Genomic DNA, 72,089 nt, shown 5'->3' on the forward strand with positions numbered 1-72,089 from the left:
TACAACAGTCACCATGCGCACTTTCCTCCATGGGAGTAATGTGTCAAACAGTTTACGCTTTGATCGTTCCCTGGAAGACCGGTAGCAGTTATCGATGCACATCTGGATGCATTCTGTAATTTGTGCACTATCAGGGTGTTGATTAAACACAGAAATTGCATCGGGATTGAATACAACAGTCACCATGCGCACTTTCCTCCATGGGAGTAATGTCTCAAACAGTCTACGCTTTGATCGTTTCCTGGAAGACCTGTAGTAGCTTCAGATGCAAATCTGGAGGAGTTCTGTAATCTGCGGGCCTTCAAAGTGTTGATGAAACACAGATATTGCATCGGGATTGAATACAACAGTCACCATGCGCACTTTCCTCCATGGGAGTAATGTCTCAAACAGTCTACGCTTTGATCGTTCCCTGCTAGGCCAGTAGTAGTTTCCGATGCTCATCTGGGGGCATTCTGTAATCTGTGGACTATCAGTGTGTTGATGAAACACAGAAATTGCATCGGGATTGAGTACAACAGACACCATGCGCACTTTCCTCCATGTCAGTAATGTCTCAAACAGTCTACGGTTTGATCGTTTCCTGAAAGACCAGTAGTAGTTTCTGATTCTCATCTGGAGGCATTCTGTAATCTGTGGACCTTCAAAGTTTTGATGAAACACAGAAATTGCATCGGGATTGAATATAAGTGTCACCATGCGCACTTTCCTCCACGTTAGTAATGTCTCAAACAGTTTACGCTTTGATCGTTCCCTGGAAGACCAGTAGTAGTTTCCGATGCACATCTGGGGGCATTCTGTAATCTGTGGACTATCAGAGTGTTGATGAAACACAAAAATTGCATTGGGTTTGAATATAAGACTCACAATGCGCACTTTCCTAAAAGGGAGTAATGTCTCAAAGAGTCTACGCTCTGATCGTTCCTTGGAAGACCAGTAGTAGTTTCCGATGCACATCTGGGGGCATTCTGTAATCTGTGGACTATCAGAGTGTTGATGAAACACAGAAATTGCATCGGGGTTGAATACAACAGACACCATGCGCACTTTCCTCCATGTGAGAAATGTCTCAAACAGTCTACGCTTTGATCGTTCCCTGCAAGGCCAGTAGTAGTTTCCGATGCTCATCTGGGGGCATTCTGTAATCTGTGGACTATCTGAGTGTTGATGAAACACAGAAATTGCATCGGGATTGAGTACAACAGACACCATGCGCACTTTCCTCCATGGGAGTAATGTCTCAAACAGTCTACGCTTTGATCATCTCCTGGAAGACCTGTAGTAGCTTCAGATTCACATCTGGAGGAGTTCTGTAATCTGTGGGCCTTCAAACTGTTGATGAGACACAGAAATTGCATCGGGATTGAATACAACAGTCACCATGCGCACTTTCCTCCATGGAAGTAATGTCTCAAACCGTCTACGCTTTGATTGTTCCCCGGAAGACCGGTAGTAGCTTCCGATGCACATCTGGAGGCTTTCAGTAATCTGTGGACCTTCAAAGTGTTGATGAAACACAGAAATTGCATCGGGATTGAATACAGCAGTCACCATGCGCACTTTCCTCCATTTGAGTAATGTCTGAATCAATCTACGCTTTGATCGTTTCTTGGAAGACCAGTAGTAGTTTCCGATGCACATCTTTAGGCATTCTGTAATCTGTGGACTATCAGAGTGTTGATGAAACACAGAAATTGCATCGGGGTTGAATACAACAGTCAACATGCGCACATTCCTCCATGCGAATATTGTCTCAAACAGTCTACGCTTTGATCGTTCCCTGGAAGACCAGTAGTAGATTCCGATGCACATCTGGTGTCATTCTGTAGTCTGTGGACTATCAGAGTGTTGATGAAACACAGAAACTGCATCGGGATTGAATACAACAGTCACCATGCGCACATTCCTCCATGGGAGTAATGTCTCAAACAGTTTACGCTTTGATCGTTCCCTGGAAGACCGGTAGCAGTAATCGATGCACATCTGGATGCATTCTGTAATGTGTGCACTATCAGGGTGTTGATTAAACACAGAAATTGCATCGGGATTGAATACAAGAGCCACCATGCGCACTTTCCTCCATGGGAGTAATGTCTCAAACAGTCTACGCTTTGATCGTTTCCTGGAAGACCTGTAGTAGCTTCAGATGCAAATCTGGAGGAGTTCTGTAATCTGCGGGCCTTCAAAGTGTTGATGAAACACAGATATTGCATCGGGATTGAATACAACAGTCACCATGCGCACTTTCCTCCATGGAAGTAATGTCTCAAACAGTCTACGTTTTGATTGTTCCCCAGAAGACCAGTAGTAGTTTCCGATGCACATCTGGAGGCATTCTGTAATCTATGGACTATCAGAGTGTTGATGAAACACAGAAATTGCATCGGGATTGAATACAACAGTCACCATGCGCACTTTCCTCCATGGGAGTAAAGTCTCAAACAGTCTACGCTCTGATCGTTCCCTGGAGGACTAGTAGTAGATTCCGATGCACATCTGGTGTCATTCTGTAATCTGTGGACTATCAGAGTGTTGATAAAACACAGAAATTGCATCGGGATTGAATACAACAGTCACCATGCGCACTTTCCTCCATGGGAGTAATGTCTCAAACAGTCTACGCTTTGATCGTTCCCTGCAAGGCCAGTAGTAGTTTCCGATGCTCATCTGGGGGCATTCTGTGATCTGTGCACTATCAGAGTGATGATGAAACACAGAAATTGCATCGGGATTGAGTACAACAGACACCATGCGCACTTTCCTCCATGTCAGTAATGTCTCAAACAGTCTACAGTTTGATCGTTTCCTGAAAGACCAGTAGTAGTTTCCGATGCACATCTGGAGGCATTCTGTAATCTGTGGACCTTCAAAATTTTGATGAAACAAAGAAATTGCATCGGGATTGAATATAAGAGTCACCATGCGCACTTTCCTCCATGGGAGTAATGTCTCAACCAGTCTACGCTTTGCTCGTTCCCTTTAAGACCAGTAGTAGATTCCGATGCATATCTGATGTCATTTTGTAATCTGTGGTCTATTAGAGTGTTGTTGAAACACAGGAATTGCATCGGGATTGAATGCAACAGTCACCATGCGCACTTTCCTCCATGGAAGAAATGTCTCAAACAGTCTACGCTTTGATTGTTCCCCGGAAGACCAGTAGTAGTTTCCGATGCACTTCTGGAGGCATTCTGTAATGTGTGGACCTTCAAAGTGGTGATGAAACACAGAAATTGCATCCGGATTGAATACAACAGTCACCATGCGCACTTTCCTCCATGGGAGTAATGTCTCAAACAGTCTACGCTTTGATCGTTCCCTGCAAGGCCAGTAGTAGTTTCCGATGCTCATCTGGGGGCATTCTGTAATCTGTGGACTATCAGTGTGTTGATGAAACACAGAAATTGCATCGGGATTGAGTACAACAGTCACCATGCGCACTTTCCTCCACGGGAGTAATGTCTCAAACAGTTTACGCTTTGATCGTTCCCTGGAAGACCGGTAACAGTTATCGATGCACATCTGGATGCATTCTGTAATGTGTGCACTATCAGGGTGTTGATTAAACACAGAAATTGCATTGGGATTGAATACAACAGTCACGATGCGCACTTTCCTCCATGGGAGTAATGTCTCAAACAGTCTACGCTTTGATCGTTTCCTGGAAGACCTGTAGTAGCTTCCGATGCAAATCTGGAGGAGTTCTGTAATCTGCGGGCCTTCAAAGTGTTGATGAAACACAAATATTGCATCGGGATTGAATACAACAGTCACCATGCGCACTTTCCTCCATGGAAGTAATGTCTCAAACAGTCTACGTTTTGATTGTTCCCCAGAAGACCAGTAGTAATTTCCGATGCAGATCTGGAGGCATTCTGTAATCTATGGACTATCAGAGTGTTGATGAAACACAGAAATTGCATCGGGATTGAATACAACAGTCACCATGCGCACTTTCCTCCATGGGAGTAATGTCTCAAACAGTCTACGCTTTGATCGTTCCCTGCAAATCCAGTAGTAGTTTCCGATGCTCATCTGGGGGCATTCTGTAATCTGTGGACTATCAGTGTGTTGATGAAACACAGAAATTGCATCGGGATTGAGTACAACAGACACCATGCGCACTTTCCTCCATGTCAGTAATGTCTCAAACAGTCTACGGTTTGATCGTTTCCTGAAAGACCAGTAGTAGTTTCTGATGCTCATCTGGAGGCATTCTGTAATCTGTGGACCTTCAAAGTTTTGATGAAACACAGAAATTGCATCGGGATTGAATATAAGTGTCACCATGCGCACTTTCCTCCACGTTAGTAATGTCTCAAACAGTTTACGCTTTGATCGTTCCCTGGAAGACCAGTAGTAGTTTCCGATGCACATCTGGGGGCATTCTGTAATCTGTGGACTATCAGAGTGTTGATGAAACACAAAAATTGCATTGGGCTTGAATACAACAGACACCATGCGCACTTTCCTCCATGTGAGAAATGTCTCAAACAGTCTACGCTTTGATCGTTCCCTGCAAGGCCAGTAGTAGTTTCGGATGCTCATCTGGGGGCATTCTGTAATCTGTGGACTATCAGAGTGCTGATGAAACACAGAAATTGCATCGGGATTGAGTACAACAGACACCAAGCGCACTTTCCTCCATGGGAGTAATGTCTCAAACAGTCTACGCTTTGATCGTTTCCTGGAAGACCTGTAGTAGCTTCAGATTCACATCTGGAGGAGTTCTGTAATCTGTGGGCCTTCAATCTGTTGATGAGACACAGAAATTGCATCGGGATTGAATACAACAGTCACCATGCGCACTTTCCTCCATGGAAATAATGTCTGAAACCGTCTACGCTTTGATTGTTCCCCGGAAGACCGGTAGTAGCTTCCGATGCACATCTGGAGGCTTTCAGTAATCTGTGGACCTTCAAAGTGTTGATGAAACACAGAAATTGCATCGGGATTGAATACAACAGTCACCATGCGCACTTTCCTCCATGGGAGTAATGTCTGAAACAATCTACGCTTTGATCGTTCCTTGGAAGACCAGTAGTAGTTACCGATGCACATCTGGGGGCATTCTGTAATCTGTGGACTATTAGAGTGTTGATGAAACACAGAAATTGCATCGGGGTTGAATACAACAGTCAACATGCGCACATTCCTCCATGCGAATATTGTCTCAAAGAGTCTACGCTTTGATCGTTCCCTGGAAGACCAGTAGTAGTTTCCGATGCACATCTGGTGTCATTCTGTAGTCTGTGGACTATCAGAGTGTTGATGAAACACAGAAACTGCATCGGGATTGAATACAACAGTCACCATGCGCACATTCCTCCATGGGAGTAATGTCTCAAACAGTTTACGCTTTGATCGTTCCCTGGAAGACCGGTAGCAGTTATCGATGCACATCTGGATGCATTCTGTAATGTGTGCACTATCAGGGTGTTGATTAAACACAGAAATTGCATCGGGATTGAATACAACAGTCACCATGCGCACTTTCCTCCATGCGAGTAATGTCTCAAACAGTCTACGCTTTGATCGTTTCCTGGAAGACCTGTAGTAGCTTCAGATGCAAATCTGGAGGAGTTCTGTAATCTGCGGGCCTTCAAAGTGTTGATGAAACACAGATATTGCATCGGGATTGAATACAACAGTCACCATGCGCACTTTCCTCCATGGAAGTAATGTCTCAAACAGTCTACGTCTTGATTGTTCCCCAGAAGACCAGTAGTAGTTTCCGATGCACATCTGGAGGCATTCTGTAATCTATGGACTATCAGAGTGTTGATGAAACACAGAAATTGCATCGGGATTGAATACAACAGTCACCATGCGCACTTTCCTCCATGGGAGTAAAGTCTCAAACAGTCTACGTTTTGATTGTTCCCCAGAAGACCAGTAGTAGTTTCCGATGCACATTTGGAGGCATTCTGTAATCTATGGACTATCACAGTGTTGATGAAACACAGAAATTGCATCGGGATTGAATACAACAGTCACCATGCGCACTTTCCTCCATGGGAGTAATGTCTCAAACAGTCTATGCTTTGATCGTTCCCTGCAAGGCCAGTAGTAGTTTCCGATGCTCATCTGGGGGCATTCTGTAATCTGTGGACTATCAGTGTGTTGATGAAACACAGAAATTGCATCGGGATTGAGTACAACAGACACCATGCGCACTTTCCTCCATGTCAGTAATGTCTCAAACAGTCTACGGTTTGATCGTTTCCTGAAAGACCAGTAGTAGCTTCTGATGCTCATCTGGAGGCATTCTGTAATCTGTGGACCTTCAAAGTTTTGATGAAACACAGAAATTGCATCGGGATTGAATATAAGTGTCACCATGCGCACTTTCCTCCACGTTAGTAATGTCTCAAACAGTTTACGCTTTGATCGTTCCCTGGAAGACCAGTAGTAGTTTCCGATGCACATCTGGGGCATTCTGTAATCTGTGGACTATCAGAGTGTTGATGAAACACAAAAATTGCATCGGGGTTGAATACAACAGACACCATGCGCACTTTCCTCCATGTGAGAAATGTCTCAAACAGTCTACGCTTTGATCGTTCCCTGCAAGGCCAGTAGTAGTTTCCGATGCTCATCTGGGGGCATTCTGTAATCTGTGGACTATCAGAGTGTTGATGAAACACAGAAATTGCATCGGGATTGAGTACAACAGGCACCAAGCGCACTTTCCTCCATGGGAGTAATGTCTCAAACAGTCTACGCTTTGATCGTTTCCTGGAAGACCTGTAGTAGCTTCAGATTCACATCTGGAGGAGTTCTGTAATCTGTGGGCCTTCAAACTGTTGATGAGACACAGAAATTGCATCGGGATTGAATACAACAGCCACCATGCTTACTTTCCTCCATGGAAGTAATGTTTCAAACCGTCTACGCTTTGATTGTTCCCCGGAAGACCGGTAGTAGCTTCCGATGCACATCTGGAGGCTTTCAGTAATCTGTGGACCTTCAAAGTGTTGATGAAACACAGAAATTGCATCGGGATTGAATACAACAGTCACCATGCGCACTTTCCTCCATGGGAGTAATGTCTGAAACAATCTACGCTTTGATCGTTCCTTGGAAGACCAGTAGTAGTTTCCGATGCACATCTGGGGGCATTCTGTAATCTGTGGACTATTAGAGTGTTGATGAAACACAGAAATTGCATCGGGGTTGAATACAACAGTCAACATGCGCACATTTCTCCATGCGAATATTGTCTCAAACAGTCTACGCTTTGATCGTTCCCTGGAAGACCAGTAGTAGTTTCCGATGCACATCTGGTGTCAATCTGTAGTCTGTGGACTATCAGAGTGTTGATGAAACACAGAAATTGCATCGGGATTGAATACAACAGTCACCATGCGCACATTCCTCCATGGGAGTAATGTCTCAAACAGTTTACGCTTTGATCGTTCCCTGGAAGACCGGTAGCAGTTATCGATGCACATCTGAATGCATTCTGTAATGTGTGCACTATCAGGGTGTTGATTAAACACAGAAATTGCATCGGGATTGAATACAACAGTCACCATGCGCACTTTCCTCCATGCGAGTAATGTCTCAAACAGTCTACGCTTTGATCGTTTCCTGGAAGACCTGTAGTAGCTTCAGGTGCAAATCTGGAGGAGTTCTGTAATCTGCGGGCCTTCAAAGTGTTGATGAAACACAGATATTGCATCGGGATTGAATACAACAGTCACCATGCGCACTTTCCTCAATGGAAGTAATGTCTCAAACAGTCTACGTCTTGATTGTTCCCCAGAAGACCAGTAGTAGTTTCCGATGCACATCTGGAGGCATTCTGTTATCTGTGGACTATCAGAGTGTTGATGAAACACAGAAATTGCATCGGGATTGAATACAACAGTCACCATGCGCACTTTCCTCCATGGGAGTAAAGTCTCAAACAGTCTACGATCTGATCGTTCCCTGGAGGACTAGTAGTAGATTCCGATGCACATCTGGTGTCATTCTGTAATCTGTGGACTATCAGAGTGTTGATAAAACACAGAAATTGCATCGGGATTGAATACAACAGTCACCATGCGCACTTTCCTCCATGGGAGTAATGTCTCAAACAGTCTACGCTTTGATCGTTCCCTGCAAGGCCAGTAGTAGTTTCCGATGCTCATCTGGGGGCATTCTGTGATCTGTGCACTATCAGAGTGTTGATGAAACACAGAAATTGCATCGGGATTGAGTACAACAGGCACCATGCGCACTTTCCTCCATGTCAGTAATGTCTCAAACAGTCTACAGTTTGATCGTTTCCTGAAAGACCAGTAGTAGTTTCCGATGCACATCTGGGGGCATTCTGTAATCTGTGGACTATCAGAGTGTTGATGAAACACAGAAATTGCATCGGGATTGAATACAACAGTCACCATGCGCACTTTCCTCCATGGGAGTAATGTCTCAAACAGATTACGCTTTGATCGTCCCTGGAAGACCGGTAGTAGTTATCGATGCACTTCTGGAGGCTTTCTGTAATCTGTCGACCTTCAAAGTGTTGATGAAACACAGAAATTGCATCGGGATTCAATACAACATTCACCATGCACACTTTCCTCCATGGGAGTAATGTCTCAAACAGTCTACGCTTTGTTTGTTCCCCGGAAGACCAGTAGTAGTTTCCGATGCACATCTGGTGTCATTCTGTAATCTGTGGACTATCAGAGTGTTGTTGAAACACAGAAATTGCATCGGGATTGAATACAACACTCACCATGCCCACTTCCCTCCATAGGAGTAATGTCTCAAAGAGTCTACGCTTTGATCGTTCCCTGGAAGACCAACAGAAGTTTTCGATGCACATCTGGGGGCAATCTGTAATTTGTGGACTATCAGAGTGTTGATGAAACACAGAAATTGCATCAGGATTGAGTTCAACAGTCACAATGCGCACTGTCCTCCATGTGAGGAATGTCTCAAACAATCTACGCTTTGCTCGTTCCCTGGAAGACCAGTAGTAGTTTCCGATGCTCATCTATAGGTATTCTGTAATCTGTCGACTATCAGAGTGTTGATGAAACACAGAAATTGCATCGGTTTGTATACAACAGTCACCATGCGCACTTCCCTCCATGGGAGTAATATCTGAAACAGTTTACGCTTTGATCTTTCCCTTTAAGACCAGTAGCATTTTCCGATGCACATCTGGTGTCATTCTTCAAACTGTGGACTATCAGGGTGTTGATGAATCACAGAAATTGCATCGGGACTGAATACAACAGTCACCATGCGCACTTTCCTCCATGGGAGTAATGTCTCAAACAGTCTACGCTTTGATCGTTTCCTGGAAGTCCTGTAGTAGCTTCAGATTCACATCTGGAGGAGTTCTGTAATCTGTGGGCCTTCAAAGTGTTTATGAAACACAGAAATTGCATCGGGATTGAATACAACAGTCACCATGCGTACTTTCCTCCATGGAAGTAATGTCTCAAACCGTCTATGCTTTGATTGTTCCCCGGAAGACCAGTAGTAGTTTCCGATGCACATCTGGAGGCTTTCTGTAATCTGTGGACCTTCAAAGTGTTGATGAAACAAAGAAATTGCATCGGGATTGAATATAAGAGTCACTATGTGCACTTTCCTCCATGGGAGTAATGTCTCAAACAGTCTACGCTTTGCTCGTTCCCTTTAAGACCAGTAGTAGATTCCGATGCACATCTGGTGTCATTTTGTAATCTGTGGTGTATTAGAGTGTTGTTGAAACACAGGAATTGCATCGGGATTGAATGCAACAGTCACCATGCGCACTTTCCTCCATGGAAGAAATGTCTCAAACAGTCTACGCTTTGATTTTTCCCCGGAAGACCAGTAGTAGTTTCCGATGCACTTCTGGAGGCTTTCTGTAATCTGTGGACCTTCAAAGTGTTGATGAACCACAGAAATTGCATCCGGATTGAATACAACAGTCACCATGCGCACTTTCCTCCATGCGAGTAATGTCTCAAACAGTCTACGCTGTGATCGTTCCCTGCACGCCCAGTAGTAATTTCCGATACACATCTGGAGGCATTCTGTAATCCGTGGACCTTCAAAGAGTTGATGAAACACAGAAATTGCATCGGTACTGAATACAACAGTCATCATGCGCACTTTCCTCCATGGGAGTAATGTCTCAAACAGTCTACGGTCTGATCGTTTCCTGGAAGACCAGTACTAGTTTCCGATGCACATCTGGAGGCTTCTGTAATCTGAGGACCTTCAAAGTTTTGATGATACACAGACATTGAATTGGGCTTGAATATAAGAGTCACCATGCGCACTTTCCTCCATGGGAGTAATGTCTCAAACAGTCTACGCTTTGATTGTTCCCCGGAAGACCAGTAGTAGTTTCCGATGCACATCTGGTGTCATTCTGTAATCTGTGGACAATCAGAGTGTTGTTGAAAAGAAAATTTTGCATCGGGATTGAATACAACAGTCACCATGACCATTTTCCTCCATGGGAGTAATGTCTCAAAGAGTCTACGCTTTGATCGTTTCCTGGAAGACCAATAGAAGTTTCCGATGCACATCTGGTGGCAATCTGTAATGTGTGGACTATCAGAGTGTTGATGAAAAACAGAAATTGCATCTGGGTTGAGTACAACAATCACAATGCGCACTGTCCTCCATGGGAGGAATGTCTCAAACAATCTACGCTTTGCTCGTTCCCTGGAAGGCCAAAAGTAGTTTCCGATGCTCATCTTTAGGCATTCTGTAAGCTGTGGACTATCAGAGTGTTGATGAAACACAGAAATTGCATCGGTTTGTATACAACAGTCACCATGCGCACTTTCCTACATGGGAGTAATATCTTAAACAGTTTACGCTTTGATCTTTCCCTGGAAGACCAGTAGCAGTTTCCGATGCACATCTGGTGTCATTCTGTAATCTGTGGACTATCAGGGTGTTAATGAAACACAGAAATTGCGTCGGGATTGAATACAACAGTCACCATGCGCACTTTCCTCCATGGGAGTAATCTCTCAAAGAGTCTACGCTTTGTTCGTTTCCTGGAAGACCTGTAGTAGCTTCAGATTCACATCTGGAGGAGTTCTGTAATCTGTGGGCCTTCAAAGTGTTGATGAAACACAGAAATTTCATCGGGATTGAATACAACAGTCACCATGCGCACTTTCCTAAATGGAAGTAATGTCTCAAACAGTCTACGCTTTGATTGTTCCCCGGAAGACCAGTAGTGGTTTCCGATGCACATCTGGAGGCTTTCTGTAATCTGTGGACCTTCAAGGTGTTGATGAAACACAGAAATTGCATCGGGATTGAATACAACAGTCACCATGCGCACTTTCCTCCATGGGAATAATGTCTGAAACAATCTACGCTTTGATCGTTCCTTGGAAGACCAGTAGTAGTTTCCGATGCACATCTTTAGGCATTCTGTAATCTGTGGACTATCAGAGTGTTGATGAAACACAGAAATTGCATCGGGATTGACTACAACAGTCACCATGCGCACTTTCCTCCATGCGAATATTGTCTCAAACAGTCTACGCTTTGATCGTTCCCTGGAAGACCAGTAGTAGTTTCCGATGCACATCTGGTGTCATTCTGTAATGTGTGGACTATCAGAGTGTTGATGAAACACAGAGATTGTATCGGGATTGAATACAACAGTCACCATGCGCACTTTCCTCCATGGGAGTAATGTCTCAAACAGTTTACGCTTTGATCGTTCCCTGGAAAACCGGTAGTAGTTATCGATGCACATCTGGGGGCATTCTGTAATGTGTGCACTATCAGAGTGTTGATTAAACACAGAAATTGCACCGAAATTGAATACAACAGTCACCATGCGCACTTTCCTCCATGGGAGTAATGTCTCAAACAGTCTACGCTTGATCGTTTCCTGGAACACCTGTAGTAGCTTCAGATGCACATCTGGAGGAGTTCTGTAATCTGTGGGCCTTCAAAGTGTTGATGAAACACAGAAATTGCATCGGGATTGAATACAACAGTCACCATGCGCACTTTCCTCCATGGAAGTTATGTCTCAAACAGTCTACGATTTGATTGTTCCCCTAAGACCAGTAGTAGTTTCCGATGCACATCTGGAGGCATTCTGTAATCTGTGGACAATCAGAGTGTTGATGAAACACAGAAATTGCATCGGGAATGAATACAACAGTCACCATGCGCACTGTCCTCCATGGGGGTAATGTCTCAAACAGTCTAGGCTTTGATCGTTCCCTGCAAGGAGAGTAGTAGTTTCCGATGCTCTTCTGGGGGCATTCTGTAATCTGTGGACTATCAGAGTGTTGATGAAACACAGAAATTGCATCGGGATTGAGTACAACAGACACCATGCGCACTTTCCTCCATGTCAGTAATGTCTCAAACAGTCTACGGTTTGAACGTTTCCTGAAAGACCAGTAGTAGTTTCCGATGCACATCTGGAATCATTCTGTAATCTGTGGACCTTCAAAGTTTTGATGAAACACAGAAATTGCATCGGGATTGAATATAAGAGTCACCATGCGCACTTTCCTCCATGGGAGTAATGTCTCAAAGAGTTTACGCTTTGATCGTTCCCTGGAAGACCAGTAGTAGTTTCCGAAGCACATCTGGGGGCATTCTGTAATCTGTGGACTATCAGAGTGTTGATGGAACACAGAAATTGCATCGGGATGGAATACAACAGTCACCATGCGCACTTTCCTCCATGGGAGTAATGTCTCAAACAGATTACGCTTTGATTGTTCCCTGGAAGACTGGTAGTAGTTATCGATGTACATCTGGGGGCATTCTGAAATGTGTGCACTATCAGAGTGTTGATGAAACACAGAAATTGCATCGGGATTGAATACAAGAGTCACCATGCGCACTTTCCTCCATGGGAGTAATGCCTCAAACAGTCTACGATATGATCGTTTCCTGGAAGACCTGTAGTAGCTTCACATGCACATCTGGAGGGATTCTGTAATCTGTGGGCCTTCAAAGTGTTGATGAAACACAGAAATTGCATCGGGATTGAATACAACAGTCACAATGCGCACTTTCCTCCATGGAAGTAATGTCTCAAACAGTCTACGCTTTGATTGTTCCCCGGAAGACCACTAGTAGTTTCCGATGCACATCTGGTGTCATTCTGTAATCCGTGGACTATGAGGGTAATGATGAAACACAGAAATTGCATCGGGATTGAATACAACAGTCACCATGCGCACTTTCCTCCATGGGAGTAATGTCTCAAACAGTCTAGGATTTGATCGTTCCCTGCAAGGCCAGTAATAGTTTCCGATGCTCATCTGGGGGCATTCTGTAATCTGTTGACTATCAGAATGTTGATGAAACACAGAAATTGCATCGGGATTGAAAACAACAGACACCATGCGCACTTTCCTCCATGTCAGTAATGTCTCAAACAGTCTACGGTTTGATCGTTTCCTGAAAGACCAGTAGTAGTTTCCGATGCACATCTGGAGGCATTCCGTAATCTGTGGACCTTCAAAGTTTTGATGAAACACAGAAATTGCATCGGGATTGAATACAACAGACACCATGCGCACTTTCCTCCATGGGAGTAATGTCTCAAACAGTCTACGCTTTTGATCGTTTCCTGGCAGACCAGTAGTAGTTTCCGATGCACATCTGGAGGCATTCTGTAATCTGTGGACTATCAGACTGTTGTTGAAACACAGAAATTGCATAGGGATTGAATGCAACAGTCACCATGCGCACTTTCCTCCATGCGAGTTCCCTGCAAGACCAGTAGTAGTTTCCGATGCACATCTGGAAGCATTCTGTAATCTGTGGACCTTCAAAGTTTTGATGAAACACAGAAATTGCATTGGGCTTGAATATAAGAGTCACAATGCGCACTTTCCTCCATGGGAGTAATGTCTCAAACAGTCTACGCTTTGATCGTTCCCTGGAGGACTAGTAGTAGATTCCGAAGTACATCTGGTGTCATTCTGTAATCTGTGGACTATCAGAGTGTTGTTGAAACACAGAAATTGCATCGGGATTGAATACAACACTCACCATGCCCACTTTCCTCCATGGGAGTAATGTCTCAAAGAGTCTACGCTTTGATCGTTCCCTGGAAGACCAATAGAAGTTTCCGATGCCCATCTGGGGGCAATCTGTAATGTGTGGACTATGAGGGTATTGATGAAACACAGAAATTGCATCAGGATTGAGTACAACAGTCACAATGCGCACTGTCCTCCATGGGAGGTATGTCTCAAACAATCTACGCTTTGCTCGTTCCCTGGAAGACCAGAAGTAGTTTCCGATGCACATCTGGTGTCATTCTGTAATCTGTGGACTATCAGTGTGTTGATGAAACACAGAAATTGCATCGGGATTGAATACAACAGTCACTATGCGCACTTTCCTCCATGCAAGTAATGTCTCAAACAGTCTACGCTTTGATTGTTCCCCGGAAGACCAGTAGTAGTTTCCGATGCACATCTGGAGGCATTCTGTAATCTGTGGACTATCAGAGTGTTGATGAAACACAGAAATTGCATCTGGATCGAATACAACAGTCACCATGCGCACTTTCCTCCATGGGAGTAATGTCTCCAACAGTCTAGGATTTGATCGTTCCCTGCAAGGCCAGTAGTAATTTCCGATGCTCATCTGGGGGCATTCTGTAATCTGTGGACTATCAGAGTGTTGATGAACAAAGAAATTGCATCGGTATTGAATACAACAGACACCATGCGCACTTTCCTCCATGTCACTAATGTCTCAAACAGTCTACGGTTTGATCGTTTCCTGAAAGACCAGTAGTAGTTGATGATGCACATCTGGAGGCATTCTGTAATCTGTGGACCTTCAAAATTTTGATGAAACACAGATATTGCATCGTGATTGAATACAACAGTCACCATGCGCACTTTCCTCCATGGGAGTAATATCTCAAAGAGTTTACGCTTTGATCTTTCCCTGGAAGACCAGTAGTAGTTTCCGATGCACATCTGGTGTCATTCTGTAATCTGTGGACTATCAGTGTGTTGATGAAACACAGAAATTGCATCGGGATAGAATACAACAGTCACCATGCGCACTTTCCTCCATGGAAGTAATGTCTCAAACAGTCTACGCTTTGATTGTTCCCCGGAAGACCAGTAGTAGTTTCCGATGCACATCTGGAGGCATTCTGTAATCTGTGGACTATCAGAGTGTTGATGAAACACAGAAATTGCATCGGGATTGAATACAACAGTCACCATGCGCACTTTCCTCCATGGGAGTAATATCTCAAACAGTCTAGGCTTTGTTCGTTCCCTGCAAGGCCAGTAGTAGTTTCCGACGCTCATCTGGGGGCATTCTGCAATCTGTGGACTATCAGAGTGTTGATGAAACACAGAAATTGCATCGGGATTGAATACAACAGACACCATGCGCACTTTCCTCCATGTCAGTAATGTCTCCAAAAGTCTACGGTTTGATCGTTTCTTGAAAGACCAGTACTAGTTTCCGATGCACAACTGGAGGCATTCTGTAATCTGTGGACCTTCAAAGTTTTGATGAAACACAGAAATTGCATTGCGCTTGAATATAAGAGTCACAATGCGCACTTTAATCCATGGGAGTAATGTCTCAAACAGTCTACGGTCTGATCGTTCCCTAGAAGACTAGTAGTAGATTCCGATGCACATCTGGTGTCATTCTGTAATCTGTGGACTATCAGAGTGTTGATGAATTACAGAAATGGCATCGGGATTGATTACAACAGTCACCATGCCCACTTTCCTCCATGGGAGTAACGTCTCAAACAGTCTAGGCTTTGATCGTTCCCTGCAAGGCCAGTAGTAGTTTCCGACGCTCATCTGGGGGCATTCTGTAATCTGTGGACTATCAGAGTGTTGATGAAACACAGAAATTGCATCGGGATTGAATACAACAGACGCCATGCGCACTTTCCTCCATGTCAGTAATGTCTCAAAATTTTTACGGTTTGATCGTTTCCTGAAAGACCAGTAGTAGTTTCCGATGCACATCTGGAGGCATTCTGTAATCTGTGGACCTTCAAAGTTTTGATGAAACACAGAAATTGCATTGGGCTTGAATATAAGGGTCACAATGCGCACTTTACTCCATGGGAGTAATGTCTCAAACAGTCTACGGTCTGATCGTTCCCTGGCAGACTAGTAGTAGATTCCGATGCACATCTGGGGGCAATCTGTAATGTGTAGACTATCAGAGTGTTGATGAAACACAGAAATTGCATCAGGATTGAGTACAACAGTGACAATGCGCACTGTCCTCCATGGGAGGAGTGTCTCAAACAATCTACGCTTTGCTCGTTCCCTGGAAGACCAGTAGTAGTTTCTGATGCTCATCTTTAGGCATTATGTAATCTGTCGACTATCAGAGTGTTGATGAAACACAGAAATTGCATCGGTTTGTATACAACAGTCACCATGCGCACTTTCCTCCATGGGTGTAATATCTCAAACAGTTTACGCTTTGATCTTTCCCTGGAAGACCAGTAGCTGTTTCCGATGCACATCTGGTGTCATTCTTCAATCTGTGTACTATCAGGGTGTTGATGAAACACAGAAAATGCATCGGGATTGAATACAACAGTCACCATGCGCACTTTCCTCCATGGGAGTAATGTCTCAAACAGTCTACGATTTGATCGTTCCCTGGAAGACCAGTAGTAGTTTGCGATGCACATCTGGGGGCATTCTGTAATCTGTGGACTATCAGAGTGTTGATGAAACACAGAAATTGCATCGGGATTGAATACAACAGTCACCATGCGCACTTTCCTCCAGGGGAGTAATGTCTCAAACAGATTACGCTTTGATCGTTCCCTGGAAGACCGGTAGTAGTTATCGATGCACATCTCGGGGCATTCTGTAATGTGTGCACTATCCGAGTGTTGATGAAACACAGAAATTGCATCGGGATTGAATACTACAGTCACCATGCGCACTTCCCTCCATGGGAGTAATGTCTCAAACAGTCTACGCTTTGATCGTTTCCTGGAAGACCTGTAGTAGCTTCAGATGCACATCTGGAGGGGTTCTGTAATCTGTGGGCCTTCAAAGTATTGATGAAACACATAAATTGCATCGGGATTGAATACAACAGTCACCATGCGCACTTTCCTCCATGGAAGTAATGTCTCAAACAGTCTAGGCTTTGATCGTTCCCTGCTAGGCCAGTAGTAGTTTTCGATGTTAATCTGGGGGCAATCTGTAATCTGTGGACTATAGAGTGTTGATGAAACACAGAAATTGCATCGGGATTGAGTACAACAGACACCATGCGCACTTTCCTCCGTGTCAGTAATGTCTCATACAGTCTACGCTTTGATCGTTCCCTGGAAGACCAGTAGTAGTTTCCGATGCACATCTGGGGGCATTCTGTAATCTGTGGACTATCAGAGTGTTGATGAAACATAGAAATTGCATCCGGATTGAATACAACAGTCATTATGCGCACTTTCCTCCTTGGGAGTAATGTCTCAAACAGATTACGCTTTGATCGTTCCCTGGTAGACCGGTAGTAGTTATCGATGCACATCTGGGGGCATTCTGTAATGTGTGCACTATCAGAGTGTTGATGAAACACAGATATTACATCGGGATTGAATACTACAGTCACCATGCGCACTTCCCTCCATGGGAGTAATGTCTCAAACAGTCTACGCTTTGATCATTTCCTGGAAGACCTGTAGCAGCTTCAGATGCACATCTGGAGGGGTTCTGTAATCTGTGGGCCTTCAAAGTGTTGATGAAACACAGAAATTGCATCGGGATTGAATACAACAGTCACCATGCGCACTTTCCTCCATGGAAGTAATGTCTCAAACAGTCTACGCTTTGATTGTTCCCCGGAAGACCAGTAGTAGTTTCCGATGCACATCTGGAGGCATTCTGTAATCTGTGGACTATCAGAGTGTTGATGAAACACAGAAATTGCATCTGGATCGAATACAACAGTCACCATGCCACTTTCCCCCATGGGAGTAATGTCTCCAACAGTCTAGGCTTTGATCGTTCCCTGCAAGGCCAGTAGTAATTTCCGATGCTCATCTGGGGGCATTCTGTAATCTGTGGACTATCAGAGTGTTGATGAACACAGAAATTGCATCGGGATTGAATACAACAGACATCATGCGCACTTTCCTCCGTGTCACTAATGTCTCAAACAGTCTACGGTTTGATCGTTTCCTGAAAGACCAGTAGTAGTTTCCGGTGCACATCTGGAGGCATTCTGTAATCTGTGGACCTTCAAAATTTTGATGAAACACAGATATTGCATCGGGATTGAATACAACAGTCACCATGCGCACTTTCCTCCATGGGAGTAATATCTCAAAGAGTTTACGCTTTGATCTTTCCCTGGAAGACCAGTAGTAGTTTCCGATGCACATCCGGTGTCATTCTGTAATCTGTGGACTATCAGGGTGTTGATGAAACACAGAAATTGCATCGGGATTGAATACAACAGTCACCATGCGCACTTTCCTCCATGGAAGTAATGTCTCAAACAGTCTACGCTTTGATTGTTCCCCGGAAGACCAGTAGTAGTTTCCGATGCACATCTGGAGGCATTCTGTAATCTGTGGACTATCAGAGTGTTGATGAAACACAGAAATTGCATCGGGATTGAATACAACAGTCACCATGCGCACTTTCCTCCATGGGAGTAATGTATCAAACAGTCTAGGCTTTGATCTTTCCCTGCAAGGCCAGTAGTAGTTTCCGACGCTCATCTGGGGACATTCTGCAATCTGTGGACTATCAGAGTGTTGATGAAACACAGAAATTGCATCGGGATTGAATACATCAGACACCATGCGCACTTTCCTCCATGTCAGTAATGTCTCAAAAAGTCTACGGTTTGATCGTTTCTTGAAAGACCAGTACTAGTTTCCGATGCACAACTGGAGGCATTCTGTAATCTGTGGACCTTCAAAGTTTTGATGAAACACAGAAATTGCATTGCGCTTGAATATAAGAGTCACAATGCGCACTTTACTCCATGGGAGTAATGTCTCAAACAGTCTACGGTCTGATCGTTCCCTGGAAGACTAGTAGTAGATTCCGATGCACATCTGGGGGCAATCTGTAATGTGTGGACTATCAGAGTGTTGATGAAACACAGAAATTGCATCAGGATTGAGTACAACAGTCACAATGCGCACTGTCCTCCATGGGAGGAGTGTCTCAAACAATCTACGCTTTGCTCGTTCCCTGGAAGACCAGTAGTAGTTTCCGATGCTCATCTTTAGGCATTATGTAATCTGTCGACTATCAGAGTGTTGATGAAACACAGAAATTGCATCGGTTTGTATACAACAGTCACCATGCGCACTTTCCTCCATGGGAGTAATATCTCAAACAGTTTACGCTTTGATCTTTCCCTGGAAGACCAGTAGCAGTTTCCGATGCACATCTGGTGTCATTCTTCAATCTGTGGACTATCAGGGTGTTGATGAAACACAGAAATTGCATCGGGATTGAATACAACAGTCACCATGCGCTCTTTCCTTCATGGGAGTAATGTCTCAAACAGTCTACGCTTTGATCGTTTCCTGAAAGACCTGTAGTAGCTTCAGATGCACATCTGGAGGGGTTCTGTAATCTGTGGGCCTTCAAAGTGTTGATGAAACACAGAAATTGCATCGGGATTGAATACAACAGTCACCATGCGCACTTTCCTCCATGGAAGTAATGTCTCAAACAGTCTAGGCTTTGATCGTTCCCTGCTAGGCCAGTAGTAGTTTCCGATGCTCATCTGGGGGCATTCTGTAATCTGTGGACTATCAGAGTGTTGATGAAACACAGAAATTGCATCGGGATTGAGTACAACAGACACCATGCGCACTTTCCTCCATGTCAGTAATGTCTCAAACAGTCTACGGTTTGATCGTTTCCTGAAAGACTAGTTGTAGTTTCCGATGCACATCTGGAGGCATTCAGTAATCAGTGGACCTTCAAAGTTTTGATGAAACACAGAAATTGCATCGAGATTGAATATAAGAGTCACCATGCGCACTTTCCTCCATAGGAGTAACGTCTCAAACAGTTTACGCTTTGATGGTTCCATGGAAGACCAGTAGTAGTTTCCGATGCACATCTGGGGGCATTCTGTAATCTGTGGACTATCAGAGTGTTGATGAAACACAGATATTGCATAGGGATTGAATACAACAGTCACCATGCGCACTTGCGTCCATGGGAGTAATGTCTCAAACAGATTACGCTTTGATCGTTCCCCGGAAGACCGGTAGTAGTTATCGATGCACATCTGGGGGCATAGTGTAATGTGTGCACTATCAGAGTGTGGATGAAACACAGAAATTGCATCGGGATGGAATACTACAGTCACCATGCGCACTTGCCTCCATGGGAGTAATGTCTCAAACAGATTACGCTTTGATCGTTTCCTGGAAGACCTGTAGTAGCTTCAGATGCACATCTGAGGTTTCTGTAATCTGTGGGCCTTCAAAGTGTTGATGAAACACAGAATTTGCATCGGGATTGAATACAACAGTCACCATGCGCACTTTCCTCCATGGAAGTAATGTCTCAAACAGTCAACGCTTTGATTGTTCCCCGGAAGACCAGTAGTAGTTTCCGATGCACATCTGGAGGCATTCTGTAATCTGTGGACCATCAGAGTGTTGATGAAACACAGAAATTGCATCGGGATCTAATACAACAGTCACAATGCGCACTGTCCTCCATTTGAGTAATGTCTCAAACAGTCTAGGCTTTGATCGTTCCCTGCAAGGCCAGTAGTAGATTCCGATGCACATCTGGTGTCATTCGGTAATCTGTGGAGTATCAGAGTGTTGTTGAAACACAGAAATTGCATCGGGATTGAACACAACACTCACCATGCCCACTTTCCTACATGGGAGTAATGTCTCAAAGAGTCTACGCCTTGATCGTTCCATGGAAGACCAATAGAAGTTTTCGATGCTCATCTGGGGGCAATCTGTAATGTGTGGACTATCAGAGTGTTGATGAAACACAGAAATTGCATCAGGATTGAGTACAACAGTCACAATGCGCACTGTCCTCCATGGGAGGAACGTCTCAAACAATCTACGCTTTGCTCGTTCCCTGGAAGACCAGTAGTAGTATCCGATGCTCATCTTTAGGCATTCTGTAATCTGTCGACTATCAGAGTGTTGATGAAACACAGAAATTGCATCGGTTTGTATACAACAGTCACCATGCGCACTTTCCTCCATGGGAGTAATATCTCAAACAGTTTACGCTTTGATCTTTCCCTGGAAGACCAGTAGCAGTTTCCGATGCACATCTGGTGTCATTCTTCAATCTGTGGACTATCAGGGTGTTGATGAAACACAGAAATTGCATCGGGATTGAATACAACAGTCACCATGCGCTCTTTCCTTCATGGGAGTAATGTCTCAAACAGACTACGCTTTGATCGTTTCCTGAAAGACCTGTAGTAGCTTCAGATGCACATCTGGAGGGGTTCTGTAATCTGTGGGCCTTCAAAGTGTTGATGAAACACAGAAATTGCATCGGGATTGAATACAACAGTCACCATGCGCACTTTCCACCATGGAAGTAATGTCTCAAACAGTCTAGGCTTTGATCGTTCCCTGCTAGGCCAGTAGTAGTTTCCGATGCTCATCTGGGGGCATTCTGTAATCTGTGGACTATCAGAGTGTTGATGAAACACAGAAATTGCATCGGGATTGAGTACAACAGACACCATGCGCACTTTCCTCCATGGGAGTAATGTCTCAAAGAGATTACGCTTTGATCGTTCCCTGGAAGACCGGTAGTAGTTATCGATGCACATCTGGGGGCATAGTGTAATGTGTGCACTATCAGAGTGTTGATGAAACACATAAATTGCATCGGGATTGAATACTACAGTCACCATGCGCACTTCCCTCCATGGGAGTAATGTCTCAAACAGTCTACGCTTTGTTCGTTTCCTGGAAGACCTGTAGTAGCTTCAGATGCACATCTGGAGGGTTCTGTAATCTGTGGGCCTTCAAAGTGTTGATGAAACACAGACATTGCATCGGGATTGAATACAACAGTCACCATGCGCACTTTCCTCCATTTGAGTAATGTCTCAAACAGTCTAGGCTTTGATCGTTCCCTGCAAGGTCAGTAGTAGTTTCCGATGCTCATCTGGGGGCATTCTGTAATCTGTGGACTATCAGAGTGTTGATGAAACACAGAAATTGCATCGGGATTGAATACTACAGTCACCATGCGCACTTTCCTCCATGTCACTAATGTCTCAAACAGTCTACGGTTTGATCGTTTCCTGAAAGACCAGTAGTAGTTTCCGATGCACATCTGGAGGCATTCTGTAATCTGTGGACCTTCAAAGTTTTGATGAAACACAGAATTTGCATTGGGCTTGAATATAAGAGTCACAATGCGCACTTTTCTCCATGCGAATATTGTCTCAAACAGTCTACGCTTTGATCTTTCCCTGGAAGACCAGTAGCAATTTCCGATGCACATCTGGTGTCATTCTTCAATCTGTGGACTATCAGGGTGTTGATGAAACACAGAAATTGCATCGGGATTGAATACAACAGTCGCCATGCGCACTTTCCTTCATGGGAGTAATGTCTCGAACAGTCTACGCTTTCATCGTTTCCTGGAAGACCTGTAGTAGCTTCAGATTCACATCTGGAGGAGTTCTGTAATCTGTGGGCCTTCAAAGTGTTTATGAAACACAGAAATTGCATCGGGATTGAATACAACAGTCACCTTGCGTACTTTCCTCCATGGAAGTAATGTCTCAAACCGTCTACGCTTTGATTGTTCCCCGGAAGACCAGTAGTAGTTTCCGATGCACATCTGGAGGCTTTCTGTAATCTGTGGACCTTCAAATTGTTGATGAAACACAGAAATCGCATCGGGATTGAATACAACAGTCACCATGCGCACTTTCCTACATGGGAGTAATGTCTCAAAGAGTCTACGCTTTGATCGTTCCCTGGAAGACGAATAGAAGTTTTCGATGCACATCAGGGGGCAATCTGTAATGTGTGGACTATCAAAGTGTTGATGAAACACAGAAACTGCATCGGGATTAAATACAACAGTCAACATGCGCACTTCCCTCCATGCGAATATTGTCTCAAACAGTCTACGCTTTGATCGTTCCCTGGAAGACCAGTAGTAGTTTCCGATGCACATCTGGTGTCATTCTGTAGTCTGTGGACTATCAGAGTGTTGATGAAACACAGAAACTGCATCAGGATTGAATACAACAGTCACCATGCGCACTTTCCTCCATGGGAGTAATGTCTCAAACAGTTTACGCTTTGATCGTTCCCTGGAAGACCAGTAGTAGTTATCGATGCACATCTGAGGGCATTCTGTAATGTGTGCACTATCAGAGTGTTGATTAAACACAGAAATTGCATCGGGATTGAATACAACAGTCACCATGCGCACTTTCCTCCATGGGAGTAATGTCTCAAACAGTCTACGCTTTGATCGTTTCCTGGAAGACCTGTAGTAGCTACAGATGCACATCTGGAGGAGTTCTGTAATCTGTGGACCTTCAAAGTTTTGATGAAACACAGAAATTGCATCGGGATTGAATATAAGAGTCACCATGCGCACTTTCCTCCATGGGAGTATTGTCTCAAACAGTTTACGCTTTGATCGTTCCCTGGAAGACCAGTAGTAGTTTCCGATGCACATCTGGGGGCATTCTGTAATCTGTGGACTATCAGAGTGTTGATGAAACACAGAAATTGCATCGGGATTGAATACAACAGTCACCATGCGCACTTTCCTCCATGGGAGTATGTCTTAAACAGATTACGCTTTGATCGTTCCCTGGAAGACCGGTAGTAGTTATCGATGCACTTCTGGAGGCTTTCTGTAATCTGTAGACCTTCAAAGTGTTGATGAAACACAGAAATTGCATCGGGATTGAATACAACAGTCACAATACACACTTTCCTCCATGGGAGTAATGTCTCAAACAGTCTACGCTTTGATTGTTCCCCGGAAGACCAGTAGTACTTTCCGATGCACATCTGGAAGCATTCTGTAATCTGTGGACTATCAGAGTTTTGATGAAACACAGAAATTGCATCGGGATTGAATACAACAGACACCATGCGCACTTTCCCCCATGTGAGTGATGTCTCAAACAGTCTACGCTTTGATCGTTCCCTGCAAGACCAGTAGTAGATTCCGATGCACATCTAGAGGCATTCTGTAATCTGTGGACCTTCAAGGTTTTGATGAAACACAGAAATTGCATTGGGCTTGAATATAAGAGTCACAATGCGCACTTTCCTCCATGGGAGTAATGTCTCAAACAGTCTACGCTTTGATCGTTCCCTGGAATACTAGTAGTAGATTCCGATGCACATCTGGTGTCATTCTGTAATCTGTGGACTATCAGAGTGTTGTTGAAACACAGAAATTGCATCGGGATTGAATACAACACTCACCATGCCCACTTTCCTCCATGGGAGTAATGTCTCAAAGAGTCTACGCTTTGATCGTTCCCTGGAAGACCAATAGAAGTTTTCGATGCACATCTGGGGGCAATCTGTAATCTGTGGACTATCAGAGTGTTGATGAAACACAGAAATTGCATCGGGGTTGTATACAACAGTCACCATGCGCACTTTCCTCCATGCGAAAATTGTCTCAAACAGTCTACGCTTTGAACGTTCCCTGGAAGACCAGTAGTAGTTTAAGATGCACATCTTGTGTCATTCTGTAGTCTGTGGACTATCAGAGTGTTGATGAAACACAGAAATTGCATCAGGATTGAGTACAACAGTCACAATGAGCACTGTCCTCCATGGGAGGAATGTCTCAAACAATCTACGCTTTGCTCGTTCCCTGGAAGACCAGTAGTAGTTTCCGATGCTCATCTTTAGGCATTCTGTAATCTGTCGACTATCAGAGTGTTGATGAAACACAGAAATTGCATCGGTTTGTATACAACAGTCACCATGCGCACTTTCCTCCATGGGAGTAATGTCTCAAACAGTCTACGTTTTGATCGTTTCCTGGAAGACCTGTAGTAGCTTCAGATTCACATCTGGAGGAGTTCTGTAATCTGTGGGCCTTCAAACTGTTGATGAGACACAGAAATTGCACCGGGATTGAATACAACAGTCACCATGCGCACTTTCCTCCATGGAAGTAATGTCTCAATCCGTCTACGCTTTGATTGTTCCCCGGAAGACCGGTAGTAGCTTCCGATGCACATCTGGAGGCTTTCTGTAATCTGTAGAGCTTCAAAGTGTTGATGAAACACAGAAATTGCATCGGGATTGAATACAACAGTCACCATGCGCACTTCCCTCCATGGGAGTAATGTCTGAAACAATCTACGCTTTGATCGTTCCTTGGAAGACCAGTAGTAGTTTCCGATGCACATCTGGGGGCATTCTGTAATCTGTGGACTATCAGAGTGTTGATGAAACACAGAAATTGCATTGGGCTTGAATATAAGAGTCACAATGCGCACTTTCCTCCATGGGATTAATGTCTCAAACAGTCTACGCTCTGATCGTTCCCTATAAGACTAGTAGTAGATTCCGATGCAATATCTGGTGTCATTCTGTAATCTGTGGACTATCAGGGTGTTCATGAAACACAGAAATACATCGGGATTGAATACAACAGTCACCATGCGCACTTTCCTCCATGGGAGTAATGTCTCAAACAGTCTACGCTTTGATCGTTCCCTGCAAGGCCAGTAGTAGTTTCCCATGCTCATCTGGGGGCATTCTGTAATCTGTGGACTATCAGAGTGTTGATGAAACACAGAAATTGCATCGGGATTGAATACAACAGTCACCATGCGCACTTTCCTCCGTGGGAGTAATGTCTGAAACAATCTCCGCTTTGATCGTTCCTTGGAAGACCAGTAGTAGTTTCCGATGCACATCTGCGGGCATTCTGTAATCTGTGGACGATCAGAGTGTTGATGAAACACAGAAATTGCATCGGGGTTCAATACAACCGTCAACATGCGCACTTTCCTCCATGGGAGTAATGTCTCAAACAGTCTACGCTTTGATCGTTTCCTGGAAGACCTGTATGAGTTCCCGATGCTCATCTGGGGGCATTCTGTAATCTGTGGACTATCAGTGTGTTGATGAAACACAGAAATTGCATCTGGATCGAATACAACAGTCACCATGCGCACTTTCCTCCATGGGAGTAATGTCTCAAACAGTCTACGCTTTGATCGTTCCCTGGAAGGCCAGTAGTAGTTTCCGATGCTCATCTGGGGGCATTCTGTAATCTGTGGACTATCAGTGTGTTGATGAAACACAGAAATTGCATCGGGATTGAGTACAACAGACACCATGCGCACTTTCCTCCATGTCAGTAATGTCTCAAACAGTCTACGGTTTGATCGTTTCCTGAAAGACCAGTAGTAGTTTCTGATGCTCATCTGGAGGCATTCTGTAATCTGTGGACCTTCAAAGTTTTGATGAAACACAGAAATTGCATCGGGATTGAATATAAGAGTCACCATGCGCACTTTCCTCCATGGGAGTAATGTCTCAAACAGTTTACGCTTTGATCGTTCCCTGGAAGACCAGTAGTATTTTCCGATGCACATCTGGGGGCATTCTGTAATCTGTGGACTATCAGAGTGTTGATGAAACACAGAAATTGCATTGGGCTTGAATATAAGAGTCACAATGCGCACTTTCCTCCATGGAAGTAATGTCTCAAACAGTCTACGCTCTGATCGTTCCCTGGAAGACTAGTAGTAGATTCCGATGCACATCTGGTGTCATTCTGTAATCTGTGGACTATCAGGGTGTTGATGAAACACAGAAAATGCATCGGGATTGAATAAAACAGTCACCATGCGCAATTTCCTCCATGGGAGTAATGTCTCAAACAGTCTACGCTTTGATCGTTTCCTGGAAGACCTGTAGTAGCTTCAGATGCAAATCTGGAAGAGTTCTGTAATCTGCGGGCCTTCAAAGTGTTGACGAAACACAGATATTGCATCGGGATTGAATACAACAGTCACCATGCGCACTTTCCTCCATGGAAGTAATGTCTCAAACAGTCTACGTTTTGATTGTTCCCCAGAAGACCAGTAGTAGTTTCCGATGCACATCTGGAGACATTCTGTAATCTGTGGACTATCAGAGTGTTGATGAAACACAGAAATTGCATTGGGCTTGAATATAAGAGTCACAATGCGCACTTTCCTCCATGGGATTAATGTCTCAAACAGTCTACGCTCTGATCGTTCCCTGGAAGACTAGTAGTAGATTCCGATGCACATCTGGTGTCATTCTGTAATCTGTGGACTATCAGGGTGTTGATGAAACGCAGAAATTGCATCGGGATTGAAAACAACAGTCACCATCCGCACTTTCCTCCATGGGAGTAATGTCTCAAACAGTCTACGCTTTGATCGTTCCCTGCAAGGCCAGTAGTAGTTTCCGATGCTCATCTGGGGGCATTCTGTAATCTGTGGACTATCAGAGTGTTGATGAAACACAGAAATTGCATCGGGATTGAGTACAACAGACACCATGCACACTTTCCTCCATGGGAGTAATGTCTCAAACAGTCTACGCTTTGATCGTTTCCTGGAAGACCTGTAGTAGCTTCAGATTCACATCTGGAGGAGTTCAGTAATCTGTGGGCCTTCAAACTGTTGATGAGACACAGAAATTGCATCGGTGTTGAATACAACAGTCACCATGCGCACTTTCCTCCATGGAAGTAATGTCTCAAACCGTCTACGCTTTGATTGTTCCCCGGAAGACCGGTAGTAGCTTCCGATGCACATCTGGAGGCTTTCTGTAATCTGTGGAGCTTCAAAGTGTTGATGAAACATAGAAATTGCATCGGGATTGAATACAACAGTCGCCATGCGCACTTTCCTCCATGGGAGTAATGTCTGAAACAATCTACGCTTTGATCGTTCCTTGGAAGACCAGTAGTAGTTTCCGATGCACATCTGGGGGCATTCTGTAATCTGTGGACTATCAGAGTGTTGATGAAACACAGAAATTGCATCGAGGTTGAATACAACAGTCAACATGCCCACTTTCCTCCATGCGAATATTGTCTCAAACAGTCTACGCTTTGATCGTTCCCTGGAAGACCAGTAGTAGCTTCCGATGCACATCTGGTGTCATTCTGCTGTCTGTGGACTATCAGAGTGTTGATGAAACACAGAAACTGCATCGGGATTGAATACAACAGTCACCATGCGCACTTTCCTCCATGTCAGTAATGTCTCAAACAGTCTACGGTTTGATCGTTTCCTGAAAGACCAGTAGTAGTTTCTGATGCTCATCTGGAGGCATTCTGTAATCTGTGGACCTTCAAAGTTTTGATGAAACACAGAAATTGCATCGGGATTGAATATAAGAGTCACCATGCGCACTTTCCTCCATGGGAGTAATGTCTCAAACAGTTTACGCTTTGATCGTTCCCTGGAGGACCAGTAGTAGTTTCCGATGCACATCTGGTGTCATTCTGTAGTCTGTGAACTATCAGAGTGTTGATGAAACACAGAAATTGCATCGGGGTTGAATACAACTGTCACCATGCGCACTTTCCTTGATGCGAATATTGTCTCAAACAGTCTACGCTTTTATCGTTCCCTGGAAGACCAGTAGTAGTTTCCGATGCACATCTGGTGTCATTCTGTAGTCTGTGGACAATCAGAGTGTTGATGAAACACATGAATTGCATTGGGCTTGAATATAAGGGTCACAATGCACACTTTCCTCCATGGGAGTAATGTCTCAAACAGTCTACGCTCTGATCGTTCCCTGGAAGACTAGTAGTAGATGCCGATGCACATCTGGTGTCATTCTGTAATCTGTGGACTATCAGAGTGTTGAGGAAACACAGAAATTGCATCGGGATTGAATACAACAGTCACCATTCGCACTTTCCTCCATGGGAGTAATGTCTCAAACAGTCTACGCTTTGATCGTTCCCTGCAAGGCCAGTAGTAGTTTCCGATGCTCATCTGGGGGCATTCTGTAATCTGTGGACTATCAGAGTGTTGATGAAACACAGAAATTGCATCGGGATTGAGTACAACAGACACCATGCGCACTTTCCTCCATGTCAGTAATGTCACAAACAGTCTACGGTTTGATCGTTTCCTGAAAGACCAGTAGTAGTTTCCGATGCACATCGGGAGGCTTTCTGTAATCTGTGGACCCTCAAAGTTTTGATGAAACACAGAAATTGCATGGGGATTGAATATAAGAGTCACCATGCGCACTTTCCTCCATGGGAGTAATGTCTCAAACAGTTTACGCTTTGATCGTTCCCTGGAAGACCAGTAGTAGTTTCCGATGCACATCTGGGGGCATTCTGTAATCTGTGGACTATCAGAGTGTTGATGAAACACAGAAATTGCATCGGGATTGAATACAACAGTCACCATGCGCACTTTCCTCCATGGGAGTAAAGTCTCAAACAGATTACGCTTCGATCGTCCCTGGAAGACCGGTAGTAGTTATCGATGCACTTCTGGAGGCTTTCTGTAATCTGTCGTCCTTCAAAGTGTTGATGAAACACAGAAATTGCATCGGGATGGAATACAACAGTCACCATGCACACTTTCCTCCATGGGAGTAATGTCTCAAACAGTCTACGCTTTGATCGTTCCCTGGAAGGCCAGTAGTAGTTTCCGATGCTCATCTGGGGGCATTCTGTAATCTGTGGACTATCAGTGTGTTGATGAAACACAGAAATTGCATCGGGATTGAGTACAACAGACACCATGCGCACTTTCCTCCATGTCAGTAATGTCTCAAACAGTCTACGGTTTGATCGTTTCCTGAGAGACCAGTAGTAGTTTCTGATGCTCATCTGGAGGCATTCTGTAATCTGTGGACCTTCAAAGTTTTGATGAAACACAGAAATTGCATCGGGATAGAATATAAGAGTCACCATGCGCACTTTCCTCCATGGGAGTAATGTCTCAAACAGTTTACGCTTTGATCGTTCCCTGGAAGACCAGTAGTATTTTCCGATGCACATCTGGGGGCATTCTGTAATCTGTGGACTATCAGAGTGTTGATGAAACACAGAAATTGCATTGGGCTTGAATATAAGAGTCACAATGCGCACTTTCCTCCATGGAAGTAATGTCTCAAACAGTCTACGCTCTGATCGTTCCCTGGAAGACTAGTAGTAGATTCCGATGCACATCTGGTGTCATTCTGTAATCTGTGGACTATCAGGGTGTTGATGAAACACAGAAATTGCATCGGGATTGAAAACAACAGTCACCATGCGCACTTTCCTCCATGGGAGTAATATCTCAAGCAGTCTACGCTTTGATCGTTCCCTGCAAGGCCAGTAGTAGTTTCCCATGCTCATCTGGGGGCATTCTGTAATCTGTGGACTATCAGAGTGTTGATGAAACCCAGAAATTGCATCGGGATTGAGTACAACAGACACCATGCACACTTTCCTCCATGGGAGTAATGTCTCAAACAGTCTACGCTTTGATCGTTTCCTGGAAGACCTGTAGTAGCTTCAGATTCACATCTGGAGGAGTTCTGTAATCTGTGGGCCTTCAAACTGTTGATGAGACACAGAAATTGCATCGGGGTTGAATACAACAGTCACCATGCGCACTTTCCCCCATGGAAGTAATGTCTCAAACCGTCTACGCTTTGATTGTTCCCCGGAAGACCGGTAGTAGCTTCCGATGCACATCTGGAGGCTTTCTGTAATCTGTGGACCTTCAAAGTGTTGATGAAACATAGAAATTGCATCGGGATTGAATACAACAGTCGCCATGCGCACTTTCCTCCATGGGAGTAATGTCTGAAACAATCTACGCTTTGATCGTTTTTTGGAAGACCAGTAGTAGTTTCCGATGCACATCTGGGGGCATTCTGTAATCTGTGGACTATCAGAGTGTTGATGAAACACAGAAATTGCATCGGGGTTGAATACAACAGTCAACATGCCCACTTTCCTCCATGCGAGTATTGTCTCAAACAGTCTACGCTTTGATCGTTCCCTGGAAGACCAGTAGTAGCTTCCGATGCACATCTGGTGTCATTCTGCTGTCTGTGGACTATCAGAGTGTTGATGAAACACAGAAACTGCATCGGGATTGAATACAACAGTCACCATGCGCACTTTCCTCCATGTCAGTAATGTCTCAAACAGTCTACGGTTTGATCGTTTCCTGAAAGACCAGTAGTAGTTTCTGATGCTCATCTGGAGGCATTCTGTAATCTGTGGACCTTCAAAGTTTTGATGAAACACAGAAATTGCATCGGGATTGAATATAAGAGTCACCATGCGCACTTTCTTCCATGGGAGTAATGTCTCAAACAGTTTACGCTTTGATCGTTCCCTGGAGGACCAGTAGTAGTTTCCGATGCACATCTGGTGTCATTCTGTAGTCTGTGAACTATCAGAGTGTTGATGAAACACAGAAATTGCATCGGGGTTGAATACAACTGTCACCATGCGCACTTTCCTTGATGCGAATATTGTCTCAAACAGACTACGCTTTTATCGTTCCCTGGAAGACCAGTAGTAGTTTCCGATGCACATCTGGTGTCATTCTGTAGTCTGTGGACTATCAGAGTGGTGATGAAACACATGAATTGCATTGGGCTTGAATATAAGGGTCACAATGCACACTTTCCTCCATGGGAGTAATGTCTCAAACAGTCTACGCTCTGATCGTTCCCTGGAAGACTAGTAGTAGATGCCGATGCACATCTGGTGTCATTCTGTAATCTGTGGACTATCAGAGTGTTGAGGAAACACAGAAATTGCATCGGGATTGAATACAACAGTCACCATTCGCACTTTCCTCCATGGGAGTAATGTCTCAAACAGTCTACGCTTTGATCGTTCCCTGCAAGGCCAGTAGTAGTTTCCGATGCTCATCTGGGGGCATTCTGTAATCTGTGGACTATCAGAGTGTTGATGAAACACAGAAATTGCATCGGGATTGAGTACAACAGACACCATGCGCACTTTCCTCCATGTCAGTAATGTCTCAACAGTCTACGGTTTGATCGTTTCCTGAAAGACCAGTAGTAGTTTCCGATGCTCATCTGGAGGCATTCTGTAATCTGTGGACCTTCAAAGTTTTGATGAAACACAGAAATTGCATGGGGATGGAATATAAGAGTCACCAAGCGCACTTTCCTCCATGGGAGTAATGTCTCAAACAGTTTACGCTTTGATCGTTCCCTGGAAGACCAGTAGTAGTTTCCGATGCACATCTGGGGGCATTCTGTAATCTGTGGACTATCAGAGTGTTGATGAAACACAGAAATTGCATCGGCATTGAATACAACAGTCACCATGCGCACTTTCCTCCATGGGAGTAATGTCTCAAACAGATTACGCTTCGATCGTCCCTGGAAGACCGGTAGTAGTTATCGATGCACTTCTGGAGGCTTTCTGTAATCTGTCGTCCTTCAAAGTGTTGATGAAACACAGAAATTGCATCGGGATGGAATACAACAGTCACCATGCACACTTTCCTCCATGGGAGTAATGTCTCAAACAGTCTACGCTTTGATAGTTCCCCGGAAGACCAGTAGTAGTTTCCGATGCACATCTGGAGGCACTCTGTAATCTGTGGACTATCAGAGTTTTGATGAAACACAGAAATTGCATCGGGATTGAATACAACACTCACCATGCCCACTTTCCTCCATTGGGGTAATGTCTCAAAGAGTCTACGCTTTGAACGTTCCCTGGAGGACCAATAGAAGTTTTCGATGCACATCTGGGGGCAATCTGTAATTTGTGGACTATCAGAGTATTGATGAAACACAGAAATTGCATCAGGATTGAGTACAACAGTCACAATGCGCACTGTCCTCCATGTGAGGAATGTCTCAAACAATCTACGCTTTGCTCGTTCCCTGGAAGACCAGTAGTAGTTTCCGATTCTCATCTTTAGGCATTCTGTATTCTGTCGACTATCAGAGTGTTGATGAAACACAGAAATTTCATCGGTTTGTATACAACAGTCACCATGCGCACTTTCCTCCATGGGAGTAATATCTCAAACAGTTTACGCTTTGATCTTTCCCTGGAAGACCAGTAGCAGTTTCCGATGCACATCTGGTGTCATTCTTCAAACTGTGGACTATCAGGTTGTTGATGAAACACAGAAATTGCATCGGGATTGAATACAACAGTCACCATGCGCACTTTCCTCCATGGGAGTAATGTCTCAAACAGTCTACGCTTTGAACGTTCCCTGGAAGACCAATAGAAGTTTTCGATGCACATCTGGGGGCAATCTGTAATTTGTGGACTATCAGAGAGTTGATGAAACACAGAAATTGCATCAGGATTGAGTACAACAGTCACAATGCGCACTGTCCTCCATGTGAAGAATGTCTCAAACAATCTACGCTTTGCTCGTTCCCTGGAAGACCAGTAGTAGTTTCCGATGCTCATATTTAGGCATTCTGTAATCTGTCGACTATCAGAGTGTTGATGAAACACAGAAATTGCATCTGTTTGTATACAACAGTCACCATGCGCACTTTCCTCCATGGGAGTAATGTCTCAAAGAGTTTACGCTTTGATCTTTCCCTGGAAGACCAGTAGTAGTTTCCGATGTACATCTGGGGGCATTCTGTAATCTGTGGACTATCAGAGTGTTGATGAAACACAGAAATTGCATCGGGATTGAATACAACAGACACCATGCGCACTTTCCCCCATGTGAGTGATGTCTCAAACAGTCTACGCTTTGATCGTTCCCTGCAAGACCAGTAGTAGTTTCCGATGCACAACTGGAGGCATTTTGTAATCTGTGGACCTTCAAAGTTTTGATTAAACACAGAAATTGCATTGGGCTTGAATATAAGAGTCACAATGAGCACTTTCCTCCATGGGAGTAATGTCTCAAAGAGTCTACGCTTTGAACGTTCCCTGGAAGACCAATAGAAGTTTTCGATGCACATCTGGGGGCAATCTGTAATTTGTGGACTATCAGAGTGTTGATGAAACACAGAAATTGCATCAGGATTGAGTACAACAGTCACAATGCGCACTGTCCTCCATGTGAGGAATGTCTCAAACAATCTACGCTTTGCTCGTTCCCTGGAAGACCAGTAGTAGATTCCGATGCTCATCTTAAGGCATTCTGTAATCTGTCGACTATCAGAGTGTTGATGAAACACAGAAATTGCATCGGTTTGTATACAACAGTCACCATGCGCACTTTCCTCCATGGGAGTAATATCTCAAACAGTTTACGCTTTGATCTTTCCCTGGAAGACCAGTAGCAGTTTCCGATGCACATCTGGTGTCATTCTTCAAACTGTGGACTATCAGGGTGTTGATGAAACACAGATATTGCATCGGGATTGAATACAACAGTCACCATGCGCACTTTCCTCCATGGGAGTAATGTCTCAAACAGTCTACGCTTTGATCGTTTCCTGGAAGACCTGTAGTAGCTTCAGATTCACATCTGGAGGAGTTCTGTAATCTGTGGGCCTTCAAAGTGTTTATGAAACACAGAAATTGCATCGGGATTGAATACAACAGTCACCATGCGTACTTTCCTCCATGGAAGTAATGTCTCAAACCGTCTACGCTTTGATTGTTCCCCGGAAGACCAGTAGTAGTTTCCGATGCACATCTGGAGGCTTTCTGTAATCTGTGGACCTTCAAAGTGTTGATGAAACACAGAAATTGCATCGGGATTGAATACAACAGTCACCATGCGCACTTTCCTCCATGGGAGTAATGTCTGAAACAATCTACGCTTTGATCGTTCCTTGGAAGACCAGTAGTAATTTCCGATGCACATCTTTAGGCATTCTGTAATCTGTGGACTATCAGAGTGTTGATGAAACACAGAAATTGCAACTGGTTTGAATACAACAGTCACCATGCGCACTTTCCTCCATGCGAATATTGTCTCAAACAGTCTCCGCTTTGATCGTTCCCTGGAAGACCAGTAGTAGTTTCCGATGCACATATGGCGTCATTCTGTAGTCTGTGGACTATCAGAGTGTTGATGAAACACAGAAATTGCATTGGGCTTGAATATAAGAGTCACAATGCGCACTTTCCTCCATGGGAGTAATGTCTCAAACAGTCTACGCTCTGATCGTTCCCTGGAAGACTAGTAGTAGATTCCGATGCACATCTGGTGTCATTCTGTAATCTGTGGACTATCAGAGTGTTGTTGAAACACAGAAATTGCACTGGGATTGAATACAACAGTCACCATGCGCACTTTCCTCCATGGGAGTAATGTCTCAAACAGTCTACGCTTTGATCGTTTCCTGGAAGACCTGTAGTAGCTTCAGATGCAAATCTGGAGGAGTTCTGTAATCTGCGGGCCTTCAAAGTGTTGATGAAACACAGAAATTGCATCGGGATTGAATACAACACTCACCATGCCCACTTACCTCCATGGGAGTAATGTCTCAAAGAGTCTACGCTTTGAACGTTCCCTGGAAGACCAATAGAGGTTTTCGATGCACATCTGGGGGCAATCTGTAATTTGTGGACTATCAGAGTGTTGATGAAACACAGAAATTGCATCAGGATTGAGTACAACAGTCACAATGCGCACTGTCCTCCATGTGAGGAATGTCCCAAACAATCTACGCTTTGCTCGTTCCCTGGAAGACCAGTAGTAGTTTCCGATGCTCATCTTTAGGCATTCTGTAATCTGTCGACTATCTGAGTGTTGATGAAACACAGAAATTGCATCGGGATTGAATACAACACTCACCATGCCCACTTTCCTCCATGGGAGTAATGTCTCAAAGAGTCTACGCTTTGAACGTTCCCTGGAAGACCAATAGAAGTTTTCGATGCACATCTGGGGGCAATCTGTAATTTGTGGACTATCAGGGTGTTGATGAAACACAGAAATTGCATCGGGATTGAATACAACAGTCACCATGCGCACTTTCCTCCATGGGAGTAATGTCTGAAACAATCTACGCTTTGATCGTTCCTTGGAAGACCAGTAGTAATTTCCGATGCACATCTTTAGGCATTCTGTAATCTGTGGACTATCAGAGTGTTGATGAAACACAGAAATTGAATCGGGGTTGAATACAACAGTCACCATGCGCACTTTCCTCCATGCGAATATTGTCTCAAACAGTTTACGCTTTGATCGTTCCCTGGAAGACCAGTAGTAGTTTCCGATGCACATCTGGTGTCATTCTGTAGTCTGTGGACTATCAGATTGTTGATGAAACACAGAAATTGCAACTGGTTTGAATACAACGGTCACCATGCGCACTTTCCTCCATGCGAATATTGTCTCAAACAGTCTCCGCTTTGATCGTTCCCTGGAAGACCAGTAGTAGTTTCCGATGCACATATGGCGTCATTCTGTAGTCTGTGGACTATCAGAGTGTTGATGAAACACAGAAATTGCATTGGGCTTGAATATAAGAGTCACAATGCGCACTTTCCTCCATGGGAGTAATGTCTCAAACAGTCTACGCTCTGATCGTTCCCTGGAAGACTAGTAGTAGATTCCGATGCACATCTGGTGTCATTCTGTAATCTGTGGACTATCAGAGTGTTGTTGAAACACAGAAATTGCATCGGGATTGAATACAACAGTCACCATGCGCACTTTCCTCCATGGGAGTAATGTCTCAAACAGTCTACGCTTTGATCGTTTCCTGGAAGACCTGTAGTAGCTTCAGATGCAAATCTGGAGGAGTTCTGTAATCTGCGGGCCTTCAAAGTGTTGATGAAACACAGAAATTGCATCGGGATTGAATACAACACTCACCATGCCCACTTACCTCCATGGGAGTAATGTCTCAAAGAGTCTACGCTTTGAACGTTCCCTGGAAGACCAATAGAGGTTTTCGATGCACATCTGGGGGCAATCTGTAATTTGTGGACTATCAGAGTGTTGATGAAACACAGAAATTGCATCAGGATTGAGTACAACAGTCATAATGCGCACTGTCCTCCATGTGAGGAATGTCTCAAACAATCTACGCTTTGCTCGTTCCCTGGAAGACCAGTAGTAGTTTCCGATGCTCATCTTTAGGCATTCTGTAATCTGTCGACTATCTGAGTGTTGATGAAACACAGAAATTGCATCGGGATTGAATACAACACTCACCATGCCCACTTTCCTCCATGGGAGTAATGTCTCAAAGAGTCTACGCTTTGAACGTTCCCTGGAAGACCAATAGAAGTTTTCGATGCACATCTGGGGGCAATCTGTAATTTGTGGACTATCAGGGTGTTGATGAAACACAGAAATTGCATCGGGATTGAATACAACAGTCACCATGCGCACTTTCCTCCATGGGAGTAATGTCTCAAACAGTCTACGCTTTGATCGTTTCCTGGAAGACCTGTAGTAGCTTCAGATTCACATCTGGAGGAGTTCTGTAATCTGTGGGAATTCAAAGTGTTTATGAAACACAGATATTGCATCGGGATTGAATACAACAGTCACCATGCGTACTTTCCTCCATTGAAGTAATGTCTCAAACCGTCTACGCTTTGATTGTTCCCCGGAAGACCAGTAGTAGTTTCCGATGCACATCCGGAGGCTTTCTGAAGTCTGTGGACCTTCAAAGTCTTGATGAAACACAGAAATTGCATCGGGATTGAATACAACAGTCACCATGCGCACTTTCATCCATGGGAGTAATGTCTGAAACAATCTACGCTTTGATCGTTCCTTGGAAGACCAGTAGTAGTTTCCGATGCACATCTGGACTCACTCTGTAATCTGTGGACTATCAGAGTTTTGATGAAACACAGAAATTGCATCGGGATTGAATACAACACTCACCATGCCCACTTTCCTCCATTGGGGTAATGTCTCAAAGAGTCTACGCTTTGAACGTTCCCTGGAAGACCAATAGAAGTTTTCGATGCACATCTGGGGGCAATCTGTAATTTGTGGACTATCAGAGTGTTGATGAAACACAGAAATTGCATCAGGATTGAGTACAACAGTCACAATGCGCACTGTCCTCCATGTGAGGAATGTCTCAAACAATCTACGCTTTGCTCGTTCCCTGGAAGACCAGTAGTAGTTTCCGATTCTCATCTTTAGGCATTCTGTATTCTGTCGACTATCAGAGTGTTGATGAAACACAGAAATTTCATCGGTTTGTATACAACAGTCACCATGCGCACTTTCCTCCATGGGAGTAATATCTCAAACAGTTTACGCTTTGATCTTTCCCTGGAAGACCAGTAGCAGTTTCCGATGCACATCTGGTGTCATTCTTCAAACTGTGGACTATCAGGTTGTTGATGAAACACAGAAATTGCATCGGGATTGAATACAACAGTCACCATGCGCACTTTCCTCCATGGGAGTAATGTCTCAAACAGTCTACGCTTTGAACGTTCCCTGGAAGACCAATAGAAGTTTTCGATGCAGATCTGGGGGCAATCTGTAATTTGTGGACTATCAGAGAGTTGATGAAACACAGAAATTGCATCAGGATTGAGTAAAACAGTCACAATGCGCACTGTCCTCCATGTGAGGAATGTCTCAAACAATCTACGCTTTGCTCGTTCCCTGGAAGACCAGTAGTAGTTTCCGATGCTCATCTTTAGGCATTCTGTAATCTGTCGACTATCAGAGTGTTGATGAAACACAGAAATTGCATCTGTTTGTATACAACAGTCACCATGCGCACTTTCCTCCATGGGAGTAATGTCTCAAAGAGTTTACGCTTTGATCTTTCCCTGGAAGACCAGTAGTAGTTTCCGATGTACATCTGGGGGCATTCTGTAATCTGTGGACTATCAGAGTGTTGATGAAACACAGAAATTGCATCGGGATTGAATACAACAGACACCATGCGCACTTTCCCCCATGTGAGTGATGTCTCAAACAGTCTACGCTTTGATCGTTCCCTGCAAGACCAGTAGTAGTTTCCGATGCACAACTGGAGGCATTTTGTAATCTGTGGACCTTCAAAGTTTTGATTAAACACAGAAATTGCATTGGGCTTGAATATAAGAGTCACAATGAGCACTTTCCTCCATGGGAGTAATGTCTCAAAGAGTCTACGCTTTGAACGTTCCCTGGAAGACCAATAGAAGTTTTCGATGCACATCTGGGGGCAATCTGTAATTTGTGGACTATCAGAGTGTTGATGAAACACAGAAATTGCATCAGGATTGAGTACAACAGTCACAATGCGCACTGTCCTCCATGTGAGGAATGTCTCAAACAATCTACGCTTTGCTCGTTCCCTGGAAGACCAGTAGTAGATTCCGATGCTCATCTTAAGGCATTCTGTAATCTGTCGACTATCAGAGTGTTGATGAAACACAGAAATTGCATCGGTTTGTATACAACAGTCACCATGCGCACTTTCCTCCATGGGAGTAATATCTCAAACAGTTTACGCTTTGATCTTTCCCTGGAAGACCAGTAGCAGTTTCCGATGCACATCTGGTGTCATTCTTCAAACTGTGGACTATCAGGGTGTTGATGAAACACAGAAATTGCATCGGGATTGAATACAACAGTCACCATGCCCACTTTCCTCCATGGGAGTAATGTCTCAAACAGTCTACGCTTTGATCGTTTCCTGGAAGACCTGTAGTAGCTTCAGATTCACATCTGGAGGAGTTCTGTAATCTGTGGGCCTTCAAAGTGTTTATGAAACACAGAAATTGCATCGGGATTGAATACAACAGTCACCATGCGTACTTTCCTCCATGGAAGTAATATCTCAAACCGTCTACGCTTTGATTGTTCCCCGGAAGACCAGTAGTAGTTTCCGATGCACATCTGGAGGCTTTCTGTAATCTGTGGACCTTCAAAGTGTTGATGAAACACAGAAATTGCATCGGGATTGAATACAACAGTCACCATGCGCACTTTCCTCCATGGGAGTAATGTCTGAAACAATCTACGCTTTGATCGTTCCTTGGAAGACCAGTAGTAATTTCCGATGCACATCTTTAGGCATTCTGTAATCTGTGGACTATCAGAGTGTTGATGAAACACAGAAATTGCAACTGGTTTGAATACAACAGTCACCATGCGCACTTTCCTCCATGCGAATATTGTCTCAAACAGTTTACGCTTTGATCGTTCCCTGGAAGACCAGTAGTAGTTTCCGATGCACATCTGGTGTCATTCTGTAGTCTGTGGACTATCAGATTGTTGATGAAACACAGAAATTGCTACTGGTTTGAATACAACAGTCACCATGCGCACTTTCCTCCATGCGAATATTGTCTCAAACAGTCTCCGCTTTGATCGTTCCCTGGAAGACCAGTAGTAGTTTCCGATGCACATATGGCGTCATTCTGTAGTCTGTGGACTATCAGAGTGTTGATGAAACACAGAAATTGCATTGGGCTTGTATATAAGAGTCACAATGCGCACTTTCCTCCATGGGAGTAATGTCTCAAACAGTCTACGCTCTGATCGTTCCCTGGAAGACTAGTAGTAGATTCCGATGCACATCTGGTGTCATTCTGTAATCTGTGGACTATCAGAGTGTTGTTGAAACACAGAAATTGCATCGGGATTGAATACAACAGTCACCATGCGCACTTTCCTCCATGGGAGTAATGTCTCAAACAGTCTACGCTTTGATCGTTTCCTGGAAGACCTGTAGTAGCTTCAGATGCAAATCTGGAGGAGTTCTGTAATCTGCGGGCCTTCAAAGTGTTGATGAAACACAGAAATTGCATCGGGATTGAATACAACACTCACCATGCCCAATTACCTCCATGGGAGTAATGTCTCAAAGAGTCTACGCTTTGAACGTTCCCTGGAAGACCAATAGAGGTTTTCGATGCACATCTGGGGGCAATCTGTAATTTGTGGACTATCAGAGTGTTGATGAAACACAGAAATTGCATCAGGATTGAGTACAACAGTCACAATGCGCACTGTCCTCCATGTGAGGAATGTCTCAAACAATCTACGCTTTGCTCGTTCCCTGGAAGACCAGTAGTAGTTTCCGATGCTCATCTTTAGGCATTCTGTAATCTGTCGACTATCTGAGTGTTGATGAAACACAGAAATTGCATCGGGATTGAATACAACACTCACCATGCCCACTTTCCTCCATGGGAGTAATGTCTCAAAGAGTCTACGCTTTGAACGTTCCCTGGAAGACCAATAGAAGTTTTCGATGCACATCTGGGGGCAATCTGTAATTTGTGGACTATCAGGGTGTTGATGAAACACAGAAATTGCATCGGGATTGAATACAACAGTCACCATGCGCACTTTCCTCCATGGGAGTAATGTCTGAAACAATCTACGCTTTGATCGTTCCTTGGAAGACCAGTAGTAATTTCCGATGCACATCTTTAGGCATTCTGTAATCTGTGGACTATCAGAGTGTTGATGAAACACAGAAATTGAATCGGGGTTGAATACAACAGTCACCATGCGCACTTTCCTCCATGCGAATATTGTCTCAAACAGTTTACGCTTTGATCGTTCCCTGGAAGACCAGTAGTAGTTTCCGATGCACATCTGGTGTCATTCTGTAGTCTGTGGACTATCAGATTGTTGATGAAACACAGAAATTGCAACTGGTTTGAATACAACGGTCACCATGCGCACTTTCCTCCATGCGAATATTGTCTCAAACAGTCTCCGCTTTGATCGTTCCCTGGAAGACCAGTAGTAGTTTCCGATGCACATATGGCGTCATTCTGTAGTCTGTGGACTATCAGAGTGTTGATGAAACACAGAAATTGCATTGGGCTTGAATATAAGAGTCACAATGCGCACTTTCCTCCATGGGAGTAATGTCTCAAACAGTCTACGCTCTGATCGTTCCCTGGAAGACTAGTAGTAGATTCCGATGCACATCTGGTGTCATTCTGTAATCTGTGGACTATCAGAGTGTTGTTGAAACACATAAATTGCATCGGGATTGAATACAACAGTCACCATGCGCACTTTCCTCCATGGGAGTAATGTCTCAAACAGTCTACGCTTTGATCGTTTCCTGGAAGACCTGTAGTAGCTTCAGATGCAAATCTGGAGGAGTTCTGTAATCTGCGGGCCTTCAAAGTGTTGATGAAACACAGAAATTGCATCGGGATTGAATACAACACTCACCATGCCCACTTACCTCCATGGGAGTAATGTCTCAAAGAGTCTACGCTTTGAACGTTCCCTGGAAGACCAATAGAGGTTTTCGATGCACATCTGGGGGCAATCTGTAATTTGTGGACTATCAGAGTGTTGATGAAATACAGAAATTGCATCAGGATTGAGTACAACAGTCATAATGCGCACTGTCCTCCATGTGAGGAATGTCTCAAACAATCTACGCTTTGCTCGTTCCCTGGAAGACCAGTAGTAGTTTCCGATGCTCATCTTTAGGCATTCTGTAATCTGTCGACTATCTGAGTGTTAATGAAACACAGAAATTGCATCGGGATTGAATACAACACTCACCATGCCCACTTTCCTCCATGGGAGTAATGTCTCAAAGAGTCTACGCTTTGAACGTTCCCTGGAAGACCAATAGAAGTTTTCGATGCACATCTGGGGGCAATCTGTAATTTGTGGACTATCAGGGTGTTGATGAAACACAGAAATTGCATCGGGATTGAATACAACAGTCACCATGCGCACTTTCCTCCATGGGAGTAATGTCTCAAACAGTCTACGCTTTGATCGTTTCCTGGAAGACCTGTAGTAGCTTCAGATTCACATCTGGAGGAGTTCTGTAATCTGTGGGCCTTCAAAGTGTTTATGAAACACAGATATTGCATCGGGATTGAATACAACAGTCACCATGCGTACTTTCCTCCATGGAAGTAATGTCTCAAACCGTCTACGCTTTGATTGTTCCCCGGAAGACCAGTAGTAGTTTCCGATGCACATCCGGAGGCTTTCTGAAGTCTGTGGACCTTCAAAGTCTTGATGAAACACAGAAATTGCATCGGGATTGAATACAACAGTCACCATGCGCACTTTCATCCATGGGAGTAATGTCTGAAACAATCTACGCTTTGATCGTTCCTTGGAAGACCAGTAGTAGTTTCCGATGCACATCTGGAGGCTTTCTGTAATCTGTGGACTATCAGAGTTTTGATGAAACACAGAAATTGCATCGGGATTGAATACAACACTCACCATGCCCACTTTCCTCCATTGGGGTAATGTCTCAAAGAGTCTACGCTTTGAACGTTCCCTGGAAGACCAATAGAAGTTTTCGATGCACATCTGGGGGCAATCTGTAATTTGTGGACTATCAGAGTGTTGATGAAACACAGAAATTGCATCAGGATTGAGTACAACAGTCACAATGCGCACTGTCCTCCATGTGAGGAATGTCTCAAACAATCTACGCTTTGCTCGTTCCCTGGAAGACCAGTAGTAGTTTCCGATTCTCATCTTTAGGCATTCTGTATTCTGTCGACTATCAGAGTGTTGATGAAACACAGAAATTCCATCGGTTTGTATACAACAGTCACCATGCGCACTTTCCTCCATGGGAGTAATATCTCAAACAGTTTACGCTTTGATCTTTCCCTGGAAGACCAGTAGCAGTTTCCGATGCACATCTGGTGTCATTCTTCAAACTGTGGACTATCAGGTTGTTGATGAAACACAGAAATTGCATCGGGATTGAATACAACAGTCACCATGCGCACTTTCCTCCATGGGAGTAATGTCTCAAACAGTCTACGCTTTGAACGTTCCCTGGAAGACCAATAGAAGTTTTCGATGCAGATCTGGGGGCAATCTGTAATTTGTGGACTATCAGAGAGTTGATGAAACACAGAAATTGCATCAGGATTGAGTAAAACAGTCACAATGCGCACTGTCCTCCATGTGAGGAATGTCTCAAACAATCTACGCTTTGCTCGTTCCCTGGAAGACCAGTAGTAGTTTCCGATGCTCATCTTTAGGCATTCTGTAATCTGTCGACTATCAGAGTGTTGATGAAACACAGAAATTGCATCTGTTTGTATACAACAGTCACCATGCGCACTTTCCTCCATGGGAGTAATGTCTCAAAGAGTTTACGCTTTGATCTTTCCCTGGAAGACCAGTAGTAGTTTCCGATGTACATCTGGGGGCATTCTGTAATCTGTGGACTATCAGAGTGTTGATGAAACACAGAAATTGCATCGGGATTGAATACAACAGACACCATGCGCACTTTCCCCCATGTGAGTGATGTCTCAAACAGTCTACGCTTTGATCGTTCCCTGCAAGACCAGTAGTAGTTTCCGATGCACAACTGGAGGCATTTTGTAATCTGTGGACCTTCAAAGTTTTGATTAAACACAGAAATTGCATTGGGCTTGAATATAAGAGTCACAATGAGCACTTTCCTCCATGGGAGTAATGTCTCAAAGAGTCTACGCTTTGAACGTTCCCTGGAAGACCAATAGAAGTTTTCGATGCACATCTGGGGGCAATCTGTAATTTGTGGACTATCAGAGTGTTGATGAAACACAGAAATTGCATCAGGATTGAGTACAACAGTCACAATGCGCACTGTCCTCCATGTGAGGAATGTCTCAAACAATCTACGCTTTGCTCGTTCCCTGGAAGACCAGTAGTAGATTCCGATGCTCATCTTAAGGCATTCTGTAATCTGTCGACTATCAGAGTGTTGATGAAACACAGAAATTGCATCGGTTTGTATACAACAGTCACCATGCGCACTTTCCTCCATGGGAGTAATATCTCAAACAGTTTACGCTTTGATCTTTCCCTGGAAGACCAGTAGCAGTTTCCGATGCACATCTGGTGTCATTCTTCAAACTGTGGACTATCAGGGTGTTGATGAAACACAGAAATTGCATCGGGATTGAATACAACAGTCACCATGCCCACTTTCCTCCATGGGAGTAATGTCTCAAACAGTCTACGCTTTGATCGTTTCCTGGAAGACCTGTAGTAGCTTCAGATTCACATCTGGAGGAGTTCTGTAATCTGTGGGCCTTCAAAGTGTTTATGAAACACAGAAATTGCATCGGGATTGAATACAACAGTCACCATGCGTACTTTCCTCCATGGAAGTAATATCTCAAACCGTCTACGCTTTGATTGTTCCCCGGAAGACCAGTAGTAGTTTCCGATGCACATCTGGAGGCTTTCTGTAATCTGTGGACCTTCAAAGTGTTGATGAAACACAGAAATTGCATCGGGATTGAATACAACAGTCACCATGCGCACTTTCCTCCATGGGAGTAATGTCTGAAACAATCTACGCTTTGATCGTTCCTTGGAAGACCAGTAGTAATTTCCGATGCACATCTTTAGGCATTCTGTAATCTGTGGACTATCAGAGTGTTGATGAAACACAGAAATTGAATCGGGGTTGAATACAACAGTCACCATGCGCACTTTCCTCCATGCGAATATTGTCTCAAACAGTTTACGCTTTGATCGTTCCCTGGAAGACCAGTAGTAGTTTCCGATGCACATCTGGTGTCATTCTGTAGTCTGTGGACTATCAGATTGTTGATGAAACACAGAAATTGCTACTGGTTTGAATACAACAGTCACCATGCGCACTTTCCTCCATGCGAATATTGTCTCAAACAGTCTCCGCTTTGATCGTTCCCTGGAAGACCAGTAGTAGTTTCCGATGCACATATGGCGTCATTCTGTAGTCTGTGGACTATCAGAGTGTTGATGAAACACAGAAATTGCATTGGGCTTGTATATAAGAGTCACAATGCGCACTTTCCTCCATGGGAGTAATGTCTCAAACAGTCTACGCTCTGATCGTTCCCTGGAAGACTAGTAGTAGATTCCGATGCACATCTGGTGTCATTCTGTAATCTGTGGACTATCAGAGTGTTGTCGAAACACAGAAATTGCATCGGGATTGAATACAACAGTCACCATGCGCACTTTCCTCCATGGGAGTAATGTCTCAAACAGTCTACGCTTTGATCGTTTCCTGGAAGACCTGTAGTAGCTTCAGATGCAAATCTGGAGGAGTTCTGTAATCTGCGGGCCTTCAAAGTGTTGATGAAACACAGAAATTGCATCGGGATTGAATACAACACTCACCATGCCCAATTACCTCCATGGGAGTAATGTCTCAAAGAGTCTACGCTTTGAACGTTCCCTGGAAGACCAATAGAGGTTTTCGATGCACATCTGGGGGCAATCTGTAATTTGTGGACTATCAGAGTGTTGATGAAACACAGAAATTGCATCAGGATTGAGTACAACAGTCACAATGCGCACTGTCCTCCATGTGAGGAATGTCTCAAACAATCTACGCTTTGCTCGTTCCCTGGAAGACCAGTAGTAGTTTCCGATGCTCATCTTTAGGCATTCTGTAATCTGTCGACTATCTGAGTGTTGATGAAACACAGAAATTGCATCGGGATTGAATACAACACTCACCATGCCCACTTTCCTCCATGGGAGTAATGTCTCAAAGAGTCTACGCTTTGAACGTTCCCTGGAAGACCAATAGAAGTTTTCGATGCACATCTGGGGGCAATCTGTAATTTGTGGACTATCAGGGTGTTGATGAAACACAGAAATTGCATCAGGATTGAATACAACAGTCACCATGCGCACTTTCCTCCATGGGAGTAATGTCTCAAACAGTCTACGCTTTGATCGTTTCCTGGAAGACCTGTAGTAGCTTCAGATTCACATCTGGAGGAGTTCTGTAATCTGTGGGCCTTCAAAGTGTTTATGAAACACAGATATTGCATCGGGATTGAATACAACAGTCACCATGCGTACTTTCCTCCATGGAAGTAATGTCTCACACCGTCTACGCTTTGATTGTTCCCCGGAAGACCAGTAGTTGTTTCCGATGCACATCCGGAGGCTTTCTGAAGTCTGTGGACCTTCAAAGTCTTGATGAAACACAGAAATTGCATCGGGATTGAATACAACAGTCACCAAGCGCACTTTCATCCATGGGAGTAATGTCTGAAACAATCTACGCTTTGATCGTTCCTTGGAAGACCAGTAGTAGTTTCCGATGCACATCTTTAGGCATTCTGTAATCTGTGGACTATCAGGGTGTTAATGAAACACAGAAGTTGCATCGGGGTTGAATACAACAGTCACCATGGGCACTTTCCTCCATGCGAATATTGTCTCAAACAGTCTACGCTTTGATCGTTCCCTGGAAGACCAGTAGTAGTTTACGATGCACATCTGGTGTCATTCTGTAGTCAGTGGACTATCAGAGTGTTGATGAAACACAGAAATTGCATCGGGGTTGAATACAAATGTCACCATGCGCACTTTCCTCGATGCGAATATTGTCTCAAACAGTCTACGCTTTTATCGTTCCCTGGAAGACCAGTAGTAGTTTCCGATGCTCATCTGGGGGCATTCTGTAATCTGTGGACTATCAGAGTGTTGATGAAACACAGAAATTGCATCGGGATTGAATACAACAGTCACCATGCGCACTTTCCTCCATGGGAGTAATGTCTCAAACAGATTACGCTTTGATCGTCCCTGGAAGACCGGTAGTAGTTATCGATGCACTTCTGGAGGCTTTCTGTAATCTGTCGTCCTTCAAAGTGTTGATGAAACACAGAAATTGCATCGGGATTGAATACAACACTCACCATGCACACTTTCCTCCACGGGAGTAATGTCTCAAAGAGTCTACGCTTTGAACGTTCCCTGGAAGACCAATAGAAGTTTTCGATGCACATCTGGGGGCAATCTGTAATTTGTGGACTATCAGAGTGTTGATGAAACACAGAAATTGCATCAGGATTGAGTACAACAGTCACAATGCGTACTGTCCTCCATGTGAGGAATGTCTCAAACAATCTACGCTTTACTCGTTCCCTGGAAGACCAGTAGTAGTTTCCGATTCTCATCTTTATGCATTCTGTAATCTGTCGACTATCAGAGTGTTGATGAAACACAGAAATTTCATCGGTTTGTATACAACAGTCACCATGCACACTTTCCTCCATGGGAGTAATATCTCAAAGAGTTTACGCTTTGATCTTTCCCTGGAAGACCAGTAGCAGTTTCCGATGCACATCTGGTGTCATTCTTCAAACTGTGGACTATCAGGTTGTTGATGAAACACAGAAATTGCATCGGGATTGAATACAACAGTCACCATGCGCACTTTCCCTCATGGGAGTAATGTCTCAAACAGTCTACGCTTTGAACGTTCCCTGGAAGACCAATAGAAGTTTTCGATGCACATCTGGGGCAATCTGTAATTTGTGGACTATCAGAGTGTTGATTGAACACAGAAATTGCATCAGGATTGAGTACAACAGTCACAATGCGCACTGTCCTCCATGTGAGGAATGTCTCAAACAATCTACGCTTTGCTCGTTCCCTGGAAGACCAGTAGTAGTTTCCGATTCTCATCTTTATGCATTCTGTAATCTGTCGACTATCAGAGTGTTGATGAAACACAGAAATTTCATCGGTTTGTATACAACAGTCACCATGCACACTTTCCTCCATGGGAGTAATATCTCAAAGAGTTTACGCTTTGATCTTTCCCTGGAAGACCAGTAGCAGTTTCCGATGCACATCTGGTGTCATTCTTCAAACTGTGGACTATCAGAGTGTTGATGAAACACAGAAATTGCATCGGGATTGAACACAACACTCACCATGCCCACTTTCCTACATGGGAGTAATGTCTCAAAGAGTCTACGCCTTGATCGTTCCATGGAAGACCAATAGAAGTTTTCGATGCTCATCTGGGGGCAATCTGTAATGTGTGGACTATCAGAGTGTTGATGAAACACAGAAATTGCATCAGGATTGAGTACAACAGTCACAATGCGCACTGTCCTCCATGGGAGGAACGTCTCAAACAATCTACGCTTTGCTCGTTCCCTGGAAGACCAGTAGTAGTATCCGATGCTCATCTTTAGGCATTCTGTAATCTGTCGACTATCAGAGTGTTGATGAAACACAGAAATTGCATCGGTTTGTATACAACAGTCACCATGCGCACTTTCCTCCATGGGAGTAATTTCTCAAACAGTTTACGCTTTGATCTTTCCCTGGAAGACCAGTAGCAGTTTCCGATGCACATCTGGTGTCATTCTTCAATCTGTGGACTATCAGGGTGTTGATGAAACACAGAAATTGCATCGGGATTGAATACAACAGTCACCATGCGCTCTTTCCTTCATGGGAGTAATGTCTCAAACAGACTACGCTTTGATCGTTTCCTGAAAGACCTGTAGTAGCTTCAGATGCACATCTGGAGGGGTTCTGTAATCTGTGGGCCTTCAAAGTGTTGATGAAACACAGAAATTGCATCGGGATTGAATACAACAGTCACCATGCGCACTTTCCACCATGGAAGTAATGTCTCAAACAGTCTAGGCTTTGATCGTTCCCTGCTAGGCCAGTAGTAGTTTCCGATGCTCATCTGGGGGCATTCTGTAATCTGTGGACTATCAGAGTGTTGATGAAACACAGAAATTGCATCGGGATTGAGTACAACAGACACCATGCGCACTTTCCTCCATGGGAGTAATGTCTCAAAGAGATTACGCTTTGATCGTTCCCTGGAAGACCGGTAGTAGTTATCGATGCACATCTGGGGGCATAGTGTAATGTGTGCACTATCAGAGTGTTGATGAAACACATAAATTGCATCGGGATTGAATACTACAGTCACCATGCGCACTTCCCTCCATGGGAGTAATGTCTCAAACAGTCTACGCTTTGTTCGTTTCCTGGAAGACCTGTAGTAGCTTCAGATGCACATCTGGAGGGTTCTGTAATCTGTGGGCCTTCAAAGTGTTGATGAAACACAGACATTGCATCGGGATTGAATACAACAGTCACCATGCGCACTTTCCTCCATTTGAGTAATGTCTCAAACAGTCTATGCTTTGATCGTTCCCTGCAAGGTCAGTAGTAGTTTCCGATGCTCATCTGGGGGCATTCTGTAATCTGTGGACTATCAGAGTGTTGATGAAACACAGAAATTGCATCGGGATTGAATACTACAGTCACCATGCGCACTTTCCTCCATGTCACTAATGTCTCAAACAGTCTACGGTTTGATCGTTTCCTGAAAGACCAGTAGTAGTTTCCGATGCACATCTGGAGGCATTCTGTAATCTGTGGACCTTCAAAGTTTTGATGAAACACAGAATTTGCATTGGGCTTGAATATAAGAGTCACAATGCGCACTTTTCTCCATGCGAATATTGTCTCAAACAGTCTACGCTTTGATCTTTCCCTGGAAGACCAGTAGCAATTTCCGATGCACATCTGGTGTCATTCTTCAATCTGTGGACTATCAGGGTGTTGATGAAACACAGAAATTGCATCGGGATTGAATACAACAGTCGCCATGCGCACTTTCCTTCATGGGAGTAATGTCTCGAACAGTCTACGCTTTCATCGTTTCCTGGAAGACCTGTAGTAGCTTCAGATTCACATCTGGAGGAGTTCTGTAATCTGTGGGCCTTCAAAGTGTTTATGAAACACAGAAATTGCATCGGGATTGAATACAACAGTCACCATGCGTACTTTCCTCCATGGAAGTAATGTCTCAAACCGTCTACGCTTTGATTGTTCCCCGGAAGACCAGTAGTAGTTTCCGATGCACATCTGGAGGCTTTCTGTAATCTGTGGACCTTCAAATTGTTGATGAAACACAGATATCGCATCGGGATTGAATACAACAGTCACCATGCGCACTTTCCAACATGGGAGTAATGTCTCAAAGAGTCTACGCTTTGATCGTTCCCTGGAAGACGAATAGAAGTTTTCGATGCACATCAGGGGGCAATCTGTAATGTGTGGACTATCAAAGTGTTGATGAAACACAGAAACTGCATCGGGATTAAATACAACAGTCAACATGCGCACTTCCCTCCATGCGAATATTGTCTCAAACAGTCTACGCTTTGATCGTTCCCTGGAAGACCAGTAGTAGTTTCCGATGCACATCTGGTGTCATTCTGTAGTCTGTGGACTATCAGAGTGTTGATGAAACACAGAAACTGCATCGGGATTGAATACAACAGTCACCATGCGCACTTTCCTCCATGGGAGTAATGTCTCAAACAGTTTACGCTTTGATCGTTCCCTGGAAGACCAGTAGTAGTTATCGATGCACATCTGAGGGCATTCTGTAATGTGTGCACTATCAGAGTGTTGATTAAACACAGAAATTGCATCGGGATTGAATACAACAGTCACCATGCGCACTTTCCTCCATGGGAGTAATGTCTCAAACAGTCTACGCTTTGATCGTTTCCTGGAAGACCTGTAGTAGCTACAGATGCACATCTGGAGGAGTTCTGTAATCTGTGGACCTTCAAAGTTTTGATGAAACACAGAAATTGCATCGGGATTGAATATAAGAGTCACCATGCGCACTTTCCTCCATGGGAGTATTGTCTCAAACAGTTTACGCTTTGATCGTTCCCTGGAAGACCAGTAGTAGTTTCCGATGCACATCTGGGGGCATTCTGTAATCTGTGGACTATCAGAGTGTTGATGAAACACAGAAATTGCATCGGGATTGAATACAACAGTCACCATGCGCACTTTCCTCCATGGGAGTAATGTCTTAAACAGATTACGCTTTGATCGTTCCCTGGAAGACCGGTAGTAGTTATCGATGCACTTCTGGAGGCTTTCTGTAATCTGTAGACCTTCAAAGTGTTGATGAAACACAGAAATTGCATCGGGATTGAATACAACAGTCACAATACACACTTTCCTCCATGGGAGTAATGTCTCAAACAGTCTACGCTTTGATTGTTCCCCGGAAGACCAGTAGTACTTTCCGATGCACATCTGGAAGCATTCTGTAATCTGTGGACTATCAGAGTTTTGATGAAACACAGAAATTGCATCGGGATTGAATACAACAGACACCATGCGCACTTTCCCCCATGTGAGTGATGTGTCAAACAGTCTACGCTTTGATCGTTCCCTGCAAGACCAGTAGTAGATTCCGATGCACATCTAGAGGCATTCTGTAATCTGTGGACCTTCGAAGTTTTGATGAAACACAGAAATTGCATTGGGCTTGAATATAAGAGTCACAATGCGCACTTTCCTCCATGGGAGTAATGTCTCAAACAGTCTACGCTTTGATCGTTCCCTGGAATACTAGTAGTAGATTCCGATGCACATCTGGTGTCATTCTGTAATCTGTGGACTATCAGAGTGTTGTTGAAACACAGAAATTGCATCGGGATTGAATACAACACTCACCATGCCCACTTTCCTCCATGGGAGTAATGTCTCAAAGAGTCTACGCTTTGATCGTTCCCTGGAAGACCAATAGAAGTTTTCGATGCACATCTGGGGGCAATCTGTAATCTGTGGACTATCAGAGTGTTGATGAAACACAGAAATTGCATCGGGGTTGTATACAACAGTCACCATGCGCACTTTCCTCCATGCGAAAATTGTCTCAAACAGTCTACGCTTTGAACGTTCCCTGGAAGACCAGTAGTAGTTTAAGATGCACATCTTGTGTCATTCTGTAGTCTGTGGACTATCAGAGTGTTGATGAAACACAGAAATTGCATCAGGATTGAGTACAACAGTCACAATGAGCACTGTCCTCCATGGGAGGAATGTCTCAAACAATCTACGCTTTGCTCGTTCCCTGGAAGACCAGTAGTAGTTTCCGATGCTCATCTTTAGGCATTCTGTAATCTGTCGACTATCAGAGTGTTGATGAAACACAGAAATTGCATCGGTTTGTATACAACAGTCACCATGCGCACTTTCCTCCATGGGAGTAATGTCTCAAACAGTCTACGTTTTGATCGTTTCCTGGAAGACCTGTAGTAGCTTCAGATTCACATCTGGAGGAGTTCTGTAATCTGTGGGCCTTCAAACTGTTGATGAGACACAGAAATTGCACCGGGATTGAATACAACAGTCACCATGCGCACTTTCCTCCATGGAAGTAATGTCTCAATACGTCTACGCTTTGATTGTTCCCCGGAAGACCGGTAGTAGCTTCCGATGCACATCTGGAGGCTTTCTGTAATCTGTAGAGCTTCAAAGTGTTGATGAAACACAGAAATTGCATCGGGATTGAATACAACAGTCACCATGCGCACTTCCCTCCATGGGAGTAATGTCTGAAACAATCTACGCTTTGATCGTTCCTTGGAAGACCAGTAGTAGTTTCCGATGCACATCTGGGGGCATTCTGTAATCTGTGGACTATCAGAGTGTTGATGAAACACAGAAATTGCATTGGGCTTGAATATAAGAGTCACAATGCGCACTTTCCTCCATGGGATTAATGTCTCAAACAGTCTACGCTCTGATCGTTCCCTGGAAGACTAGTAGTAGATTCCGATGCAATATCTGGTGTCATTCTGTAATCTGTGGACTATCAGGGTGCTCATGAAACACAGAAATACATCGGGATTGAATACAACAGTCACCATGCGCACTTTCCTCCATGGGAGTAATGTCTCAAACAGTCTACGCTTTGATCGTTCCCTGCAAGGCCAGTAGTAGTTTCCCATGCTCATCTGGGGGCATTCTGTAATCTGTGGACTATCAGAGTGTTGATGAAACACAGAAATTGCATCGGGATTGAATACAACAGTCACCATGCGCACTTTCCTCCGTGGGAGTAATGTCTGAAACAATCTCCGCTTTGATCGTTCCTTGGAAGACCAGTAGTAGTTTCCGATGCACATCTGCGGGCATTCTGTAATCTGTGGACGATCAGAGTGTTGATGAAACACAGAAATTGCATCGGGGTTCAATACAACCGTCAACATGCGCACTTTCCTCCATGGGAGTAATGTCTCAAACAGTCTACGCTTTGATCGTTTCCTGGAAGACCTGTATGAGTTCCCGATGCTCATCTGGGGGCATTCTGTAATCTGTGGACTATCAGTGTGTTGATGAAACACAGAAATTGCATCGGGATTGAATACAACAGTCACCATGCGCACTTTCCTCCATGGGAGTAATGTCTCAAACAGTCTACGCTTTGATCGTTCCCTGGAAGGCCAGTAGTAGTTTCCGATGCTCATCTGGGGGCATTCTGTAATCTGTGGACTATCAGTGTGTTGATGAAACACAGAAATTGCATCGGGATTGAGTACAACAGACACCATGCGCACTTTCCTCCATGTCAGTAATGTCTCAAACAGTCTACGGTTTGATCGTTTCCTGAAAGACCAGTAGTAGTTTCTGATGCTCATCTGGAGGCATTCTGTAATCTGTGGACCTTCAAAGTTTTGATGAAACACAGAAATTGCATCGGGATTGAATATAAGAGTCACCATGCGCACTTTCCTCCATGGGAGTAATGTCTCAAACAGTTTACGCTTTGATCGTTCCCTGGAAGACCAGTAGTATTTTCCGATGCACATCTGGGGGCATTCTGTAATCTGTGGACTATCAGAGTGTTGATGAAACACAGAAATTGCATTGGGCTTGAATATAAGAGTCACAATGCGCACTTTCCTCCATGGAAGTAATGTCTCAAACAGTCTACGCTCTGATCGTTCCCTGGAAGACTAGTAGTAGATTCCGATGCACATCTGGTGTCATTCTGTAATCTGTGGACTATCAGGGTGTTGATGAAACACAGAAATTGCATCGGGATTGAATAAAACAGTCACCATGCGCAATTTCCTCCATGGGAGTAATGTCTCAAACAGTCTACGCTTTGATCGTTTCCTGGAAGACCTGTAGTAGCTTCAGATGCAAATCTGGAAGAGTTCTGTAATCTGCGGGCCTTCAAAGTGTTGACGAAACACAGATATTGCATCGGGATTGAATACAACAGTCACCATGCGCACTTTCCTCCATGGAAGTAATGTCTCAAACAGTCTACGTTTTGATTGTTCCCCAGAAGACCAGTAGTAGTTTCCGATGCACATCTGGAGACATTCTGTAATCTGTGGACTATCAGAGTGTTGATGAAACACAGAAATTGCATTGGGCTTGAATATAAGAGTCACAATGCGCACTTTCCTCCATGGGATTAATGTCTCAAACAGTCTACGCTCTGATCGTTCCCTGGAAGACTAGTAGTAGATTCCGATGCACATCTGGTGTCATTCTGTAATCTGTGGACTATCAGGGTGTTGATGAAACGCAGAAATTGCATCGGGATTGAAAACAACAGTCACCATGCGCACTTTCCTCCATGGGAGTAATGTCTCAAACAGTCTACGCTTTGATCGTTCCCTGCAAGGCCAGTAGTAGTTTCCCATGCTCATCTGGGGGCATTCTGTAATCTGTGGACTATCAGAGTGTTGATGAAACACAGAAATTGCATCGGGATTGAGTACAACAGACACCATGCACACTTTCCTCCATGGGAGTAATGTCTCAAACAGTCTACGCTTTGATCGTTTCCTGGAAGACCTGTAGTAGCTTCAGATTCACATCTGGAGGAGTTCAGTAATCTGTGGGCCTTCAAACTGTTGATGAGACACAGAAATTGCATCGGTGTTGAATACAACAGTCACCATGCGCACTTTCCTCCATGGAAGTAATGTCTCAAACCGTCTACGCTTTGATTGTTCCCCGGAAGACCGGTAGAAGCTTCCGATGCACATCTGGAGGCTTTCTGTAATCTGTGGAGCTTCAAAGTGTTGATGAAACATAGAAATTGCATCGGGATTGAATACAACAGTCGCCATGCGCACTTTCCTCCATGGGAGTAATGTCTGAAACAATCTACGCTTTGATCGTTCCTTGGAAGACCAGTAGTAGTTTCCGATGCACATCTGGGGGCATTCTGTAATCTGTGGACTATCAGAGTGTTGATGAAACACAGAAATTGCATCGAGGTTGAATACAACAGTCAACATGCCCACTTTCCTCCATGCGAATATTGTCTCAAACAGTCTACGCTTTGATCGTTCCCTGGAAGACCAGTAGTAGCTTCCGATGCACATCTGGTGTCATTCTGCTGTCTGTGGACTATCAGAGTGTTGATGAAACACAGAAACTGCATCGGGATTGAATACAACAGTCACCATGCGCACTTTCCTCCATGTCAGTAATGTCTCAAACAGTCTACGGTTTGATCGTTTCCTGAAAGACCAGTAGTAGTTTCTGATGCTCATCTGGAGGCATTCTGTAATCTGTGGACCTTCAAAGTTTTGATGAAACACAGAAATTGCATCGGGATTGAATATAAGAGTCACCATGCGCACTTTCCTCCATGGGAGTAATGTCTCAAACAGTTTACGCTTTGATCGTTCCCTGGAGGACCAGTAGTAGTTTCCGATGCACATCTGGTGTCATTCTGTAGTCTGTGAACTATCAGAGTGTTGATGAAACACAGAAATTGCATCGGGGTTGAATACAACTGTCACCATGCGCACTTTCCTTGATGCGAATATTGTCTCAAACAGTCTACGCTTTTATCGTTCCCTGGAAGACCAGTAGTAGTTTCCGATGCACATCTGGTGTCATTCTGTAGTCTGTGGACAATCAGAGTGTTGATGAAACACATGAATTGCATTGGGCTTGAATATAAGGGTCACAATGCACACTTTCCTCCATGGGAGTAATGTCTCAAACAGTCTACGCTCTGATCGTTCCCTGGAAGACTAGTAGTAGATGCCGATGCACATCTGGTGTCATTCTGTAATCTGTGGACTATCAGAGTGTTGAGGAAACACAGAAATTGCATCGGGATTGAATACAACAGTCACCATTCGCACTTTCCTCCATGGGAGTAATGTCTCAAACAGTCTACGCTTTGATCGTTCCCTGCAAGGCCAGTAGTAGTTTCCGATGCTCATCTGGGGGCATTCTGTAATCTGTGGACTATCAGAGTGTTGATGAAACACAGAAATTGCATCGGGATTGAGTACAACAGACACCATGCGCACTTTCCTCCATGTCAGTAATGTCTCAAACAGTCTACGGTTTGATCGTTTCCTGAAAGACCAGTAGTAGTTTCCGATGCACATCGGGAGGCTTTCTGTAATCTGTGGACCCTCAAAGTTTTGATGAAACACAGAAATTGCATGGGGATTGAATATAAGAGTCACCATGCGCACTTTCCTCCATGGGAGTAATGTCTCAAACAGTTTACGCTTTGATCGTTCCCTGGAAGACCAGTAGTAGTTTCCGATGCACATCTGGGGGCATTCTGTAATCTGTGGACTATCAGAGTGTTGATGAAACACAGAAATTGCATCGGGATTGAATACAACAGTCACCATGCGCACTTTCCTCCATGGGAGTAAAGTCTCAAACAGATTACGCTTCGATCGTCCCTGGAAGACCGGTAGTAGTTATCGATGCACTTCTGGAGGCTTTCTGTAATCTGTCGTCCTTCAAAGTGTTGATGAAACACAGAAATTGCATCGGGATGGAATACAACAGTCACCATGCACACTTTCCTCCATGGGAGTAATGTCTCAAACAGTCTACGCTTTGATCGTTCCCTGGAAGGCCAGTAGTAGTTTCCGATGCTCATCTGGGGGCATTCTGTAATCTGTGGACTATCAGTGTGTTGATGAAACACAGAAATTGCATAGGGATTGAGTACAACAGACACCATGCGCACTTTCCTCCATGTCAGTAATGTCTCAAACAGTCTACGGTTTGATCGTTTCCTGAGAGACCAGTAGTAGTTTCTGATGCTCATCTGGAGGCATTCTGTAATCTGTGGACCTTCAAAGTTTTGATGAAACACAGAAATTGCATCGGGATAGAATATAAGAGTCACCATGCGCACTTTCCTCCATGGGAGTAATGTCTCAAACAGTTTACGCTTTGATCGTTCCCTGGAAGACCAGTAGTATTTTCCGATGCACATCTGGGGGCATTCTGTAATCTGTGGACTATCAGAGTGTTGATGAAACACAGAAATTGCATTGGGCTTGAATATAAGAGTCACAATGCGCACTTTCCTCCATGGAAGTAATGTCTCAAACAGTCTACGCTCTGATCGTTCCCTGGAAGACTAGTAGTAGATTCCGATGCACATCTGGTGTCATTCTGTAATCTGTGGACTATCAGGGTGTTGATGAAACACAGAAATTGCATCGGGATTGAATACAACAGTCACCATGCGCAATTTCCTCCATGGGAGTAATGTCTCAAACAGTCTACGCTTTGATCGTTTCCTGGAAGACCTGTAGTAGCTTCAGATGCAAATCTGGAAGAGTTCTGTAATCTGCGGGCCTTCAAAGTGTTGACGAAACACAGATATTGCATCGGGATTGAATACAACAGTCACCATGCGCACTTTCCTCCATGGAAGTAATGTCTCAAACAGTCTACGTTTTGATTGTTCCCCAGAAGACCAGTAGTAGTTTCCGATGCACATCTGGAGACATTCTGTAATCTGTGGACTATCAGAGTGTTGATGAAACACAGAAATTGCATTGGGCTTGAATATAAGAGTCACAATGCGCACTTTCCTCCATGGGATTAATGTCTCAAACAGTCTACGCTCTGATCGTTCCCTGGAAGACTAGTAGTAGATTCCGATGCACATCTGGTGTCATTCTGTAATCTGTGGACTATCAGGGTGTTGATGAAACACAGAAATTGCATCGGGATTGAAAACAACAGTCACCATACGCACTTTCCTCCATGGGAGTAATATCTCAAGCAGTCTACGCTTTGATCGTTCCCTGCAAGGCCAGTAGTAGTTTCCCATGCTCATCTGGGGGCATTCTGTAATCTGTGGACTATCAGAGTGTTGATGAAACCCAGAAATTGCATCGGGATTGAGTACAACAGACACCATGCACACTTTCCTCCATGGGAGTAATGTCTCAAACAGTCTACGCTTTGATCGTTTCCTGGAAGACCTGTAGTAGCTTCAGATTCACATCTGGAGGAGTTCTGTAATCTGTGGGCCTTCGAACTGTTGATGAGACACAGAAATTGCATCGGGGTTGAATACAACAGTCACCATGCGCACTTTCCTCCATGGAAGTAATGTCTCAAACCGTCTACGCTTTGATTGTTCCCCGGAAGACCGGTAGTAGCTTCCGATGCACATCTGGAGGCTTTCTGTAATCTGTGGACCTTCAAAGTGTTGATGAAACATAGAAATTGCATCGGGATTGAATACAACAGTCGCCATGCGCACTTTCCTCCATGGGAGTAATGTCTGAAACAATCTACGCTTTGATCGTTTTTTGGAAGACCAGTAGTAGTTTCCGATGCACATCTGGGGGCATTCTGTAATCTGTGGACTATCAGAGTGTTGATGAAACACAGAAATTGCATCGGGGTTGAATACAACAGTCAACATGCCCACTTTCCTCCATGCGAGTATTGTCTCAAACAGTCTACGCTTTGATCGTTCCCTGGAAGACCAGTAGTAGCTTCCGATGCACATCTGGTGTCATTCTGCTGTCTGTGGACTATCAGAGTGTTGATGAAACACAGAAACTGCATCGGGATTGAATACAACAGTCACCATGCGCACTTTCCTCCATGTCAGTAATGTCTCAAACAGTCTACGGTTTGATCGTTTCCTGAAAGACCAGTAGTAGTTTCTGATGCTCATCTGGAGGCATTCTGTAATCTGTGGACCTTCAAAGTTTTGATGAAACACAGAAATTGCATCGGGATTGAATATAAGAGTCACCATGCGCACTTTCTTCCATGGGAGTAATGTCTCAAACAGTTTACGCTTTGATCGTTCCCTGGAGGACCAGTAGTAGTTTCCGATGCACATCTGGTGTCATTCTGTAGTCTGTGAACTATCAGAGTGTTGATGAAACACAGAAATTGCATCGGGGTTGAATACAACTGTCACCATGCGCACTTTCCTTGATGTGAATATTGTCTCAAACAGACTACGCTTTTATCGTTCCCTGGAAGACCAGTAGTAGTTTCCGATGCACATCTGGTGTCATTCTGTAGTCTGTGGACTATCAGAGTGGTGATGAAACACATGAATTGCATTGGGCTTGAATATAAGGGTCACTATGCACACTTTCCTCCATGGGAGTAATGTCTCAAACAGTCTACGCTCTGATCGTTCCCTGGAAGACTAGTAGTAGATGCCGATGCACATCTGGTGTCATTCTGTAATCTGTGGACTATCAGAGTGTTGAGGAAACACAGAAATTGCATCGGGATTGAATACAACAGTCACCATTCGCACTTTCCTCCATGGGAGTAATGTCTCAAACAGTCTACGCTTTGATCGTTCCCTGCAAGGCCAGTAGTAGTTTCCGATGCTCATCTGGGGGCATTCTGTAATCTGTGGACTATCAGAGTGTTGATGAAACACAGAAATTGCATCGGGATTGAGTACAACAGACACCATGCGCACTTTCCTCCATGTCAGTAATGTCTCAACAGTCTACGGTTTGATCGTTTCCTGAAAGACCAGTAGTAGTTTCCGATGCTCATCTGGAGGCATTCTGTAATCTGTGGACCTTCAAAGTTTTGATGAAACACAGAAATTGCATGGGGATTGAATATAAGAGTCACCAAGCGCACTTTCCTCCATGGGAGTAATGTCTCAAACAGTTTACGCTTTGATCGTTCCCTGGAAGACCAGTAGTAGTTTCCGATGCACATCTGGGGGCATTCTGTAATCTGTGGACTATCAGAGTGTTGATGAAACACAGAAATTGCATCGGCATTGAATACAACAGTCACCATGCGCACTTTCCTCCATGGGAGTAATGTCTCAAACAGATTACGCTTCGATCGTCCCTGGAAGACCGGTAGTAGTTATCGATGCACTTCTGGAGGCTTTCTGTAATCTGTCGTCCTTCATAGTGTTGATGAAACACAGAAATTGCATCGGGATGGAATACAACAGTCACCATGCACACTTTCCTCCATGGGAGTAATGTCTCAAACAGTCTACGCTTTGATAGTTCCCCGGAAGACCAGTAGTAGTTTCCGATGCACATCTGGAGGCACTCTGTAATCTGTGGACTATCAGAGTTTTGATGAAACACAGAAATTGCATCGGGATTGAATAAAACACTCACTATGCCCACTTTCCTCCATTGGGGTAATGTCTCAAAGAGTCTACGCTTTGAACGTTCCCTGGAGGACCAATAGAAGTTTTCGATGCACATCTGGGGGCAATCTGTAATTTGTGGACTATCAGAGTGTTGATGAAACACAGAAATTGCATCAGGATTGAGTACAACAGTCACAATGCGCACTGTCCTCCATGTGAAGAATGTCTCAAACAATCTACGCTTTGCTCGTTCCCTGGAAGACCAGTAGTAGTTTCCGATGCTCATATTTAGGCATTCTGTAATCTGTCGACTATCAGAGTGTTGATGAAACACAGAAATTGCATCTGTTTGTATACAACAGTCACCATGCGCACTTTCCTCCATGGGAGTAATGTCTCAAAGAGTTTACGCTTTGATCTTTCCCTGGAAGACCAGTAGTAGTTTCCGATGTACATCTGGGGGCATTCTGTAATCTGTGGACTATCAGAGTGTTGATGAAACACAGAAATTGCATCGGGATTGAATACAACAGACACCATGCGCACTTTCCCCCATGTGAGTGATGTCTCAAACAGTCTACGCTTTGATCGTTCCCTGCAAGACCAGTAGTAGTTTCCGATGCACAACTGGAGGCATTTTGTAATCTGTGGACCTTCAAAGTTTTGATTAAACACAGAAATTGCATTGGGCTTGAATATAAGAGTCACAATGAGCACTTTCCTCCATGGGAGTAATGTCTCAAAGAGTCTACGCTTTGAACGTTCCCTGGAAGACCAATAGAAGTTTTCGATGCACATCTGGGGGCAATCTGTAATTTGTGGACTATCAGAGTGTTGATGAAACACAGAAATTGCATCAGGATTGAGTACAACAGTCACAATGCGCACTGTCCTCCATGTGAGGAATGTCTCAAACAATCTACGCTTTGCTCGTTCCCTGGAAGACCAGTAGTAGATTCCGATGCTCATCTTAAGGCATTCTGTAATCTGTCGACTATCAGAGTGTTGATGAAACACAGAAATTGCATCGGTTTGTATACAACAGTCACCATGCGCACTTTCCTCCATGGGAGTAATATCTCAAACAGTTTACGCTTTGATCTTTCCCTGGAAGACCAGTAGCAGTTTCCGATGCACATCTGGTGTCATTCTTCAAACTGTGGACTATCAGGGTGTTGATGAAACACAGATATTGCATCGGGATTGAATACAACAGTCACCATGCGCACTTTCCTCCATGGGAGTAATGTCTCAAACAGTCTACGCTTTGATCGTTTCCTGGAAGACCTGTAGTAGCTTCAGATTCACATCTGGAGGAGTTCTGTAATCTGTGGGCCTTCAAAGTGTTTATGAAACACAGAAATTGCATCGGGATTGAGTACAACAGTCACCATGCGTACTTTCCTCCATGGAAGTAATGTCTCAAACCGTCTACGCTTTGATTGTTCCCCGGAAGACCAGTAGTAGTTTCCGATGCACATCTGGAGGCTTTCTGTAATCTGTGGACCTTCAAAGTGTTGATGAAACACAGAAATTGCATCGGGATTGAATACAACAGTCACCATGCGCACTTTCCTCCATGGGAGTAATGTCTGAAACAATCTACGCTTTGATCGTTCCTTGGAAGACCAGTAGTAATTTCCGATGCACATCTTTAGGCATTCTGTAATCTGTGGACTATCAGAGTGTTGATGAAACACAGAAATTGCAACTGGTTTGAATACAACAGTCACCATGCGCACTTTCCTCCATGCGAATATTGTCTCAAACAGTCTCCGCTTTGATCGTTCCCTGGAAGACCAGTAGTAGTTTCCGATGCACATATGGCGTCATTCTGTAGTCTGTGGACTATCAGAGTGTTGATGAAACACAGAAATTGCATTGGGCTTGAATATAAGAGTCACAATGCGCACTTTCCTCCATGGGAGTAATGTCTCAAACAGTCTACGCTCTGATCGTTCCCTGGAAGACTAGTAGTAGATTCCGATGCACATCTGGTGTCATTCTGTAATCTGTGGACTATCAGAGTGTTGTTGAAACACAGAAATTGCATCGGGATTGAATACAACAGTCACCATGCGCACTTTCCTCCATGGGAGTAATGTCTCAAACAGTCTACGCTTTGATCGTTTCCTGGAAGACCTGTAGTAGCTTCAGATGCAAATCTGGAGGAGTTCTGTAATCTGCGGGCCTTCAAAGTGTTGATGAAACACAGAAATTGCATCGGGATTGAATACAACACTCACCATGCCCACTTACCTCCATGGGAGTAATGTCTCAAAGAGTCTACGCTTTGAACGTTCCCTGGAAGACCAATAGAGGTTTTCGATGCACATCTGGGGGCAATCTGTAATTTGTGGACTATCAGAGTGTTGATGAAACACAGAAATTGCATCAGGATTGAGTACAACAGTCACAATGCGCACTGTCCTCCATGTGAGGAATGTCTCAAACAATCTACGCTTTGCTCGTTCCCTGGAAGACCAGTAGTAGTTTCCGATGCTCATCTTTAGGCATTCTGTAATCTGTCGACTATCTGAGTGTTGATGAAACACAGAAATTGCATCGGGATTGAATACAACACTCACCATGCCCACTTTCCTCCATGGGAGTAATGTCTCAAAGAGTCTACGCTTTGAACGTTCCCTGGAAGACCAATAGAAGTTTTCGATGCACATCTGGGGGCAATCTGTAATTTGTGGACTATCAGGGTGTTGATGAAACACAGAAATTGCATCGGGATTGAATACAACAGTCACCATGCGCACTTTCCTCCATGGGAGTAATGTCTGAAACAATCTACGCTTTGATCGTTCCTTGGAAGACCAGTAGTAATTTCCGATGCACATCTTTAGGCATTCTGTAATCTGTGGACTATCAGAGTGTTGATGAAACACAGAAATTGAATCGGGGTTGAATACAACAGTCACCATGCGCACTTTCCTCCATGCGAATATTGTCTCAAACAGTTTACGCTTTGATCGTTCCCTGGAAGACCAGTAGTAGTTTCCGATGCACATCTGGTGTCATTCTGTAGTCTGTGGACTATCAGATTGTTGATGAAACACAGAAATTGCAACTGGTTTGAATACAACGGTCACCATGCGCACTTTCCTCCATGCGAATATTGTCTCAAACAGTCTCCGCTTTGATCGTTCCCTGGAAGACCAGTAGTAGTTTCCGATGCACATATGGCGTCATTCTGTAGTCTGTGGACTATCAGAGTGTTGATGAAACACAGAAATTGCATTGGGCTTGAATATAAGAGTCACAATGCGCACTTTCCTCCATGGGAGTAATGTCTCAAACAGTCTACGCTCTGATCGTTCCCTGGAAGACTAGTAGTAGATTCCGATGCACATCTGGTGTCATTCTGTAATCTGTGGACTATCAGAGTGTTGTTGAAACACAGAAATTGCATCGGGATTGAATACAACAGTCACCATGCGCACTTTCCTCCATGGGAGTAATGTCTCAAACAGTCTACGCTTTGATCGTTTCCTGGAAGACCTGTAGTAGCTTCAGATGCAAATCTGGAGGAGTTCTGTAATCTGCGGGCCTTCAAAGTGTTGATGAAACACAGAAATTGCATCGGGATTGAATACAACACTCACCATGCCCACTTACCTCCATGGGAGTAATGTCTCAAAGAGTCTACGCTTTGAACGTTCCCTGGAAGACCAATAGAGGTTTTCGATGCACATCTGGGGGCAATCTGTAATTTGTGGACTATCAGAGTGTTGATGAAACACAGAAATTGCATCAGGATTGAGTACAACAGTCATAATGCGCACTGTCCTCCATGTGAGGAATGTCTCAAACAATCTACGCTTTGCTCGTTCCCTGGAAGACCAGTAGTAGTTTCCGATGCTCATCTTTAGGCATTCTGTAATCTGTCGACTATCTGAGTGTTGATGAAACACAGAAATTGCATCGGGATTGAATACAACACTCACCATGCCCACTTTCCTCCATGGGAGTAATGTCTCAAAGAGTCTACGCTTTGAACGTTCCCTGGAAGACCAATAGAAGTTTTCGATGCACATCTGGGGGCAATCTGTAATTTGTGGTCTATCAGGGTGTTGATGAAACACAGAAATTGCATCGGGATTGAATACAACAGTCACCATGCGCACTTTCCTCCATGGGAGTAATGTCTCAAACAGTCTACGCTTTGATCGTTTCCTGGAAGACCTGTAGTAGCTTCAGATTCACATCTGGAGGAGTTCTGTAATCTGTGGGCCTTCAAAGTGTTTACGAAACACAGATATTGCATCGGGATTGAATACAACAGTCACCATGCGTACTTTCCTCCATGGAAGTAATGTCTCAAACCGTCTACGCTTTGATTGTTCCCCGGAAGACCAGTAGTAGTTTCCGATGCACATCCGGAGGCTTTCTGAAGTCTGTGGACTTTCAAAGTCTTGATGAAACACAGAAATTGCATCGAGATTGAATACAACAGTCACCATGCGCACTTTCATCCATGGGAGTAATGTCTGAAACAATCTACGCTTTGATCGTTCCTTGGAAGACCAGTAGTAGTTTCCGATGCACATCTGGACTCACTCTGTAATCTGTGGACTATCAGAGTTTTGATGAAACACAGAAATTGCATCGGGATTGAATACAACACTCACCATGCCCACTTTCCTCCATTGGGGTAATGTCTCAAAGAGTCTACGCTTTGAACGTTCCCTGGAAGACCAATAGAAGTTTTCGATGCACATCTGGGGGCAATCTGTAATTTGTGGACTATCAGAGTGTTGATGAAACACAGAAATTGCATCAGGATTGAGTACAACAGTCACAATGCGCACTGTCCTCCATGTGAGGAATGTCTCAAACAATCTACGCTTTGCTCGTTCCCTGGAAGACCAGTAGTAGTTTCCGATTCTCATCTTTAGGCATTCTGTATTCTGTCGACTATCAGAGTGTTGATGAAACACAGAAATTTCATCGGTTTGTATACAACAGTCACCATGCGCACTTTCCTCCATGGGAGTAATATCTCAAACAGTTTACGCTTTGATCTTTCCCTGGAAGACCAGTAGCAGTTTCCGATGCACATCTGGTGTCATTCTTCAAACTGTGGACTATCAGGTTGTTGATGAAACACAGAAATTGCATCGGGATTGAATACAACAGTCACCATGCGCACTTTCCTCCATGGGAGTAATGTCTCAAACAGTCTACGCTTTGAACGTTCCCTGGAAGACCAATAGAAGTTTTCGATGCAGATCTGGGGGCAATCTGTAATTTGTGGACTATCAGAGAGTTGATGAAACACAGAAATTGCATCAGGATTGAGTAAAACAGTCACAATGCGCACTGTCCTCCATGTGAGGAATGTCTCAAACAATCTACGCTTTGCTCGTTCCCTGGAAGACCAGTAGTAGTTTCCGATGCTCATCTTTAGGCATTCTGTAATCTGTCGACTATCAGAGTGTTGATGAAACACAGAAATTGCATCTGTTTGTATACAACAGTCACCATGCGCACTTTCCTCCATGGGAGTAATGTCTCAAAGAGTTTACGCTTTGATCTTTCCCTGGAAGACCAGTAGTAGTTTCCGATGTACATCTGGGGGCATTCTGTAATCTGTGGACTATCAGAGTGTTGATGAAACACAGAAATTGCATCGGGATTGAATACAACAGACACCATGCGCACTTTCCCCCATGTGAGTGATGTCTCAAACAGTCTACGCTTTGATCGTTCCCTGCAAGACCAGTAGTAGTTTCCGATGCACAACTGGAGGCATTTTGTAATCTGTGGACCTTCAAAGTTTTGATTAAACACAGAAATTGCATTGGGCTTGAATATAAGAGTCACAATGAGCACTTTCCTCCATGGGAGTAATGTCTCAAAGAGTCTACGCTTTGAACGTTCCCTGGAAGACCAATAGAAGTTTTCGATGCACATCTGGGGGCAATCTGTAATTTGTGGACTATCAGAGTGTTGATGAAACACAGAAATTGCATCAGGATTGAGTACAACAGTCACAATGCGCACTGTCCTCCATGTGAGGAATGTCTCAAACAATCTACGCTTTGCTCGTTCCCTGGAAGACCAGTAGTAGATTCCGATGCTCATCTTAAGGCATTCTGTAATCTGTCGACTATCAGAGTGTTGATGAAACACAGAAATTGCATCGGTTTGTATACAACAGTCACCATGCGCACTTTCCTCCATGGGAGTAATATCTCAAACAGTTTACGCTTTGATCTTTCCCTGGAAGACCAGTAGCAGTTTCCGATGCACATCTGGTGTCATTCTTCAAACTGTGGACTATCAGGGTGTTGATGAAACACAGAAATTGCATCGGGATTGAATACAACAGTCACCATGCCCACTTTCCTCCATGGGAGAAATGTCTCAAACAGTCTACGCTTTGATCGTTTCCTGGAAGACCTGTAGTAGCTTCAGATTCACATCTGGAGGAGTTCTGTAATCTGTGGGCCTTCAAAGTGTTTATGAAACACAGAAATTGCATCGGGATTGAATACAACAGTCACCATGCGTACTTTCCTCCATGGAAGTAATATCTCAAACCGTCTACGCTTTGATTGTTCCCCGGAAGACCAGTAGTAGTTTCCGATGCACATCTGGAGGCTTTCTGTAATCTGTGGACCTTCAAAGTGTTGATGAAACACAGAAATTGCATCGGGATTGAATACAACAGTCACCATGCGCACTTTCCTCCATGGGAGTAATGTCTGAAACAATCTACGCTTTGATCGTTCCTTGGAAGACCAGTAGTAATTTCCGATGCACATCTTTAGGCATTCTGTAATCTGTGGACTATCAGAGTGTTGATGAAACACAGAAATTGAATCGGGGTTGAATACAACAGTCACCATGCGCACTTTCCTCCATGCGAATATTGTCTCAAACAGTTTACGCTTTGATCGTTCCCTGGAAGACCAGTAGTAGTTTCCGATGCACATCTGGTGTCATTCTGTAGTCTGTGGACTATCAGATTGTTGATGAAACACAGAAATTGCTACTGGTTTGAATACAACAGTCACCATGCGCACTTTCCTCCATGCGAATATTGTCTCAAACAGTCTCCGCTTTGATCGTTCCCTGGAAGACCAGTAGTAGTTTCCGATGCACATATGGCGTCATTCTGTAGTCTGTGGACTATCAGAGTGTTGATGAAACACAGAAATTGCATTGGGCTTGAATATAAGAGTCACAATGCGCACTTTCCTCCATGGGAGTAATGTCTCAAAGAGTCTACGCTTTGAACGTTCCCTGGAAGACCAATAGAAGTTTTCGATGCACATCTGGGGGCAATCTGTAATTTGTGGACTATCAGGGTGTTGATGAAACACAGAAATTGCATCGGGATTGAATACAACAGTCACCATGCGCACTTTCCTCCATGGGAGTAATGTCTGAAACAATCTACGCTTTGATCGTTCCTTGGAAGACCAGTAGTAATTTCCGATGCACATCTTTAGGCATTCTGTAATCTGTGGACTATCAGAGTGTTGATGAAACACAGAAATTGAATCGGGGTTGAATACAACAGTCACCATGCGCACTTTCCTCCATGCGAATATTGTCTCAAACAGTTTACGCTTTGATCGTTCCCTGGAAGACCAGTAGTAGTTTCCGATGCACATCTGGTGTCATTCTGTAGTCTGTGGACTATCAGATTGTTGATGAAACACAGAAATTGCAACTGGTTTGAATACAACGGTCACCATGCGCACTTTCCTCCATGCGAATATTGTCTCAAACAGTCTCCGCTTTGTTCGTTCCCTGGAAGACCAGTAGTAGTTTCCGATGCACATATGGCGTCATTCTGTAGTCTGTGGACTATCAGAGTGTTGATGAAACACAGAAATTGCATTGGGCTTGAATATAAGAGTCACAATGCGCACTTTCCTCCATGGGAGTAATGTCTCAAACAGTCTACGCTCTGATCGTTCCCTGGAAGACTAGTAGTAGATTCCGATGCACATCTGGTGTCATTCTGTAATCTGTGGACTATCAGAGTGTTGTTGAAACACAGAAATTGCATCGGGATTGAATACAACAGTCACCATGCGCACTTTCCTCCATGGGAGTAATGTCTCAAACAGTCTACGCTTTGATCGTTTCCTGGAAGACCTGTAGTAGCTTCAGATGCAAATCTGGAGGAGTTCTGTAATCTGCGGGCCTTCAAAGTGTTGATGAAACACAGAAATTGCATCGGGATTGAATACAACACTCACCATGCCCACTTACCTCCATGGGAGTAATGTCTCAAAGAGTCTACGCTTTGAACGTTCCCTGGAAGACCAATAGAGGTTTTCGATGCACATCTGGGGGCAATCTGTAATTTGTGGACTATCAGAGTGTTGATGAAACACAGAAATTGCATCAGGATTGAGTACAACAGTCATAATGCGCACTGTCCTCCATGTGAGGAATGTCTCAAACAATCTACGCTTTGCTCGTTCCCTGGAAGACCAGTAGTAGTTTCCGATGCTCATCTTTAGGCATTCTGTAATCTGTCGACTATCTGAGTGTTGATGAAACACAGAAATTGCATCGGGATTGAATACAACACTCACCATGCCCACTTTCCTCCATGGGAGTAATGTCTCAAAGAGTCTACGCTTTGAACGTTCCCTGGAAGACCAATAGAAGTTTTCGATGCACATCTGGGGGCAATCTGTAATTTGTGGACTATCAGGGTGTTGATGAAACACAGAAATTGCATCGGGATTGAATACAACAGTCACCATGCGCACTTTCCTCCATGGGAGTAATGTCTCAAACAGTCTACGCTTTGATCGTTTCCTGGAAGACCTGTAGTAGCTTCAGATTCACATCTGGAGGAGTTCTGTAATCTGTGGGCCTTCAAAGTGTTTATGAAACACAGATATTGCATCGGGATTGAATACAACAGTCACCATGCGTACTTTCCTCCATGGAAGTAATGTCTCAAACCGTCTACGCTTTGATTGTTCCCCGGAAGACCAGTAGTAGTTTCCGATGCACATCCGGAGGCTTTCTGAAGTCTGTGGACCTTCAAAGTCTTGATGAAACACAGAAATTGCATCGGGATTGAATACAACAGTCACCATGCGCACTTTCATCCATGGGAGTAATGTCTGAAACAATCTACGCTTTGATCGTTCCTTGGAAGACCAGTAGTAGTTTCCGATGCACATCTGGAGGCACTCTGTAATCTGTGGACTATCAGAGTTTTGATGAAACACAGAAATTGCATCGGGATTGAATACAACACTCACCATGCCCACTTTCCTCCATTGGGGTAATGTCTCAAAGAGTCTACGCTTTGAACGTTCCCTGGAAGACCAATAGAAGTTTTCGATGCACATCTGGGGGCAATCTGTAATTTGTGGACTATCAGAGTGTTGATGAAACACAGAAATTGCATCAGGATTGAGTACAACAGTCACAATGCGCACTGTCCTCCATGTGAGGAATGTCTCAAACAATCTACGCTTTGCTCGTTCCCTGGAAGACCAGTAGTAGTTTCCGATTCTCATCTTTAGGCATTCTGTATTCTGTCGACTATCAGAGTGTTGATGAAACACAGAAATTTCATCGGTTTGTATACAACAGTCACCATGCGCACTTTCCTCCATGGGAGTAATATCTCAAACAGTTTACGCTTTGATCTTTCCCTGGAAGACCAGTAGCAGTTTCCGATGCACATCTGGTGTCATTCTTCAAACTGTGGACTATCAGGTTGTTGATGAAACACAGAAATTGCATCGGGATTGAATACAACAGTCACCATGCGCACTTTCCTCCATGGGAGTAATGTCTCAAACAGTCTACGCTTTGAACGTTCCCTGGAAGACCAATAGAAGTTTTCGATGCAGATCTGGGGGAAATCTGTAATTTGTGGACTATCAGAGAGTTGATGAAACACAGAAATTGCATCAGGATTGAGTAAAACAGTCACAATGCGCACTGTCCTCCATGTGAGGAATGTCTCAAACAATCTACGCTTTGCTCGTTCCCTGGAAGACCAGTAGTAGTTTCCGATGCTCATCTTTAGGCATTCTGTAATCTGTCGACTATCAGAGTGTTGATGAAACACAGAAATTGCATCTGTTTGTATACAACAGTCACCATGCGCACTTTCCTCCATGGGAGTAATGTCTCAAAGAGTTTACGCTTTGATCTTTCCCTGGAAGACCAGTAGTAGTTTCCGATGTACATCTGGGGGCATTCTGTAATCTGTGGACTATCAGAGTGTTGATGAAACACAGAAATTGCATCGGGATTGAATACAACAGACACCATGCGCACTTTCCCCCATGTGAGTGATGTCTCAAACAGTCTACGCTTTGATCGTTCCCTGCAAGACCAGTAGTAGTTTCCGATGCACAACTGGAGGCATTTTGTAATCTGTGGACCTTCAAAGTTTTGATTAAACACAGAAATTGCATTGGGCTTGAATATAAGAGTCACAATGAGCACTTTCCTCCATGGGAGTAATGTCTCAAAGAGTCTACGCTTTGAACGTTCCCTGGAAGACCAATAGAAGTTTTCGATGCACATCTGGGGGCAATCTGTAATTTGTGGACTATCAGAGTGTTGATGAAACACAGAAATTGCATCAGGATTGAGTACAACAGTCACAATGCGCACTGTCCTCCATGTGAGGAATGTCTCAAACAATCTACGCTTTGCTCGTTCCCTGGAAGACCAGTAGTAGATTCCGATGCTCATCTTAAGGCATTCTGTAATCTGTCGACTATCAGAGTGTTGATGAAACACAGAAATTGCATCGGTTTGTATACAACAGTCACCATGCGCACTTTCCTCCATGGGAGTAATATCTCAAACAGTTTACGCTTTGATCTTTCCCTGGAAGACCAGTAGCAGTTTCCGATGCACATCTGGTGTCATTCTTCAAACTGTGGACTATCAGGGTGTTGATGAAACACAGAAATTGCATCGGGATTGAATACAACAGTCACCATGCCCACTTTCCTCCATGGGAGTAATGTCTCAAACAGTCTACGCTTTGATCGTTTCCTGGAAGACCTGTAGTAGCTTCAGATTCACATCTGGAGGAGTTCTGTAATCTGTGGGCCTTCAAAGTGTTTATGAAACACAGAAATTGCATCGGGATTGAATACAACAGTCACCATGCGTACTTTCCTCCATGGAAGTAATATCTCAAACCGTCTACGCTTTGATTGTTCCCCGGAAGACCAGTAGTAGTTTCCGATGCACATCTGGAGGCTTTCTGTAATCTGTGGACCTTCAAAGTGTTGATGAAACACAGAAATTGCATCGGGATTGAATACAA

This window comes from Schistocerca gregaria, chromosome 10 (genome assembly GCF_023897955.1).
Source record: "Schistocerca gregaria isolate iqSchGreg1 chromosome 10, iqSchGreg1.2, whole genome shotgun sequence".
In the NCBI taxonomy this organism is placed as follows: Eukaryota; Metazoa; Arthropoda; class Insecta; order Orthoptera; family Acrididae; genus Schistocerca; species Schistocerca gregaria.